A 72,089-nucleotide genomic window follows, 5' to 3' on the forward strand; every position below is an offset into this window, starting at 1 on the left:
GAATCTCAAAAGATCCAGGAGTTTCAAATCCAATTAAAAACCTAATAAACTATTTCGTTTTTCATGGTGGAAATTGGTGAATCGTCATTCACCTACCTTCAAATATTTTATAGCCTGGATTACGGCATCCCTTTTCCAAGTTATAAAATATTGTGTTGGGTCCTAGCCTTAATATTTCATATTGGGTGTTATATTAAGGACTTTAAATCAACTATCTTGAATATCTCCCAAAAGATGTCTAGCTCAGACATCTATGATCTTCCCAAATCTCTTGGAACTTTACTTCCTCCACCTCCTCCAATTATTCTCCCTAACCCACAAGTTCAAGGTCACTCAAGCCCTAATGGCAAGCAATGTCTATGTGTGATCACATCTTGGAGATGAAGTCACATATTGACAAGCTGGGAGAGTTGGGTGTCAAAGTCTTGAGAAAGCTAGATGTTCAATCACTTTCTAAGTCACATAGTTAGTTCCTTGGGACTACTATGTAAAAGACTATGACATGACCCTTAATGATCTTACCTACTTGCTTTGTGCTACTAAATCAGCTATGATTTGAAGCACTGGTAAAGCAAATTTGATTAGAAGATCAACTTCCCAAACTTCCATGGACTTTGAAAATGGTAACATTGGATATCCAGAAAAGCTTTCGCTTCCCAATGGAAAGGGATCGGCCATAGTCAACTCGGTTGACCAAATGGTAAAGAGAAAAGCTAAGTCTGTGATAGTCCCATGTACCATTACCAAAGGGTCCACTTGTTAAAATTGCCAAAGGAAGGGGCACTGGTTGCGAAGCTGCCAAATTTACCTAAGGATGTTAAAGTCAATAAGTTTGACTCTACTTCAGGTAAAGTCCATTGTCTAACTCTGTTAAGCTCCTATTTGGAGATTCTTATTACATAATGTAACTGAGTCACATGGTGATGTTTTAAGAATCAAAGAAAAGAGAGAAAGCTTAAATGAAGTATATGCTGCTTCTGATCGCGAAGATGGACTTCGATCGCATTAGAATTTTGAAGCTGTTACTTAGGAGTTATGACACATTGCTTAGGAATATATAACAACAAGGTTTTCATCTGGATTGTAAGGATAAGTTTTTCCGCAAGGTTTTTAAAATAAAAGGAAATTTTTTGATTTTATTTATTTTAAATATCCTTACAAGTGGCATTTATGAAAAAAGGTTGTTTATATGATTCCATTGATAGCAATATTTGAAAACAAAAAAAATGAAATTGAGTCTTTCATTTGTGGTAGTGTCTAAATTTACCAAATAAGGAAAGATTCTCATCACCCAAGTTCTCAATTGGACCGAAACTTGGAATCATGCAAGTTGTATAGTATGATGAATGAAAACTTTCATCTTTGGAAAATTAAGACTAATTCCTTGTTAACATGGATGTGTGAATCAAGTGAAGGACTAAAGAGATCGAGTACACATTCTTGTGCACTGGTCATGTCCACCACAAAGCTCAATAAGACTATTCGTCATGATTTAATAAAGTTTAGTAAATATGGTTATACTTATAAGTTTAAGTATAATTCTGAAGCATTGGAAAAGTCTCGATGTATGGCAGAACGAATGAGAAGAATCAAATTAGGCAGAAAGATAAAAGTTTCTCAAATCTGAAAAGATGGGAGAGTACTTTAGTATCATGTTTTGTGATCATCTTAATGATTAAAGAACCATATCACAATTGGTCTTCTAAGGGCGTCTTAGTGCATTTTTTATGGCTAAGAAGAGGAGTCATGAATTGTTGAAATGGTTAAATCAAGAAGATGAGTCATACCTCATTTCGAAACAAGTCTCAGAGTCATACTCCAAGACTATAAGTTGAGTGACATATCTTAAAGAAAGGTTTATAACACTTGTCAAATGTAAGAGTAAAAGTGTCCTACTCTTGTACATTTGAAGTTGGTAAGTTGTGATGTTTTGGATTAAACAAAGACCAACTAAGGCCAATTGTGTGAAGTGTTTGTCTTGATAAAGAATCCGCACTATCTCTTGAATATTTGACAAGTGAGTCTTATATGTCAAGAGGACAGTGGGAGTCTTAAAGGTCTTGAAAGTCTCAAGAACTAATCAAGAATAAAAGTTGAGGTTCTTCACTAGCACACGACTTGAGATTTATAACCTATCGTGTTGACATTTTTCCTATTTCTGAACCCATTCCAGTTAAAGTTGGTTTTGCATATGAGTTCTTAGAGTTCTCAATTGGTTGCATAACAACTGGGAAGCAATGGCAGGCCCTTGTGCTGCCAGGTGGCAAGAAATTAAGATTTAGTTCAGTCCATATGAGTTTGGATTTGTCACTAACCTTTTCTTGTGATTATGGTTTTGACAGATTGACATGGATAAGAACACATACACCATAATATCTAAGGGTCATAAGGTTTCTCTCCGATTCATGAAAATGATGGTGAGGAAACACTTCCACCAAGTAGATTTGAAGCAGATGACAAAAGGTCTAAACAATTGAGACTATGATTACGTCATCCCTTTTCATAGTTCTAAAATTGTTTAGACACACATGGATGCTATCTAAGATAAGGTGTATGATTTTGATAAAGTCTTATCAAAACAATCTAGTATCAGAAATCTGAACTTTGGTAAGAAAGTCAATAGCTGATTTCTAAGTACATGTCAAAGCTAGTGGGAGCATAAGTGTTATGATAATTATGATAAGTATTGCAAGTTAGCAATGTTAATTATAGAAAACAAAAGTTTCAATTCGTGAAGTTGCAGGGGTTGAAAAAGTTGTTTTGCTACAATTAAGGGAGAGGATATACTTCATTTCAGTTCTAAAGGCTTAGATTGAGACCTTAATCATCTTTAGTCAAGAATATATATATGAATTTCATGTTGGATTGGCTCAACTTAAGAAAATTCCATATATTGCGTTCTCAAAATTCGATTATGATTACGACATCCCTCTTCATAGTCAAATTTTGAGAACATGGCAAATAAAAATATTGTAGCAAAAGACTAGTCTAGAATCATGTCTTTATGTGAGACATCATGAATCGTGTACCATTTGCTTTTGGTACAGGATCGATTGCATGTGCTATAATATTTGTCATTTCTAAATTTTTCCAAATGCTCAGAGGCATTAAGAAGGGAAAAGGTCTAGAATTGGATATGACTAAAATGATTAAGCAATTGTCGAGGACAATCTGAGGTTTACCAAAGATTGGTTGCTCAGGGACAGTTGGAAGTATAGTGCTAATTTTGGAAGGACCATATTGACATATTCTGAAAAGAGGCATCTCTTGTTCAGAAGTGATAGTCAAAATGAGAATATGGAGTTGTCTCCATAGGTGGAAGTTATCTGTGTAAGATTAGAAAACATAATGCAAGAAGCATGTCCAAAGCAATGTACTTTGAATATGAGACTTAGTTTCCATGGAGTTGATCTCCATTGGAATACTCTGTAATGTTTGTTCACAAGTCTTTGTGACTTTGTGCATAATCATTACAAGAGGATCAGTGCATATAAGTTTAAAATCTAAACAGATTTCGATAAATGATAAGAATTTGAAATTCTCATATTTTTCAATAAGGATTTGGAAGTGTGAAATTAGAATCATTGAAATTATGTTCAATTGGTTTATTTCACAAAATAAGGATCATAGAAAAACATAGAGTGCATACTTGGTGTATGGCAAAGCTATTGTTTTGAAAAACATAGTGTACTTGCTTGGAGCATGGGACAACTAGTGTTTTTAATTCAAGTATAAAGTTGATCAAACCGAAACAATGAATAATGAGTAATCAGTATGGTGATAAATAAAAGTGGTCTATTTATATTTATAAGGTTTGAAACCATATTTGATTCATTTATTCTTGTGTTTTACTTTGCATGTTTTGACTTCCATAATAACTAGGTTATTCTTCCAGAATGACTAAGTTATTCAAACCATCCACAGTCGGTCATATGTTGGAAGTAGATATGAATCAAGACTGTCATGGGTTGGCTTGTAGAGGTCCAAGTTGGTGGACAAAGTTGTGTTACAACACTCATGAGTGCTCATAAGTTCTGAGTATTGGATTCAACCCACGCTCATTTGAATCACTTCGTGATTTGATCATGAGACGATAATATCTTATATTCTTCAAACCTAGAGATATGAGTTGTTACTATGAGTTGCTTATACATTGATTGCATGAAAACGCATTGGTAACTCGATGTTATAAAACGTGCCTTTGTGTATGATTCAACAAGTAGTAGAACAAGCCATATGAGTCGGAGTTTATCCATTCCTTTTACCTTCAGGATAAAAGCGATATATGTGGGACCCTCGATGATTTAGTGATGACACATGTGAGTGCTTGGCCAACCCAGGACTGATTTGATTTGTTCAATCAGTCAGTCATCATGAATCGGAAATCGGGAAACAACAAATGGACAGAGTGAATGATTGATAATCCATGTCTCAGTCCATATGATATCTAGAATGGAGGAATATATGATCACTTATCTAATGGACAAGTCATTGACAAAGGTCAGAGATCCTCGGCAAGGTCAGAGTTCGACGGAAGCTTTTGAGAGCTACGATTGCCAGTCGGTTCTTGAAGTCATACGCAATAATAGTTTTAGACTTATCCAAGTGGGAGACTGTTGGATTAATGTCTAAGTCCATAACTATAATTGGTAAGACTTAACCCGACCCGACATGGTCCATTTGGGTTGCATGGCATCATGCATTTGGATAGACTATAATGAGAGAAATAACACTTAAGGTTTGTTAATATATTATAAGTTATAATATATTAATAAGATTATTTAATTAGTATTGATCAAGAATTAATCTAGAATTAATTAAGTGATCAAAAGAAGACTAATTAAATATATGGGTTGATTGTGTATAGTGGGCTAATGCTCCATGGATTGTCAAGTTTGGCTAAAACCCATAAGATGCTCCATGGATGCTCCATGGTATATTTGAACCCATGGATCCAAGGAAATGGAAAGCCATGACAATTAGGGTTTACCCTAATTGTCACTAACTATATAATGATCTTATTCTTGGAGAAAATCGGCCACTATGTGTGATAGAAAGAGCTACCCGATTTTCATGAAGTGTGTATTTCTCTCTAAGTTATTCCAAAAGCATATGATGTTGTGTGAACCATTTGAGGTGTCACACTTGGGGCACTAGGCACTCAAGCTTCATGAAGTCATTCTACATCAAAGAGGTATGTAATTCTAACTTGATATATTCATATGAATCAATGTTATTATACTAGTTAGGATGAATACCTTGGAAAGTTCATATTTGCATGTATAATAGAGAAAACATAGATCCAAGGTATTTAAGGTTGCATGTACACTTAGGAATGTTAGAATGCTCAAAACCCAACAGTTTTGATGGAGGAGGCGCACAAATCCCGATTCTCCATTCATCCCGGGGCGACGAAGATGTATAGGGATCTTCGTCTTGATTATTGGTGGCCCTGCATGAAGCGGGATGTAGCATGGTATGTGGAGCGGTGCTTGACCTGCAGGAAGGTCAAGGCCGAGCACCAGAGGCCACACGGCAAGATGCAGCCATTGGATATTCCCCTGTGGAAGTAGGAAGATATTACTATGGATTTCATCACTAAGCTTCCCAAGACCAGGCGGGGAGTGGATTCCATATGGGTCATCGTGGATCGGTTGACTAAGAGTGCCCATTTTATACCTATCCAGGAGAGCATATCGGCCGAGAAGCTGGCCGATATTTATATTCGAGAGGTGGTGGCTCGTCACGGGGTGCCGGTCTCCGTGATTTCTGACAGGGATGTTCGGTTCACTTCCAGGTTTTGGAAGAAATTCCACGACGAGTTGGGTACTCGTCTGCATTTCAGCACCGCCTTTCACCCGCAGACGGATGGCCAGAGCGAGCGGACCATCCAGACTCTGGAAGATATGTTGCGAGCGTGTGTGTTAGATTTTGGTGGTAGTTGGGATACTTACCTTCCGTTGGCTGAGTTCTCCAACAACAACTGCTACCACGCGAGTATCGACCGTCCTCCCTTTGAGATGTTATACGGAAGGAAGTGCAGGACCCCGATATGCTAGGGTGAGGTTGGCCAGAGGGTCATGGGGAGCACCGAAGTAGTGCTCAAGACGACAGAAAGGATTCAGCAGGTCAGGAGCATACTTCAGACTGCGCAGAGTCGGCAGAAAAGTTATGCCGATAAGCGTCGTTCAGACCTGGAGTTCCAGGTCGGGGATATGGTTCTCCTGAAGGTGTCGCCTTGGAAAGGCGTCATCCGATTCAGGAAGCAGGGCAAGTTGGGCCCCAGGTACATTGGGCCTTTCAAGGTCATAGCCCGGGTGGGCAAGGTGGCGTATCAGCTGGACCTGCCAGCCAAACTCAGTCAGATTCATAGCACCTTCCACGTCTCCCAGTTACGGAAATGCCTGGTGGATGACTCGGCAGTGGTGCCCCTAGAGGATATTCAGGTTGATGACAGCCTGAACTACATTGAGTGGCCTGTGGCGATCCTCGACCGGAAGTCGAAGGATCTGAGAAACAAGAAGGTCGAGCTGGTGAAGGTGCAATGGTAGCATCGGAAGGGCTCAGAATGGACCTGGGAGCCAGTGGATGAGATGATGGAGCATTACCCAGAGCTATTCCAGGATGGAGCAGCAGACTTCGAGGACGAAGTCTAAAATAAGTGGGGGATATTTGTAGCACCTGGTTCCTGGTATGTATTTTATTCTAGTATCTTGCATTTTGGCCTTGGACTCGGCGAGTTGAGGTCCAACTCGTCGAGTCGAAGCGTATTGGACACCGAAGTTTAATGACCTACTCGACGAGTCCGCGTCCGGACTCGGCGAGTAGGCGCTGTCCGGACAAAACCCCTAGATTAGGGTTTGCACCCTATTTAAACCACTTATTCAGCCCCCCCTTTCGTCCCCAATGCTACCAGAACTCCCCATAAGCAAACCCTAGCCGTTTTGAGAAGTACTAAAGCACTTTTGGTGGATCTTGCTAGTTGTGACCATAAGGAGGAAGGGAAAGGCTTGAGGAAACAAGAGGAGACCAGAGATTTCGAGTTTGTGCTTCATTTTCAGTCCTCAGAAGGTATAAAGTTGCTAACTTGCTTGTTCATTTGCTAGATCCCATTTTGTGGAGATTTAGGGCTTTTATAAGCCATTTTAGGTAGCCAACCATGAATGCAAGCATGGTTGGGGACAAGGCTTCGGATCTAGGTCCTTTGAGGGATCACAAGGCAGAAAGTGGGTGCTTTTACACCTAAGAAAGACTCCATGCAACCCAAGAGCTTGTTTTAGGACCTTTTGGACTCAAAGTCCCATACATGCACGTAAAGTTTGTAACTTTACGTGCTAGAACGATCGTAGGAGCCTAGATCTATCTTTTGGTCATGAGTTGTACATCAGAAATCGAGGATTTAGGGTGTGGGCGTTACCGACTCGGCGAGTCCGTTCTTGGGACTCGGCGAGTCCAAGGCTTTGAGTCCCATATCTGTTGAGGGTCAAACGAACTCAGTTGGGTGTTAGAACGGTTGTGGCAGGACAGGAAGAGTGGCCCAACACATTGGACTTAGTTTTAGACCTGGAGTTCATAGGACTCGGCGAGTGCTAGAACAGACTCGGCGAGTCCAAGGCAATCTCCCAACCCTTGAAGATGAACTCGACGAGTTGTTCATAGAACTCGGCGAGTCGGGGACAGGACGTGTTCTTAGGATGAAGATGGACTCGACGAGTGTTCATACCGCTCGACGAGTCGGATGAAGGATCATCTGAGGTTGTGTTAGAAGGGGAACTCGCCGAGTCATTGCTAAACTTGACGAGTAGGGACGTGGATGAGGACAGTTAAAGAAATAGGGACTCGACGAGTTGACGACCCAACTCGGCGAGTCGGGTCAACTGGAAGTTGACTTTGACTTTGACTTGGACTTGGTCTGGGGTACAATAGTCATTTTACCCTAAGGGTAGATATCAGATTCTGATTAAGTGTTTTGTGGGGATTATAGCCGGAGGATTTTCGGAGCAGCAGCAGTCAGAGATTCCCCACACAGATTATCAGCAGGTACTCGTTTGAGGTGAGTTACCTTCCAGTAGCGGTGGGTCTACGGCCACAATGCCGGCCCACCAGTAGGAGTTGTTGTAGATGATTGTCTCTGTGATAATTGTCTATGTTTGCTATGTTCGCTGCAACCTGATATGTTTATGTGCTAGCATGATATGTTATATGTGATAGTGGTATTAGGGGAGAATAGTCCCCAAGTTCGGTCGTTAGGACCGACGGGTAGGTCGGGCACCCCAGAATTGTTTGACAGTATGTTCATGCTATGATATTATGTGGTAGTGGTAGGAGGTGAAATAGTCCTCGGATGTCGGGTGAAATAGACCGACGGGTAAGTCAAGCACCCCAGAATGGCTTGACCTGGGTAGTCAGGCACCCCAGAATTGCCTGGCAGTATATGTGTGCTATATGGTAGTGGTAGGGGTGAAATAGTCCCCGGTAGTCGGGTGAAATAGACCGACGGGTTCGTCAAGCACCCCAGAATGGCTTGACCTGGGTTCGTCAAGCACCCCAGAATGGCTTGACCTGGGTAGTCAGGCACCCCAGAATTGCCTGGCAGTATATGTGTGTTATATGGTAGTGGTAGGGGGTGAAATAGTCCCCGGTAGTCGGGTGAAATAGACCGACGGGTTCGTCAAGCACCCCAGAATGGCTTGACCTGGGTTCGTCAAGCACCCCAGAATGGCTTGACCTGGGTTCGTCAAGCACCCCAGAATGGATTGACCTAGGTAGTCAGGCACCCCAGAATTTCCTCACAGTATGTTATTGTATGGTGTGTGGTATGATGGGGGAAATCATTAAGCTTCGTGCTTACAGTTTACAGTTTTGGTTTCAGGTACCTCTTCAGCGAAGGGGAAGGAGCTGGCGCGGTAGCGGCACATCATACACACGCATTGATTTTCCGCACTTGAGATATTCTGGGATTGTACTCTGACATGTGGCTATTATATGTTTTGGGTTTTCAGACATGATACATTGATTCACAAAATGATATATTTTTACGCAGTTTTCTTATGAATGTTTTATAATCTGTTAATTAAAATGAAATTTTTGGACTCGAAATTTGGGACGTTACAATTAAAGGTGACGTTTTTGCTTCGGATTAACTTTCTGGTTTCACTATCCCAAAGCTTGTAACCCATTTCGTGTGACCCGTAACCAATGAATGTACACTTCTTGGTCTTTGAATCAAGTTTATCCTTGTCACTATCTTTTAACAAACTGTAAGCACTACAACCAAAAACTTTCAGATGTTTGAGATTTACTTCCTTCCCTTGCCACATTTCTTCTGGTAATTTAAAATCCAAGGGAACACACAGTGAACGGCTGATCAAGTAGGCTGCAGTGAAAACTGCATCGGCCCAGAATGTCTTGGGTATACCGGCATTCAACCTCATGCTTCTAGCCCTTTCATTTAGAGTTCTATTCATTCTCTCAGCTACACCATTCTGTTGAGGGGTTACTGGGACCATCTTGATCATCTTTATCCCTTGCTTGGCACAATAGTCAACAAACTCCTTGCTTATGTATTCACCACCATTATCTGACTTCAGACACTTTACCTTCAAATTAGTTTCATTTTCAACAACAGATTTCCATATCTTAAAATTTTCAAATACATCATATTTATTTTTAAGAAAATAGACCCATACCTTGCGTGTTGAATCATCGATAAAGGTTACATAGTAGTTTTTGATGGGTTTTTGAGCATTCTAACACTCCTATGGTGTACATGCAACCCTAGAAACCTTGGATCTATGTTTGACTATGATACATGCAAATAATTATTTTTCCAACGTTCTTATCCTATCTAGCATGGCATGGGGAACTTGAATCAAATAAAGCTAGTATAATTACTTACCTTGTAGTTGTAGTTGATTGCTTGGAGTTTTAGAGCCTAGCACCAATAGTGTGGATGCCTCAAATGGAAATCACAAATCACCACAAACTTGGAACTTTGAGAGAATAGTAATCACCTTCTTGAAATCGGCCCTCTTACTTTACTCACCACAACTCATGTGATTTCAAGAACCAAAGCCTCCTTTATATAGTGTGGTGGATTAGGGTTACATTCATGTAAACCCTAATACCCATGTCTTTTCATTTCCATGAGATCCATGGGTTAAAGCTCCATGGAGTATCCATGGACTTTCTATGCAAGCCTAGCCCATTCCAAATAAACATTAGCCCACACTATATAAATACAAGAGCCCATATTTAATTAGTCATACTTTTGATCTCTAAATTAATTCTAGATTAATTATAGATCAATACTAATTAAATAATATGATTTTATATTAATATATTAGGACTTATAATATATTAACAAATCATAACTTATACTATTCTCAAACGATTATCCATAAATTGTTCGGGTGAAGTGCAACCCAAATGGACCATGCCGGGTCGGGTCAAGTACATACCAAATATAGTTATGGACTTAGACACTATATCCAACAGTCTCCCACTTGGATAAGTCTAATAACTATAGTTGCAAGTATGACTTCAGGAACCGATCAGCAATCGTAGCTCTTTAAACTATGTTGAACTATGAAGCGCCATTTTAGATAAGTGATCCTATAATTCTCTGTTCTAGATATCAGCCGGACAAATACATGGAACATGGTCTTGCTTATTGTCCAGCATTTGTTTCCCGGTTTCCGATTTGTTTGACATAGAACTTAACTGAACACATCAATTTAGTTCTGACCGGGCCCGGTACATAGGTCAAAACAAAATCATCGAGGGGCCCAGATATCGCTTCTAATCCTAGAAGGAATAGATAAACTTCGACTCATATGTTTGCTCTACTACTTGTTGAATTACACACAAAAGCACGGTTTATAACATCGAGTTACCAATGCGTTTTTGTGCAATCAATGCATTACCAACTCATAGGCAACAAATCATATCTCTAGGTTTGAAGAGTTATATGATATTACCGTCTCACGATCACTCGAGATAAATTTCATGAAGTGATACAAGTGAGCGTGGGTTGAATCCAATACTCAGAACTTATGAGCACTCATGAGTGCTGTAGCCCCGCTTTGTCTAACATCTTAGACCTCTACAAGCCAACCCATGACAGTCTTGATTCATATCTACTTCCAACATATGACCGACTGTGGAGAGTTTGAATAATATGATATAAACCATAACATAATTATTCTGGAAGTCAAAACATGCAAAAAGAAATAATAGTAAATGATTGACAAGAGATAGCAACACTTTACTCATAAATAACAGCTTTTATTTATCATCAAATGTCAATTACATTTTACAAATTTCAAGATTATCTAATTACTAAAACTAATATCATCCTTCAGCCCTATGCTCCGAGCATGCTGGAGATGCTTAGCCCGAGTCAGTCCCTTCGTGAGGGGATCTGTTGGGTTCTCATCCGATGATACCCTCTTTGCCACGAGGATTCCTTCTTTTATTCGATGTCTAATGAAGTGATATTTTCTGTCAATGTGTCTGGATCTCCCATGATCTCTTGGTTCCTTGGCTAAGGCAACCGCACTATTGCTGTCACAGAAAATCTCCATTGGCTCCTTTATAGCTGGTACAACTCCAAGGTCTCCGATGAAGTTCTTTAGCCATATAGCCTCCTTTGCTGCCTCGCTTGCTGCTATATACTCTGATTCACAAGTGGAATCAGCCACTGTCTCCTGCTTGGAACTTTTCCAAGTAATTGCCCCTCCGTTTAAAGTAAAGACCCAGCCCGACTGAGAGCGGAAATTATCCCTGTCAGTCTGAAAGCTAGCATCACTGTACCCTACAACTCTTAAGTCCTCACTGCCACCGAGGGTAAGGACCCAGTCCTTAGTCCTCCGTAGGTACTTGAGGATATTCTTTACCGCAGTCCAGTGTGCCTTGTCAGGGTTCCCCTGACACCTGCTAACCATGCTCAAAGAAAAGGCTACATCAGGTCGAGTACACGTCATAGCATACATGATCGATCGTACAGCTGAAGCATAAGGTATTCGACTCATTTCTGCTATCTCAGCCTCAGTACTAGGGCTTTGTGTCTTACTCAATCTGGCGTTACTCTGGATGGGTACTCTCCTTTCTTGGAGTTATGCATGTTGAACCTTTTCAACACTTTGGCCACATAGGTGCTTTGACTAAGTCCAATTAGTCTTTTACTCCTGTTTCTCAAAATCCTTATCCCTAGGATATAGGCAGCTTCTCCAAGGTCCTTCATAGCGAAACACTTCCCAAGCCAGGACTTTACTTCCTCCAGGGTTGGGATGTCATTTCCTATGAGTAGTATGTCATCCACATACAGTACCAAAAAGCTGACTATACTCCCACCAGCCTTGATATGGACACAAGATTCATCTTCACTCCTTGAAAAGCCAAATTCTTTGATTTTCTCATCAAAGCAAAGATTCCATCTGCGTGGTGCCAGTTTTAATCCATAAATAGATTTCTCGAGCTTACACACTCTACTGGGGTACTCTGTACTGACAAAACCCTCTGGCTGAACCATGTAAACATCTTCAGCCAACTTTCCATTAAGGAAAGCGGTTTTGACATCCATTTGCCATATTTCATAATCATGAAATGCAGCAATGGCTAACAGAACCCTAATAGACTTAATCTTGGCCACTGGTGAAAAGGTCTCATCATAATCAACTCCCGGAGTTTGAGAATAACCCTTTGCAACCAGTCGTGCCTTATAAGTGTGTACATTACCATCCATGTCGTTCTTCTTCTTGAAGATCCATTTGCACCCAACTATCTTATGATCAGGTACATTGTCAACCAAGTTCCAAACTTTATTGTCATACATGGACTGTATCTCGCTATCCATAGCCTCTTTCCATTTAGCAGCCTCAGGGCCTGCCATGGCTTCCGTGTAGCTGTTAGGCTCATCCAAATTTACCAATGTGTTATCACTGATAAGTGTCTCACCTTCTGCAGTAATATGAAAACCATAATAATGCTCAGGTGCATTCCTAACTCTGGTGGAACGCCTCAGAGGTATAGATTCTTCAGTCGGCTTAACAGGAGTTTCCTCCTCAGGTTGAGGGCTAGGGTTTGAGGTTCCTTCACCACTTGACTCTTGAATTTCCTCAAGGTCAATTTGCCTCCCACTGTCTCCTTGGCTCATAAATTCTCTCTCTCGAAAGAATCCTCTTCTTGCTACAAAGACCACATTATCACTGGGTCTGTAGAAGATGTAACCAAAGGATTTCTGTGGGTAGCCGATGAAAATACACCTTTCGCTTCGGGGTTCGAGCTTATCGTGAGTCTCGCGTCTCACGAAAGCCTCGCAACCCCAAATATTGATGTGGTCTAGATTGGGAACTTTTCCAGTCCACACCTCGTGAGGTGTTTTGGCAACCTTCTTTGTAGGGACTAGATTAAGGATATGGGCGGCAGTCTCTAAGGCATACCCCCAAAATAAGATTGGTAGCGAAGCTCGACTCATCATGGAACGAACCATGTCCAACAAGGTCCGATTGCGCCTCTCAGCTACACCATTCAACTGTGGTGTCCTAGGAGGTGTCAATTGTGAGACAATCCCAAATCCCTTAAGATAGTCAAGGAACTCAGTACTAAGATACTCACCACCACGATCGGATCGAAGCATCTTAATGTTCCTGCCCAACTGATTCTCCACTTCTTGCTTAAACTCTTTGAATTTCTCAAAGGTTTCTGACTTATGCTTGATTAGGTAGACATATCCATATCTACTAAAATCATCAGTAAAAGTCACATATAACCGATTAGCATCTCTTGTGGCGGTTCTGAAGGGTCCACACACATCCGTGTGTATGAGGTCCAACAAACCTTCACCCCTAGCATAAGTGCCAGTAAAAGGTGACTTTGTCATTTTACCAAGCAAACAAGATTTACAACTATCATCTGACTTTAGGTCAAATGACTCCAAGACTCCATCCTTTTTGGAGTTGGCCTATGCGTTTCTTGCTTACATGTCCAAGACGACAATGCCATAAGGATGTTTTATCTAAGCTAGTGGAAGAGTTAATACACAATACATTATTTCCTAGATTATCTACAACAGATACAGTTTCATACACGCCATCACAAGGTAATGCTTTAAAATAAAGAACATTATTAAAGAAAGCATCAATACTACCATTATTATTATCAAAATAAAAGGTAAAACCTTGTTTATACAATGCATGAAAGGAAATAACATTTCTTGCCATTTCTGGCGAATAATAACATTTATTCAAATCTAATGTAAACCCACTATTTAGCACTAAGGAATAAACTCCTATCTTGGTGACAGGTGAAGCTTTCCTATTTCCCATGATCAAGTTTATCTTTCCCTGCTCCACATTCTCACTTCTTTTTAGTCCCTGCAAATCACAACATATGTGAATACCACAACCTGTATCAAGGACCCAAGACTTAGAATGAGGTGAGTTATTAGACAATATAGTGTATATACCTGCATGGTTGGGTTTTACTTTCCCATCCTTCAAATCTTGCTGGTACTTTGGGCAGTTTCGCTTCCAGTGCGACTTTTCATGGCAATAGAAGCATTCAGCCTCATTAAGGTTAGCTGAAGGAGTGACAAAACCTTTCTTGGTTTTGCTTGAAGAGGAGCCTTCAAGGGTCTTACCCTTGGTACCCTTAGAAGGGTTCTTTCTCTTCTTCCCTTTGCCATGCCCGATTGCCAAGACATTGGCCGCAGTTGGAGTTGGAGTAGGAGTAGTAACAACCGACTTACCCTTTAGACCACTTTCGGCGGTCTTCAAGAGTCCTTGAAGTTTGCTGAGGGTGACTTCTTCCTTGTTCATGTGATATGTCATGCGGAATTGATCATAACACAATGGCAAGGAGTGCAAAATGATGTCTATTGCTAACTCCTCAGGGAAGTTCACATTCAGCTTCAATAAACGGTCCACATACCTTTGCATTTTCTGCATGTGGCCCGTGATGGGTTCACCATCCTTCATTCAGGTTGTTATCATGGAGGGGATTATTTCATATCGCTCTTGACGAGCACTTTGATGGTAGCGGTCCATCAACTCCTAGTGCATCTCAAAAGGATAATAGTCCTCATAGGACTTTTGGAGCTTGGCTGTCATGGTGGCCATCATGATGCATGCCACTTTTGTAGCACCTCTTTCATGTACCTCATATTCAGCAAGCTCTTCAGGAATAGCAGTTAGCTCGGGTACCTTCAGCTCCTTGTCGAGAACATATTCTTTGTTCTCATACCGAGTGACCATCCTGATGTTTCTGATCCAATCTGTAAAGTTGGACCCATCAAAGATGACTCTCCCACAAAGATTCATGAGAGAGAAGGAGCTAGTAGGGTTTGAGCCAAAAGCATTGTTATTGGAAGACATCTGAAAAGAAGAGGGAATAGATTAGATTAGATATAGAGATAGTCCTTAACAAAACACCCAAATGTAATATTAAGGCTAGGACCCAACACAATATTTTATAACTTAGAAGAGGGATGCCGTAATCTAAGCTATAAGATATTTGAAGGTAGGTGAATGACGATTCACCAATTTCCACCATGAAAAACGAAATATTTAATTAGGTTTTAATTGGTTTAGAAACTCCTAGATTCTTTGAGATTCATTGAACTTTCTTCAATGGCATGTTTCAATCTCGAGTGTGCCCTTCAAGTTTTGTGACTGGGATGCCGAGGATCACAAAACAAGGTGTGAAGTAACCATGCAAATTACTTGGTACCCTTAATGTATTACCCCTCAATCGATGTGCCGGTTAACCACACACGCTCCATCGATACTATGATAAACATTAAGTCACCCTTTACCTACCTTGTTAAGTTCAAGTTAGTGTGCCGGTTAACCACACACGCTCCACTAACGACTTAAACAAAATGTAAAGTGTAATTTCATGGATTAGCACCTTATTCACATTTTCCTAAAATAACTAAGATTGGGAATTCAATAAAGTTTAGTTACTTTAGTATTATCATTATACTTTTAATGAGAATTTATAAGTCCTTGTCCTACCCGTTCGGCTAACGACCCTCCACCGATCAAGGAAGCGGTGGGTGAGAGTGGACACCCATTAAGTTGCCATTTTATAGGCAACAACCTTATACCTCCCTTATAGACTGGCTTCATGAATGAGGCGTACTAGCGGTAAGACGACTTGATCTTATACATATATAAATATTATTAAACTTATAGTATTATAAAGTATAAGGGTTGAATTTTAACTTTTAAAATTCTAGGGGTTGGAACTAAAGTTTTTAATATGACTTTACATGTTCCAAAACTTGAGGGCAAGTTTTGTAAACTTTCAAAACATTTCATTTCTCATAACTTATGAGTTAATGGTTATTAAAAATGAAGACTCTTCATTTTTTTGTAACCTATGTGTTCTTTTAATGGTTATTTATAAATGTGACTTTTGGTTATCCATAACTTAAGAACTAGTTATGGACTCCATTAAAACACATAAAGATCAAGAATTAATCTAATCAATTATTAGCACATAATTTCTATGATCTTCTAAACTCATATGTTTATGAATGTTCATATCAAAAATTTCAAGAATCGTAAAAACATATACAAAACTTGAAATTCTGATACGAGCTTTTGAACAAAACTTCGATTTTCAAGTTTTTTTTTTTTTTTTGGCATCAAGTATCAAATAAACAAGCCTAGGCTCTGATACCACTGATGGCTTGACCTGGGTTCGTCAAGCACCCCGGAATGGCTTGACCTGGGTTCGTCAAGCACCCCAGAATGGCTTGACCTGGGTAGTCAGGCACCCCAGAATTGCCTGGCAGTATATGTGTGTTATATGGTAGTGGTAGGGGGTGAAATAGTCCCCGGTAGTCGGGTGAAATAGACCGACGGGTTCGTCAAGCACCCCAGAATGGCTTGACCTGGGTTCGTCAAGCACCCCAGAATGGATTGACCTAGGTAGTCAGGCACCCCAGAATTTCCTCACAGTATGTTATTGTATGGTGTGTGGTATGATGGGGGAACTCACTAAGCTTCGTGCTTACAGTTTACAGTTTTGGTTTCAGGTACCTCTTCAGCGAAGGGGAAGGAGCTGGCGCGGTAGCGGCACATCATACACACGCATTGATTTTCCGCACTTGAGATATTCTGGGATTGTACTCTGACATGTGGCTATTATATGTTTTGGGTTTTCAGACATGATACATTGATTCACAAAATGATATATTTTTACGCAGTTTTCTTATGAACGTTTTATAATCTGTTAATTAAAATGAAATTTTTGGACTCGAAATTTGGGACGTTACAATTAAAGGTGACGTTTTTGCTTCGGATTAACTTTCTGGTTTCACTATCCCAAAGCTTGTAACCCATTTCGTGTGACCCGTAACCAATGAATGTACACTTCTTGGTCTTTGAATCAAGTTTATCCTTGTCACTATCTTTTAACAAACTGTAAGCACTACAACCAAAAACTTTCAGATGTTTAAGATTTACTTCCTTCCCTTGCCACATTTCTTCTGGTAATTTAAAATCCAAGGGAACACACAGTGAACGGCTGATCAAGTAGGCTGCAGTGAAAACTGCATCGGCCCAGAATGTCTTGGGTATACCGGCATTCAACCTCATGCTTCTAGCCCTTTCATTTAGAGTTCTATTCATTCTCTCAGCTACACCATTCTGTTGAGGGGTTACTGGGACCATCTTGATCATCTTTATCCCTTGCTTGGCACAATAGTCAACAAACTCCTTGCTTATGTATTCATCACCATTATCTAACTTCACACACTTTACCTTCAAATTAGTTTCATTTTCAACAATAGATTTCCATATCTTAAAATTTTCAAATACATCATATTTATTTTTAAGAAAATAGACCCATACCTTGCGTGTTGAATCATCGATAAAGGTTACATAGTAGTTTTTGATGGGTTTTTGAGCATTCTAACACTCCTATGGTGTACATGCAACCCTAGAAACCTTGGATCTATGTTTGACTATGATACATGCAAATAATTACTTTTCCAAGGTTCTTATCCTATCTAGCATGGCATGGGGAACTTGAATCAAATAAAGCTAGTAGAATTACTTACCTTGTAGTTGTAGTTGATTGCTTGGAGTTTTAGAGCCTAGCACCAATAGTGTGGATGCCTCAAATGGAAATCACAAATCACCACAAACTTGGAACTTTGAGAGAATAGTAATCACCTTCTTGAAATCGGCCCTCTTACTTTACTCACCACAACTCATGTGATTTCAAGAACCAAAGCCTCCTTTATATAGTGTGGTGGATTAGGGTTACATTCATGTAAACCCTAATACCCATGTATTTTCATTTCCATGAGATCCATGGGTTAAAGCTCCATGGAGTATCCATGGACTTTCTATGCAAGCCTAGCCCATTCCAAATAAACATTAGCCCACACTATATAAATACAAGAGCCCATATTTAATTAGTCATACTTTTGATCTCTAAATTAATTCTAGATTAATTATAGATTAGTACTAATTAAATAATATGATTTTATATTAATATATTAGGACTTATAATATATTAATAAATCATAACTTATACTATTCTCAAACGATTATCCATAAATTGTTCGGGTGAAGTGCAACCCAAATGGACCATGCCGGGTCGGGTCAAGTACATACCAAATATAGTTATGGACTTAGACACTATATCCAACAGTTTTTACCTCCTAAAGATGAAACTAGTGTTGGTCCGAATACATTCGAGTGAACAAGCTCCAACTTTTGAGCTTTCGGTGTTTTCCCCGTCTTTACAAAAGTAACCCGCTTCTGTTTCCCGAGAACACAAGATTCACAAAATTCAGTTTCAATTTTCTTCAAGTCTGGAAACTTCCCTTTCTTAGCCAACATCTTTAATCCATTATCGCTCATGTGTCCGAGTCGTTGGTGCCATAAATTAGATGGACTTGGATTGGTGGTTACAGCATGAACACCATCACCAAGTATCTCTACCATGTATATAGTGCCTTTCTTCTTTCCTTTGGCAATCACCAGGTTGCCTTTGATCACTTTCCATTGTCCACCCCTAACCACACCCAAGGCTTGTCTATCCAACAACTTCCATTCTTCATTGTACATATCATTCGGTTGTACGACCAACATAGGTAAATGCAAACTTTTCTGATACAACAAATCTTCAATTTGCATTTTCCAGAACCCATAATCACTACCATCAAATTTTTCAATCTTGATCTTACTATCCTCTGCCATTTTAACAAACATATTACCAAGTTGCTACAAACCAAACAGGTTTGTACTGCTAAGTGGCAATTATACTAGCGGAAGCAATAAAAAAATAGAAACACGAGACTTTTCTATTTCACGTGTTAAATGGCGACAAACTTGTAAAGAGAAATTTGTGGTCACCCCCAACAAAAGAACGATCGGTCCAGGCTTCTGTCTCCGGCGGGTTGCGATTCCGGTGAATCGGCGGTTCTGGTCACACTATTCAGGTGAAAAACGAGGCTAAGATAGCCCCAGAATGGTTGTGGAGGTTGTGTTGGTAGCTGGTTGAGAGAACCCTAGTGAGAGATGGTTGGCTCAGATGGAGCTGGTGTTCATGGCGACCAAACCCTAGTCTCGATCTCTTCCAACATGTAAGCTCCTTCACCTTCTCTGTTCGTATGTGTCAATCGAGAGCCAAAGCTGTGATACCAGTTGTTATGGTCAGACAGTTAACACACGAACATAACTCTCATTTTTGTAACAAACAAGAACTCAAGAATTTAAGGTGGTTCGGTCTGATGACCTACATCCCCACACAGGTAACTAGGAGTTTTATTTCTTTTGTGTCTTACATTTACAAATACAGAGTAGTCTCATATATATATAGAGATTGAGATGATAACTGGTCAAAGGAAAAAAGAAAGGGAACCATAAAGCATGTCATCAATACGGTTGTTCACGAAACACAAAAACAGATATGACCCTTAAATTCTGGCTACCTGTTTTCTGGCACTATCTTTATTCTTGACCAACCCAATAAATGGCTTCACACACAACATCAAGAACCATGCTCATGAATCTGAAAACACTTGATTGGGATGAATCAACTTTGAAAACATTAAAGATCCCTAAAGCCATTCTACTAAAAATTGTAAGCAATCTCGAGGTAATCGGTCACGTAGGAAAGGAATGGCTGATTTCGGGAATCCCTATTTCCGGTTGTTTAGGCGATCAACATGCAGCAATGTTAGGTCAATCTTGTAGGAAAGGAGAGGCTAAAAGCACTTATGGTCACTCATGGTCTGACCTAACATTTCTGCATGTTGATCGCCTAAACAACCGGAAATAGGGATTCCCGGAATCAGCCATTCCTTTCCTACGTGACCGATTACCTTGGTATTGCTTACAATTTTTAGTAGAATGGCTTTAGGGATCTTTAATGTTTTCAAAGTTGATTCATCCCAATCAAGTGTTTTCAGATTCATGAGCATGGTTCTTGATGTTGTGTGTGAAGCCATTTATTGGGTTGGTCAAGAATAAAGATAGCGCCAGAAAACACGTAGCCAGAATTTAAGGGCCATATCTGTTTTTGTGTTTGGTGAACAACCGTATTGATGACATGCTTTATGGTTCCCTTTCTTTTTTCCTTTGACCGGTTATCATCTCAATCTATATATATATATATATATATATATATATATATATATATATATATATATATATATATATATATATATATATATATATATATATATATATATATATATATATATATATATGAGACTACTCTGTATTTGTAAATGTAAGACACAAAAGAAATAAAACTCCTAGTTACCTGTGTGTGGATGTAGGTCATCAGACCGAACAACCTTAAATTCTTGAGTTCTTGTTTGTTACAAAAATGAGAGTTATGTTCGTGTGTTAACTGTCTGACCATAACACTGGATGCATTAGAGACATCAGTGACATGTATGCCATTATCAATGCATGCCTCCAGTTAAATTCCATATTAACCAGGAATCAATGGTTCCGAAAAGTGCATCTCCTTTCTCAACTGCTGCTTTCACAGCATCCACATTTTCCAGCAGCCATAAGAGCTTCAGTACACTAAAATATGTGCTTATTGGCAAACCGTATGATTCCACAAAGTGGGATTTTCCCCATGATAATTCTTTCTCCAATTTCCTACATAATAAAGAGTTTAAAGATAGATTAATTAATATACTTGTGATGAATGTTGTTAAAAAAAACATTACTTTTTTTGTAAACAGCAGCAATCCAATATAACAAATTCAACTCATTTTCTTAATCAGAAATTGATTTAGTATAAGCATTTTACACCCAAACGAATCAAAAGGGTCAAATTTAAAAACTTTGCAAACGTACTAAAACGGTTTTCTTCATTAAATCAAATTATAATTCCAATGACATAAATTTTTGTGTTCACATTTAATACATTAATTACTTAAAAGAAAGACAAAAAAGTGATGGCAGGCCAACTAAGCTAAGCCAACCTTGACCCATATTAAAAAAAGTAACCACTTTTGACTTTTGACACTATAATTCCTAGAAGAGAGATGATAATTCCAATTATAACAATCCACAACCCCTGTTTGATGAAATGCCTCAGAGAAGTTCTATTTCTTGAAATAACATGATTAGGGGAGGGGTTATGTCAGAACATGGAATTGGGTTTAAGCAATATATCTTTTTAGGATTATACAAGCAGAGTAGATGAAGCCAGGTGAGATTGTCTTGGGGATAAATGTTTCGACACACATAGCAACAGTGAAGCAAGTGAAGTGGATACATGATTGCACTTCTTTAAACATTAATTGCAATTTCTACCATCTCCATCCATTGTTCCCTCACACTTCTTTATATTGGAGGAGGTTTCTTTGGAGCATCCACTATGCTTAGTTAAATGAGAGAGTTGAATGAGGTGACATGTCTAATTGGCATTCAATTGATTAAACTCTACAATTATGGGATGTCATGTTGGCATTCAAGGGATATGGAGTTTAATGAGGTAAATGAAACTTTTTAATTATTAAAAATATATTTCATTGAACTTTATAGAGTTCAATGCAATGTAGGAAAATTAATGTAGAGTTGTATACAAAGTAAAATGATGATGTGTCAATCCATTGAACTCTAATAAGTTCAACATATTGTGAATGCTCTTAGTATGGATGAGTGCAGTTATTACCTGTCAAATATACTGCCGCATAACATTTAATTTATTTTGTAGTCAATGTTATCTTATAAGTCATGTATATGAACCCTTCATGTTTATAAATATTCTTCAAAAATCATTACCTATTAGTTTCATGGTTTAAATCCGTTTACACATTAAACGGCCAATGTAAGAGCTAAATTTCTAAGCTACCTTCTTGTTAGGTTTATTTATATACTTTATTAAATTGAATGCTTGGTTTAAAAAAGCGTGCCTGATGCGTGAGGCGCACCGAGTCACAACTAAAAACGCATCGGAACTCATCACGCTTTTTAAAACCAAGATTGAATGAAATTTGTGTAAATGTTATGATTCTGATAATATCAGTGTGTGGTTAATAAATTTTTTTGTTGATACTTTATATAAGTGATTGAAAAAATATTTAATGGGGCAATTTTTTTCTATGAGAATGGAGACTTGGAAGTTAGTTGCAAAAGTCAACAAATGTCGTGTCATAAGTTTTTGGGACAAGTTGAAGGAGTGGCTGACAATGGAATAGATGTAATAGAGTTATAGTTATGTGAAGCAATTTTGACCATGACAATGGAATAGATAATAGAGTTATAGTTATGTGTAGCAATTTTGACCATTGACTTGATGACTTGAGGTAAATAATGCAATTAATATTCATACATATTGACTCCATTACGTATCAAATGTTTATCATGCCTCATTACATATTTGTTCATATACCAAGCAAACCAAACCAAACGATTAAAACAGGAAGTTTAATATTGTGAGTGTCTCTACAAATTAAGCCATCATTAGCTACCAAAATGGAGTGTTGGGCTTTGAGTAAGCGTAACTCATGGTTATATTTATCGTCGATGATACATATTCTTATGATCTGGAAAGCACAAGGGGATTGTATAGAAGAGGAGAGAAAGGCACTACTTGACATCAAAGCCTCCCATATCAACTTATATGATTCCAAAATGGATCATTTTCTTCCCACCTGGGTTGATTATGGCAGCAGTACCCCTGATGATGGTGGCGGCAACTGTTGTGATTGGCAGAGGGTCAACTGCAACACAACCACTGGACATGTCACAGAGCTTTCTTTGTTCAATTTGAGAGAGAGAGACGTTTACAGGGATCAATTCGAGAGAAAGTTGTGGCCATTGAATGTTTCCTTGTTTCTTCATTTTAAAGAGTTGACAAGTCTCAATTTGTCATATAATTTTCTTGATAAAGAAATTATAAAGACAGGTACAACGTGATTATTGCTTTAGTATTATTTCTTTCACATGGTCCCAACATCTTACTTTTGAGCAAGACATTCCAGTAAATGACTATCCAAATTCATGAACAACATCCAACTAATTTATTCACTCATAGATGCTTGTCAGGTAACTTAGTAATTGGATAATGTTTTTCTATAAACAAAAAACCAAACACAAGACTTTATTTGTACTTTCAGCTCCTGCAATTCATGCCATAACTTGTTATTATTAATCAACTGAGCCTAAGAGTTACCCTTTTAATCTCAAAAGACTAGGATGCCTACGTTAAAAGCTTTTCTCTTTTGCTGGACTTGAAAGGTTGTCGAGTCTGAAGAAATTGGAGGAACTAGACCTCAGCAGGAATGATGATATTGACAACGACATCCTTCCATCTTTGAGGACACTCACTTCACTCAAAATCTTGAATCTTAGCTACACTAGCTTGAATGGAAACCTCCCTATCAGTGGCACGTTTTCATCTTTTTTTAGGTTATTATACACAAATGCATATTATAGAGAAACTTACACCCTTTTCAAACAAATTGCAGAGTTTGCAGCTTTAGAGAACTTGGAGATGTTGGATCTAAGCAATTGTCAATTCAATGGTACCTTCGAGATTCAAGGTAATCAATATCATCTTAAACCCATCATGTCGTATAGTCCGTAAAGTGGCAGTTCCAGGATCTGCATGGGTTGGTGGCACAAAAAAAAATTTCTATTAAAAAAAATCTTTTTTTATTTATCCAAACTCAATCCTATTTCTATGTAAAAAATTTCAATATGTTGGGGGCATCTCCCTCCATTCTCTTATACTTGCGTCGACCACTAGCCACCATGGATTCATACACAAATCCCTCTTTTGCAACATTACAAGACCATAAGAGAATGACTCTTCCATGTGTTGGAGTTTGAAATATGACCCTTTTCTTTTCTTGGGTCAAAGTAAGGAGGACTTACCTTTTTCAATGAATGAATAACAATATTAAAAATGGATATAAGTATATACGTGTATGTGTTCTCCTAAACAACTTTGTTGTGTATCAAATTAGAGCTTACAAATCCATTTGCTTCAATTCCTAAATGTAGGTTCTGAAAGGGTTTCCATATTGACGAAGTTGAAAACTTTAAATCTTGGGTCCAGCAGACGCTTTAATCTTTTCGACAATCAATTATCATGGCCATTTCCTGCTCAAGGTATGTGCTATGACTATAGATTGTTAGTATATCCCACATTGCATTCACGGTCCATAAATATTTATATGTGTTGGAGTCCCCCTTCTCTCCATAAAGGCTCTTTTGGAGAGTAAACCAAGGACCACATATGTACATGTACTTGTACAGTTGTGCTTCTAAAGTTGTTGGAGTATCAATATTAGATGCATGAGAACCTTATAGTGTTTGTTGGATGTTATCATATCTATGTGTGAACTCTATTCATTTAGAATTACAAGTGTTTTGGTTTTATTAACTAAATTAACAATGAGACACAAGGTGAAATTGAGGGTATGAATGGCAATGGACGAGTATTGGTGATCTCAATCCCATACTTGATTATAAAATTGTGTCCCAAACTTGATCACCCGGTCAGTAAACACCCATCTGGTTTGCGGTTATACTCGCACCCATTTATGGTCTTAATAAGTTAAATCGTTGGAATTTTTATTACCTAAAACCCAATAGCAGTCGCATCCAAAAAAATGACTTTGAATTTGTAATAATTTTAATTTCCAACAACGTCAACAAATTTAATCTCAAAAAATGTTACATATATATAATCATCACCATATAAACTTTATAATATTTATAATTTTAATTTTGCTAAAACTTGGCGTCAACTACAAGCCTTATAGTCTTGACGAGCTTTTTAGAATATTAGATTGTAGTTATCATTTAGCGAAAATTATATAAATGGTCCTTGTGGTTTAGTTAGAATTGCAGGTTCAGTTCAACCTTTGAAAAAGTTGACAGATCGCGTCCTTTTGGTTTCAAAAAAATTGCAATGTCCATCCCCGGTCAATATAAAAAGACTGTTATATCATTTATAATATATTTTTTTTCCTTTTCTTTTTTTATTTATAATTCTAAATAATGTAATACTAAGATAGGACCCACTCACTACCACCCCATCCTATACCCCCACCCCTACACCAACCCCATCATCTTCTTACTCCTCTCTCTCCTTCACCGCCTCCCCTACCCCTTCCTTGTTCCTATGACAAAATTGAAACTCATCTCCTGCAACCAAAACAATAAAATCAAAACGAAATTTAGTTCATTAATAATGATTATCTATCCATTTTGATGTCAATCTCTTCGATATAAGCTTCCATTCTTACCATGAAAAAAACTTAAAAAATCCCCAATCATGGCAGCTCTGTTTGTTGTTCTAGCCCAGCGGTACCGGGTGTTGCTCTCCCTCCTAGAGGTTGAGGGTTCAAGTCTCATTGGAGACATAGGTGGAATTAGGAGTAGTTTAGGAGTAGAGTAGATTTTCCGTTCTAAAAAAAACAGTTTACAGAATCTAGCCTTATAAGGTTTACAAATACAAACATGATTATAAAATATTAGAAGCCCACAAATTTACTTATCTAACGTGTCTTCTTTGTTTCATCCTCATTCAATATTGATTGACAAAAACAAAGTGATTGTTCCTCTGTTAACCCCATCCTCTTTCATAACATGCATTTCGCTAAAATGTACATCTAAAAATTTGCCTGCATATATAATTGTTAGAGAGAGAGAGAGAGATTGTATGTTCTTATTTCTTCAACTGAATCAATACAGACTACAAGCTACGATACATATACAGAAGAAACAAATCTAACTGAACAATTAACAAAAATCACAAAAATGCCCCTTCTAACAGAAAACGTTCTAACTAACTCTAACTAATCTTGTTAGTTAACAAGAATACATGATATATGTTTTCTTTGGTATGACAGCATTATCACATCTGACTAACCTCGAGGAGCTAGATTTAAGCTATAGAAGGCTCGTGGGCACACCCAATATCCAAGGTATACTGATATTTAGCTTCTCTTAGGTCCTAGCTATGGTAACTTGTGAATAGTTCAAAGATAAAGTTATTGAATGCTAGTGAATCCTAAATTATTCCATTATCAAAAACTTTACAAGACCATGGTTTCTTTAAGAATTACCTTCCTTTTTGCAGCTTGTAATAGCTTATCGAGATTGAAAAGGCTGGAGAGTATAAATCTTTCTGGCAACGATTTCAACAAGAGTATCATATCATGCCTAACTGCTCTTCCATCCCTCAAGATTCTTGATCTTTCCTGGTCTATTACTTCATTGCGAAGTTCATTTCCCGTCAAAGGTATGTTTAATCTAAATGAGTCACCATTAAAGAAACTAAAAGAATAAATTTTATCTTAGCTATTATTATTATTATTATTATTATTATTATAATTTTCGTTGTTTCTGATAGTCGCCTTATTGAATTGTTTGACATATCTCTTTATTTAATTTAGAATTTGTCAAATTGCCTGATTTGGAAGTCCTCCTCTTGATAGGAAATAGTTTCAATGGAACACTACCAATGGAAGGTAGCGCCTTTTCTTCATTCCTTTATTCAAAACAATATTATTGTTTTCAACGCATCCCGGATATGAAAGGCCCCACAGCTTCAACCATCAATAATACATGATTTTTAACAAATCCTTTCTCGGGGTTTTTGTTTAGTAACCCTCCATTGTTTTCATCCAGCTTTTGCATCTTTTCACCATCTGGAGGTCTTAGATTTGAGTGGCAACAGGTTTGTTGGGAGCGTCCCATCAGCAATACAGGCATTATCTTCCCTAAGAGCTGTCTCATTTGCTCGCAATAAGCTCAACGGCTCAGTACAGGATCATGGTAAGTTATCTAAAGCATGCACAATTAAGTGTTTAGATTGTTTAAATTAGATGTACAAACACAATGTTCTTACAGTATGGCTAAATCGGTGCACACCTTTTGTTAAATTGCCTTTCCCCAATAGTTAATCTTTTTGAAGCCGTATGATCATGAAGGTGCAAGTCACTATATTATTTTAAAGGATGAACCACACTTTTCTTTTTTGGCAGGTTTCTCTAAGTTGAAGAACCTCCATGAGTTGGATCTTAGTGGCAACATGCTTCATGGAACTCTGCCTCAATATTTCAACAATCTATCATCTCTGAGGTTCCTGGATATCTCTTCAAATCAATTCACAGGGACACTTGTGCCATCACTCTTTGCTAATCTCACATCTCTCGAGTACGTTGATTTTAGTCATAACACATTTGAAGGTTCATTCTCGTTCAGCTCCTTCTCCAATCATTCAAAGCTTGAGGTAATTCGATTTTCAAGCGACAATGACAAATTTGAGGTGGAAACAGAAGAGCCTATAGGCTGGATTCCATTGTTCCAGTTGGAAATTCTTGAGCTATCAAATTGCTATATGAACAAGACCAAAGGACGTGTTATTCCTGGGTTTCTACTTCACCAGCACAAGTTACGGGAACTAGACATGTCTCACAACTCCTTGGAGGGACAATTTCCAAATTGGTTGATTAAAAATAATATGAATCTGGAAGTTCTTATTCTAAGGAACAACTTGTTTGGCGGTATGCCGCTGTATAGGAATGCTAATATGAAGTGGTTGGATATGTCTGGAAATCGCATGATAGGTACTATTCCTGACAATATACCAAACTTCTTTCCCAACATAAGTAATTTGAATTTTTCCATGAATGCTTTAAGTGGTGTTATCCCATCCTCAATTGGTAACTTTAGTAAATTATCGGCACTGGATTTATCTGATAATAAGTTATCAGGAGAAGTACCAAACGGATTGTTTACAAAAAAGTCTAGTTTGATGATCTTAAAACTATCAAGGAACAAATTGCACGGCCAGGTACTCTCAGGAAACTTAAGCTGGGGTATCCTCAATTCGGTTTACTTAGATAGCAACCATTTCACAGGGAAAATTGGAAATAAGAGCAGCAAGGAAAACTTTGACTCTCTGATGAGTCTGGATATTAGCAATAACTTGTTTACAGGTATGATCCCAGATTGGATAAGCAACATGAGTAGGTTGATTGAACTTGTGGTGAGAAATAACAGTTTGGAAGGCAGGTTTCCTTGTGGACCAACTTTATTCACTTTTCTGGATATCTCACAAAATTCTTTCTCTGGGCCCATCCCATCCTGTTTAAACTTGCACAATATGATGCATCTTCATTTGGGTTCCAACAGATTCACCGGATCAATACCCAATTTCTTTCGTAATTTGACTAATGTTTTGACTTTAGACATCGGAGACAACGACTTGTCAGGTAGGATTCCTAAATTTATTGGCGAACTATCCGATTTAAGGATTCTTCTTTTGAGAAAAAATAACTTTAGCGGTTCTATTCCCAAGCAGTTGTGCCAATTAAGTGACGTGAGTTTGTTAGATTTATCATATAACTCTCTTTCCGGTTCAATACCTAGCTGCCTACAGAATATCACCGGGACTGGCACAGGTTACTTTGATTTCTTAAAAACAACCCTACTACAGATTATCCTTTCTTCCTCTTACCATTATGGGAGTATTCTGCAGGATTCGGATTCTACCAATGTCGGTGTTAGATCATTTAGAACACAAGTCGAAGTTGAGTTTACAACAAAAAAGCTCCTTCTCCACTACAAGGGTGACATCCTTAATTACATGACCGGATTGGATTTATCCAGTAACAAACTTACAGGTGAAATTCCAGAAGAACTAGGGTTGTTGACTCAACTTCGTGCTTTAAACCTGTCTCACAATCACCTGACTGGACCTATTCCAGTGAACTTCTCAAATCTTGCAAATATTGAGAGCTTGGACCTTTCTTCAAATGGTTTGACTGGCACAGTTCCATCACAACTCATTAAGCTTTCCTCTCTATCTACTTTCAATGTTTCTCACAACAATCTCTCAGGCAGACTCCCAGAAATGAAAGCACAGTTTGGTACCTTCACAGAGGCAAGCTATGAAGAGAATCCACTTCTTTGTGGCCCACCACTGGAGAAGAAATGCATGACTACTAATTCACAGGTAATAGATCCACGAGTTGAAGAAGACAATGAGAAATGGTATGGTATCGATATGACATGCTTTTATGCAAGTTCTGGTTCGACATGTTTTGTGTTCTTATTGGGATTTGTTGCACTTCTTTACATCAATCCTCAGTGGCGTACATGGTGGCTACACTGGGTTGAAGTTTGTATGTTTACATGTTATTACTTTTTTTATAATTCGGTAAACAAGTTCTCCATGCCCTTCTGTAAATAGGATCTTTAAATTAAGAATATGTGAATAAAATAAAACTTGGTTTCATATGTAAGTATATTTGTCTATTTGATATATGTTCATCGATATTTCTGCTTTGCACATGACTTTTCTATTATATTTGTGCTTCATTCTCAGTTATGTGTGTGTGTTATGTTTCTGCCTTGTATAACTCCAATTTCCTGCAACTTAGACAACATATTGTATGTATTTGTATTAGACTAGGATATATTTATATATTATTTGTACTTGTCTATAAGTCTGGTAAACTATAATATTTGGATATATATATATATATATATATATATATATATATATATATATATATATATCCTAATCCTAATAAAAGAATCATTTTAATAACACGTGGCATACCCTAAATGCTTATTTGATCTCCAAGTTAAATTACTATTATACCCTTCAACTCATTCATCTCTCCATAACCGTTCAATTCTCCTTCCATTATTATCCCAATAAATCAGGAAAGTCATTCATCTCTCAATAAAATCAAAATCAAAATTCAAATCCTCCCGATTGATGATTTAATTTGATTACTAATTTAATATCCGCAAAAATAGTTTGAAAAAATAAATATTCGTTATTAATTCCAAATTTAAAATTCTATTCCGCTTCATATACACCTCCAATCGTTTCATTATACCCATAGATTTATTTTGTTCAAGTTTAATAGCAATGCACATATTTTGGTGATTTGTTCCGGTATGAAGAAAAACAGTATGAAGTTGGTGCATGTGTCTTCATACATAGTTTTTTCAAACTGGCCACCAGCAAATCAGGCGTTGCAATATCCTCGGTGTTTGTACTATAGTCCAGGTGGAGGGATGATGGCTATGGGTAATGTTGCTGGTCATTTGTTGCTTTACAAGTTAAATCATTACCGACATGCATAAGCCATAAACAAAGTAAACCCATGTGTCTGGTTTTTTACCTTATTGAAGCATTTTGATGGTTCTTGAATTTCAGCGTAGAACCCTCTTAAAACATGTAATTGGAAGATATAAGAGCTCTGCTGAACATCTGTTGGAAGATATAAGTTGTCTCCTTTGTAGTATCCATAGGTAATGACAGTTAGATATTTTGGTTTTTATTGGTCTTATTTGGATATGCAATAAAATCATTTTTTGTTTGTAATTTAATATTCAAATATAGGATTTGTATCCTTGCGCTCATGAAACCAATATTAATCGTAAAAGCTTGAAGTTTGTAACCTGAGATTTAGTAAAGCACATATAATGGATGATGTTTATTGTGAAATTTTCAATGCCGTGTCTATATATTTGCAAATCTATAGGCTATTTTATAACCTTTCCCTTCATGTTTTTCTAGAATTTTTTCCAACGTGTGACTACAACGCTCCTGATGTGTAGCTTAATTTTTTTGATTAATCTGTTGTTTTTCCTATTTTTCTTATAATTATGCATGTTTATGTATTCCATTCCTTAAAAAGAGTCACGTCAAGATGGACTTTGATACTCTTCCAAAGTTTATTAATGAATTAAGCACTCGCATCAATCTTGACTCACATGGTGATGAAGCTTTATGTGTGTGTACCGGTGAGAATGGGGTCCGGTCGATTCTTACTAGGACCAACTAACTGTATCTTTGTTACTGGTTCAAGATGACATCTAGCTTAGATCATCCATTTTATTCTTCGAATGCTGGAATTGCAAAGTAGCACACTAAAATTAAAAAAAAAAAAAAAAATCGACAATGTTGTATGTTACCGGTGAAACATGTCCTAATTGTTAAATCAGTTTCTTGATGTTGCATTTAATTTTCTTATAGTTTTTATCCTTTCTTATATATGCAGCACCGTCGAACATTTTAGTTTTCAAAACTCATTTTTTTCTGTCAAAATGTTAGATTTGTAATGCCTTTAATGATGCCATGTTGACTGCAATTTCCATTTTTGTTGACTGAAATCCAAAATGAGACACAATTCTAGCACTATATTGGACACATATTTTTAACACAATTTCAAAAAGAAATGTATCTAAGTTATAGGGAAATCTTCGGAAAAATCCTAAAATTTTACCCTAATTTACGAAAAAGTCCCAAACTAAATTTTGTTTACGAAAAAGCATGAATTACCGGTAAAAATGGCGATTTTACCCATTTTTCCTGGTTTACCGATTTCATTACTTTCATGTTTCGTTAAAGTCTCATTATTTTACCCTAATTTACGAATAAGTCCCAAACTAAAAGTTAGTGATGATTTGACCATTTTCTCTATGTAACATACATTTTACCGGTTTCATTGCTGACCAGGACACCTAGTCATTAAATGAGATGATGAAATGGATATGTTGAGTTATATAATGTTATGTTTCGCATAAAACTTGATATCCTGATGTATTGTATATTTTTTTGGAAATAAAATGCATCCAACGAAGACTACAATAATTACATAAACTAGAAACAACTGCATTATTTTTTATGTTTATAAGAAATATCAAATTGTCTATCTAATCTTATGTAACCCAATATATCCATCTCTTCAGACATCAACTCATTTTCTGCCATTTTTTCCTGGAATCATACATTTTATTGGTTTCTTGCTGATCTAGATACATAGTCATAAATGACCCGATGAGATGGATATCAAATTTTACAGTAAATGTAGCATTATATAACCCATTGTATCCATCTTATCAACTAATTTAATGACTAGGTGTCTAAGTCAACAATGAAACCGATAAAATATATGTTACATGAAGAAAATGGTCAAAGCATCACTAAATTTTATTTTGGGACTTATTCGTAAATTAGGGTAAAATAATGAGACTTTAGTGAAACAGGTAAGTAATAAAACCGGTAAACCGGAAAAAAAAAATGGGTCAAATTGCCATTTTTACCGGTAATTCATGCTTTTTCGTGAACAAATTTTAGTTTGGGACTTTTTTATAAATTAAGGTAAAATTTTAAGATTTTTCTGGAGAATTCCCTAAGTTATATATTTTAGTTATCGGAGCTCTCAAATTCTATCACAAAGAAGCACATAATCTTAAATCTTTTTTTTTATCATAAACCAATAAAAATAAAAATTAATAATAATAATAATAATAATAATAATAATAATAATAATAATAATAGTACTAAAATTGAGTTAATGGTATTAAATAACAATCACAAAAAGTATTATTGAAGTTTAGTTCTTTTTTTTGTTGTGCAACCAAAACACACACATATATAATTGTGTTTAATAATCACTTGAGGATCTTTAATAATCACTTGCTTATCTAAGTTAATTTTTATTTGTATACTAAAAAATACATGTTTTGATTTTAACATATTATAACAATTTACAATGGGAAAAAAGGAAAACAATTTTCCATTCAGAGCTTAACAATATAAATTTCGAAAAAGAATAGTTATGATGGGGTTTAATAAGTCATTTTAAAAAGCACTCCTAAACATCCCGTTAGTATGTTTTATTAGTTTTTTTTCAAATATTAGATTAGTCATTACGACTCCAATTTATTAATTGTGTTTTTCTTTATCAACCGTAGTTTCTACATATCTAAATTGGAATACAATTTATGACTCTTTTAGTGGACTTAGGAGTTAAGTATAAGTTGTGAAATCTTATTTTATAAGCTAAGCGAAACATATTTCTATTTTTAAAATCTATGTTAGCTAAGCGAAATTACATTTCTATTTTTAAAATCTATGTTATTTTACTATAACACCCGTGGTTTCCACGAGTTTAAACCTAGTATATATATATATATATATATATATATATATATATATATATATATATATATATATATATATATATATATATATATATATATTGGCCTTGCGTTCTATTATGGTATTAAACAAGTTAAATTACCTTTTCATGATTCTTTATCTAGTACTTCTCTTCTTTTCGATATCGTGCACAATGACCTATGGACATCATCGGTGCTTAGAACGCGTGGTCATCGTTATTATATATTATTTTTGGATGATTATACTAATTTATTGTGGACATATCCTTTATCAAACAAATCAAATGTCTTTCTTGCTTTTTCGGTATTTCAAACACTAATCAAAATCCAATCCGAGATAGCCTACATGCATGAGCCTCTTGGTTTTAAGAATCGCCAGTTTCCTAACCATGTTTGTCGTCTCAAACAACTGGTAAACTATCTGCGGATTTCGGGGACATAATTGATGATCCTACTTCATACCGCAACCTAGTCGGGTCTTGCAATACCTAACATTCACAAGACCAGATATTTCATATGCAGTTCAGCAAATTTGTATGTATATGCATGCCCCACGATCCGGCCACCTCAATGCCTTGAAACAGATACTTAGATACGTGAAAGGCACACCGTCTATAAGCCTTCATATGCACCCTGGTTAGCTTTCATCCTTTATCTATTATACAGATTGCAGATTGGGCAGGATGCGTTGACATCAGGCGTTCCATATCCGGCTACTGCATTTATCTCGGGGATAATCTTATTTCCTGGTCCTTGAGATGACAGATGAGTATCTCTCGATCTAGTGTGGAGGCTGGATGCATGGGGTAGCCAATGTAGCTGCTGAAATTTGTTGGCTCAGGAACCTTCTTCTTGAATTAGGATCCCATCCGTCTCGGACCTCTCTTGTTTACTGTGACAACATTAGTGCTATTTACATGGCCGGTAATCCAGTTCATCATCAACGCACTAAAAACATTGAGATTGACATTTAATTTGTTCGAGACAAAGTGCAACCGGCCAGATACATGTTCTACATGTTCCTTCTCGATACAATTTTGCAGATATCTTCACCAAGGGTTTACCATGGGTTCTTTTCAACGATTTTCGTTCCCGTCTAAGCATCCGCAGCCCTTCTCCTTAGACTGAGGAGGTATTTTAGACTAGGATATATTTGTACAATTTTGGCCTTATGTTCCTTCTCGATACAATTTTGGCCTTATGTTCTGTAAATTTGGAATGACGACTTTCATCGGTTGTTGCTTATTAATCTACATCCCTCGCTCAGGCTATAATTCCATATATGAGGGCACTACTGATGAGTAGTGACTAATAAAATGATACTTCAATCCTATGTGCACTTTGTTCTAATGATGTCACTACTGACTAATAGAATGATACTGCAATCCTATGTGCACTTTTATACATAAGGAAGCCATTAGTATATCAGATTACTTGAGAACTCATTTTTTAAACAATTAATATACTTATAATGAACTCACGAATGAATAACGCATAACAAAATAATCATATAGACCTAGCTTAGTATCTTCCATTCTTTGTAAACATAAGAATATGCTAATAACTTTAACTTGGTTTTATTTCCTTGAGTTGAACAATACATAAGATACATATCCATAACTTTGAACAATTAAAAACCAACAAAAACCTACTATGCATTGCCAAGAACTGAATCAACAAAGGTGTTAAAAGAAACTGGATTTGAAAGAAAAGGAAATTCATAATTTAGAGGGACAAATCAGCCAAATCAAATGTCCTTTCAACTGCTTTGCACCAAGAGGCCACCTTCTTCTTCCTTAACTCCTCATCTAACACAGGATTGAAAGTGGTATCTTTCTTCATTCTCTCCCCATTTGCAAATATCTCTTCATCTGTCCAAACTCCAACTGCTAAACCAGCTGCATACGCTGCACCAAGTGCTGTTGTCTCTATATCTGCTGGTCTCACCACTGGGCTACCCAATAAATCCGCCTGCAATTTCACTTTTAATTACACAATCTAACCAAAGAAAAAACTAATCACAAAATTAGTAAAAATCAAGAACAAACCTGAATCTGCATAAGAGTATTATTCACAGTAGCCCCTCCATCCACCCTAAGTAAAAACTGTCCCTTTTCGTTTTTCGTTTCACCTTTCTCACCAGCATCTTTATGCATTGAATCCAACACATCTTTCACCTGAAAACACATACTTTCAAGAACAGCTCTAGCAATATGAGACTTGTTTGTAAACCTTGTGATCCCAATACAAACACCACGTGCATCATCACGCCACCATGGTGCAAAAAGCCCATTGAAAGCTGGAACAAAGTAGACCCCACCGGTTGACTCAACCTGTGAAGCCAACTCCTCAATTTCACTAGCGGAACGTATAATTCCAAGACTGTCCCTCAGCCATTGAACAGCTGCTCCAGCAATTGCAATTGAGCCCTCTAGAGCATAGTTTGCAGGGGCATCTTTCCCAAGTTTGAAAGCTAAAGTGGTTAACAAACCATGTTTTGATGGAATCACTTCTTCACCTGTGTTAAGAAGTATAAAAGCACCTGTCCCATAAGTGCTTTTTGCCTCTCCTTTCCTACAAGATTGACCCAACATTGCTGCATGTTGATCGCCTAAACAACCGGAAATAGGGATTCCGGGAATCACCCATTCCTTTCCTATGTGACCGATTACCTCGGCATTGCTTACAATTTTTGGTAGAATGGCTTTAGGGATCTTTAATGTTTTCAAAGTTGATTCATCCCAATCAAGTGTTTTCAGATTCATAAGCATGGTTCTTGATGCATTAGAGACATCAGTGACATGTATGCCATTATCAATGCCTCCAGTTAAATTCCAGATTAACCAGGAATCAATGGTTCCAAAAAGTGCATCTCCTTTCTCAACTGCTGCTTTCACTGCATCCACATTTTCCAGCAGCCATAAGAGCTTCAGTGCACTAAAATATGTGCTTATTGGCAAACCACATGATTCCACAAAATGGGATTTTCCCCCTGATAATTCTTTCTCCAATTTCCTACATAATAATGAGTTTAAAGATAGATGAATTAATATACTTGTGATGAGTGTGGTTAAAAAAACATTACTTTTTTGTGTAAACAGCAGCAATCCAATATAATAATTAACAAATTCAACTCGTCTTCTTAATAAGAAATCAATTTAGGGGTGTTTGGGATAGCTTTTTAAACAAAAAAGTCCTTTTTAGAGAAGAACTTTTTGATTCATGTCTTTTTCCAAAAGATAGTTTTAAAATGTGTTTGTTTAAACTTTTGAGGGGCAAAGGGAAAAAAGGCAAAAGTTGCTAAAATTCATAGAATCTTGACTTTCTAACCCCCTATTTTTTCTTCTTCTCAACAAGCTATTTTAAAAGATCTTTTCAAGTTACTTTTTTAAACTTTTTGACTTTTTGAAAAAGTCAAAAGTCTCAAAAGTCATTTAAAAAGCAAAGCCAAACACCCTCTTAAAAACTTTGCACCCAAACTAATCAAAAGGGTGAAATTTAAAAACTTTGCAAACGTACTCAAATGGCTTTCTTCATTAAAGTAAATAAAAACTTCAATGATATAAGTTTTTGTATTCACATTTAATACATGAATTACTTATGAAATAAAATAAAATAAAATAAAAAGTGATGGTAGACCAACTAAGCTAACCCAACCTTGACCCATACTAAAAAAGTAGCAACTTTTGACTTTTGACACTTTAATTCCTAGAAAAAGGATGATAATCCCAATTACAACAAAATAGATTTTTGATCCAGATCCCGCCGGCAAGAAGAAAACAATCAATAATAAACAGGAAAGGATTTTCAATTTTTTGATGAAAACAAAGTGGGTTTCGATTTTAGACAGAATTGTTCTAAGAGAAAGGCGATCATCCCAATTTTATCAAATTCAAATCTTAATCCAAATCCCAGCAGAAACAAGAAAGCAATTATATCAATATAGGATCGTGATCCAAATCCCAAAACAACAAAAAAAAAAGTAGAAATCAAAAGGCTTTCCAATTTTTCCATGTAAACAAATTGGCTTTAGTTCAAGAATCTTGATCCAAATCCCACCGATCACAAGAAAGCAATCATTCGAAAACTCAAAAAAGTTGCTATTTTTCTTTTTTTTTGGAAAAACAAAGTAAGTTAAGATCAAGAAATAGAAATTGTGGAAAAGATTGATGGAATTTTGTAAATGTACCTGCAAATGGATGTTGTTCGATTATCCATCCAAACAATGGCGTTATAAAGTGCAACCCCAGTAGACTTGCTCCAAACAACAGTAGTTTCCCTCTGATTAGTAATACCAATGGCTTTAAGACCATTATCGACATTAAACCCATCAGCCGTAGCTTTATCAACGGCCTTCGTTATGCACGTCTTCACACTTTCAAGAATCTCCATCGGATCATGCTCGACCCATCTGTAATGAAAAAAAAGGGGAAATTGGTTTCATGGGTATGATTCTTTTAAATAAGATTCGATCAAAACAAGATTGAAGTTGTGGATTACCCTGCTTGTGGGCAGAATTGAGTGAACTCGACTTGATGAGATCCAATGGCTTGAGCATGTTTATCGTAGATGATGAATCTGGTGCTTGTTGTGCCTTGATCGATCGAACCAATGAATACTTCCTCTTTCGCCATCGATCTTCTTCTCTTGTTGAACAGTTTGCTGAATTTTGGAAGAAGCTGAGAATTTTAATTGAAAAGTCTATTGGAGATGAAGGAGGAATTTATAAGTTATTGGGTGAGAGTTTGGGGTTTCCAGTTTGTTTTGTTTAGTATCTTCCTCTGTTTTCGGCTACAACCTCTACCCAAGAAAATCAAAATCGTTGACTTTCGGATAAGATAAAATTGAAATTTTTGATAAAAGATTTTAGAAAAATCAAAAGTAAAATAATACAAAAGCATTTATAGTTTAAATAAAAATTCAAATTTAATATTGTGTTTTTTTTTCTTCAAATTTTAAATTTATTATAATTCCGACCACTTGAATGATCAAATCGGCTGTCTACTGACATACCACTTTTGATTATCGTGGCATGCTGATGTATCAAAATTTTCTTAAAAAAAATGTTACAAAAAACATTAAATTTTCATTTTTGTACAATTTTGACACTCATTTTTTATTTTAGTATTATTTTTTTTTTTAATTTTGAGACTCATTTTTTTTTCTGAATTGATCTTCATTTTTTTCAATTTTATTCAGTTTTGATGACGTGACACTCTGTTTTTTTCTTCCATTTGAAACCGTATAAATATTTTTTTTACATTTGAAATCATATAAATATATTTTTTTCATTTAAAAACCATATTTTACATAAATACAAGGTTTTTATATTCAAATCATAATTTTATGTATAAATATGTATTAATCATATTATAATCGTATTTTTCATACACTATTGTAATGCTAAATGAAAAAGAAGTACATCTGCAAGAACCAAAAATCACAAATATATACAACTAACGGTCCATTGGTAATTAAAGCGAACATCGGATCCTCATGTTTCTGATATCAAATTAGTTATCTAATTGTACACTTCACACCTCCAAACTCTTTTTAAAGTTGCGTATTTAATATAAAATACGGTTATGATATAACTAATACATATTTATACATAACATTATAGTTTGAATGTAAAAATTGGAATAAATGATGTTCGATTTGGAACAAAAAATGGAGTGTAAAAATTATAAATAAAAAATAAAAAATAAAAAAAAACCTTAGTGTTAAAATTGAAAAAAAATGAAAACTTAGTGTCTTTTGTGGAAAAAAAACTTAGTTTTGACACGTCATCATGTCACATCCACATACAACCGGTTTGATTGATAAAGTGGTCAGAATTGTAACAAACTAGAAAACACAATATCAAATTTGAGACAAAAAGAAACACAGTGTCAAATTAGAATGTTGGTGTAAACTTAATGACTTTTATGTTATTTTCCCAAAATTAAATTGTTTTCTACTTCATCCTCATATCCATTCAATAATTGTCATGTGTAAAACACTAATTCTCTTTCATTATCTCATCATTTGATTTTGACACTTGTGATGATCTTGTAAGTAGGAACATTTAGTAGGAGGATATTTAATGTAACACCCTGTTCCGAATCGTTTCCTAATTCGGGGTTGTGACCCCACAATCGGTTATCACAAGGCTTAGGGCATTTGGGAATGGGAGATTTAGACCCATTTGGGTGTGGGTAATGTAAGTTAGATGATCCAGGATTCCGATTCGTGAATTGAAGCCCAAGGGTATAACCGTCAAGTGGCAGTTCGGGCTTTTATGGAAATTGGATTTTAGTTCGGGAAGTTTTAAGAAAATTATGAGTTGATAGAAGCATAGAGCTTCTCGTTACCTTTCCGTGGATATAAGGATCATCGGAAACAGACATAGAACGAAGAAGTTATGGCCTTCGGAAGTTGGTAGGTTTAAGGTTAAACCTAGTATGCGGGGTGTACATAAGGAGTTCCCTGTGCGTACTTGAAGGGTTTTGAGCATTCTAACACTCTTATGGTGTACATGCAACCTTGAAGTTTCCACGGTATTACCCTAACTAGCATACAATCTTCTATACATGGGTAATAAAAACAAGTTAGAATACATACCTTTGTTGTAGCTTGATTCCATGGAGCTTAAGAGCCTAGTGCCTCAAGTGTGACACCTCAAATGGTTCACACAACATCACCAACATCTTGGAATAACTTGGGAGAAAAGGTTCTTATGCTCAAATCGACTAGCCCTCACATATATGTATCACTAGTGCCAATTTTGTAAACCAAGAACTCCTTTATATATTATGGAGGATTAGGGTTACATCCATGTAAACCCTAATACCCATGACCTTTCATTTACATAGGATCAATGGGTTAAAAGCTCCATGGACTATCCATGGACTTCCATACACTCTTAGCCCATCCTAAATAAACCTTGGCCCATTCCATATATATATATAAGAGTCCATATTTAATTAGTCTTTTTTTATCACTAAATTAATTCCAAATTATTTCTTGATCAATACTAATTAAATAATATGATTTCATATTAATATATTAGAACTTATAATATATCAATATAAATCACAAATAACCTCTTCTCACAAAAAGTCTATCCAAATGTTTCGATGCCATGCAACCCAAATGGACCATGCCAAATCGGGTCAAGTACATACCAATTATAGTTATGGACTTAGACACTAATCCAACAGTCTCCCACTTGGATAAGTCTAAAACTATTATTGCGTATGACTCCAAAACCCAACTAGCAATCGTAGCTCTTAAAGCCGCTGCCGTACTCTGAACAAATCAATGACGCGTCCATTAGATAAGGGATCATATATTCCTCCATTCTAGATATCATATGGACTGAGACATGGATTATAATCATTCTCTCTGTCCATTTGTTGTTTCCTGATTTCCGATTTATGATGACCGACTAATTGAACAAATCAAATCAGTCCAGGCTTGGCCAAGCACTTCGGGTGTCATCACTAAATCATCGAGGGGCCCATGGAGAACATTCCATGGAAACGAAGTCTCAAATTCAAAGTACGTTGCTTTGAACATCCTTCTTGCATTAAGTTTTCTAATCTTACACAGATTGAATAACTTCCACCTATGAAAAACATTTCCATATTCCCATTTTGACTATCACTTCTGAACAAGAGTTCCCTCTTTTCAGAATATGCCAATATGGTCCTTTCAAAATTAACAATATACTTCCAACTGTCCATGAGTAACCAATCTTTGGTAAACCTTAGATTGTCCTCGACAATTGCTTAATCATTTTAGTCATATCCAATTCTAGACTTTTCCCCTCTTAATGCCTTGAGCATTTGGAAAATTTAGAAAGGATGAATATTATAGCACATGCAATCGATCCTATACCCGAAGCATATGTGACACGATTCATGATGTCTTACATAAAGACATGATCCTTGATCAATCTTTTGCTACAATATTTTTTTAATTTGCCATGTTTTCATAATTTGACTATGAAGGGGGATGTCGTAATCATAATCGAATTTTGAGAACGCAATATATGTAGAATTTCCTTAAGTTGAGCCATTCCAACATAAAATTCATATATATATATATATATATATATATATATATATATATATATATATATATATCCTTGACTAAAGTTGATTAAAATCAATCTAAGCTTTTAGAATTGAAATGAAGTATAATTCCCTCTCCCTTAATTATAGCAAAACAACTTTTTCCCAATTGAAACTTTTGTTTTCTATAATTAACATTGCTAACTTGCAACAGTTATTATAATTATCATGCTCTCACTAACATGATGATTATTAGCATAACACTTATGCTCCCACTAGCTTTGACATGTACTCAAAAATCAGCAGGACTTCTAGAAATCAATACTTTATTGACTTTCTTACCAAAGTTCAGATTTCTGATATGAGATGCTTTGATAAAACTTTATCAAAATCATACACCTTTCCTTAGATAGCACACATGTGTGTCTAAACAATTTCAGAACTATGAAAAGGGATGTCGTAATCATAGTCTCAATTGTTTAGACCTTTGCCATTTCTCACAAGTCCATGTTAATGTGTCGGTTAACCACACACGCTCCACTAACGACTTTGAGAATGCAAATATCACAATTTCTATCTACTTAAAACCTCTTAGTGAAAGCGTTTCCTCACCATCATTTTCATGAATCGGAGAGAGACCTTATGCCACTTAGATTTTATGGTGTATGTGTTCCTTTCCATGTGAATTTGTCAAAACCATAATCACAAGACACGGTTAGTGACAAATTCATATGGACTGAACTTGTGCAGTCTTAACTTCTTGCCACATGGCAGCACAAGGGCCTGCCATTGCTTCCAAGTTGTTATGCAATCAATTGAGAACTCTCAGAACTCATATGCAAAGCCAACTTTAACTAGAATGGGCACAGAAATAGGAATATGTCAACACAAAAGGTTATAAACCTCAAGTCGTGTGCTAGTGATAAACTACATGTTTTATTCTTGATTAGACTATTTCAAGATCTTCTAGACTTGTTGAGAGAAAAACTTGAGTCACACTTGAACAAACGTTAGAACAAGTGATAATGCGGAATAAAGTTTAACTTAAAGGATCATTAAAGCTCAACAATAATAATAAGTTAGAGTTAGAAAGTTATAGAGTTAGATGCGGAAATATAAGGAAATATAAAAGACAACAAGTATTATATCAAGTATACACTTAAGTTGATTTATAACAAGGAATGCAATCAGACCAAGTTAGTAAGTGAGATCAAACTTAGTGATTAAGTCTAGAAAAACTTGCTCCGAAGAGAGATTTCAAACAGTTACGATTCTATTTAAGTGATAAGTAAGAAGAGAGTACGATGAGTGATAAGATTCAGATGCGTAAGAGAGGTAATTCATTGAGAAAGAGAGAACTCTATTTAGAGAGTCTCGAAGATTACATACAGTCTAATCTGTTAAAGAATTGCCACGCAGGGCACACTGTATAAAAGGAAGTACTTATAGAATAACGAATAAAAGACTGAGACTAAGAGTTGATGATTGTGGTTGCTGATCTTGATTGCGGTGTTGAAATTTGACTGCGGTTCTTGAAAGGTAGCTTCAGATCTCTTTTAAGTTTAAGAGGGTCACTTTTATGTTTCAACAATTTCCCCCTAAGTGACTGTGACATCCCCAAAATCACGGCCAGAAAAGACCGGTTTCATTTATGCTTTTAAAATAATTTCAGAGTAAATCCATTGATTTAAAAGAGTTGCGGAATTTGTCCCCAAAAACATTACATGATAAAATAAGGTTTATCAAAGCATTTCTTAAAGAAATGTATTTTCATTATATATCAAAACTCGGGATGTCATGTTTCGATACAGACACAAAAGCATAAACAATAAAACATAGACCTTACATAGTTATATATAACTACTGGTCTATAAACAAAAACATCTTCACAAGTTCTCCAACTTATGCTCTCGCGCCACTACCTGTAATACAAAGAAACTGAGTGGGTCAGGCTTGGGAGCCTGGTGAGCATATAGGGTTTTCAACCCACAATAAATAATTACATTTAATTTCACCAACCAACAATAACCCGATTACCCATTCCCACTATCCTCACTTTACGTCCCTATGACAACAACTATTACAAGGGACCTAATCTAGGATTTTCATCGGGACGACAACACTGCTTTGGGGGTTTCCCAACAGTTTATGTCAAATAAGGCAACCATGGGGGGGGGGGGGGATGGAGTACAGCAAATGAACACCCAAGTTCATTAATACGTACATGTTATGAGCCTGCTAGCGTTCCACTGCACTGTCTAGAATAGTCCGTGGTCGTCATCTAAACTCCGCTAGATGACTGAATCAGCAATAACAACGAGGCCTCTCATAATTTTATTTCATCACACACCAACTGTCTACCCATGTTCTACCTGTTGGGTTTTGAGCATTCTAACACTTCCTAAGTGTACATGCAACCCTAATAAACCTTGGATCTATGTTTCTCTAAGGTACATGCAAAATATTATTTTCCAAGGTTTATAACCTATCTAGCATGACATGGGGTACTTTTAAACATAAAAGAACTAGATGAATTACATACCTTTTGTTGATTGTTGATTCCTTGGAGTTTGAGAGCCAAGCACCAATAATGTGAATGCCTCAAATGGAAATCACAAATCACCACAAACTTGGAAAATGTATGAGAGAGTATACTAACTCTTGATTTTGGCCACCACACTTACACACACACTAAGGGGGTTTTTCATGCAACATAAGCTTGTTTATATAGTGTGCATGGTTAGGGTGAAACCCTAATAACCCATGTCTTTTCCTCTTCCAAGGATCCATGGGTTAAAAGCTCCATGGATCATCCATGGACTTCCATATAAGCTTAGCCCATTAACAAATGAGCATTAGCCCACACCATATAAATACAATAGCCCATGATTTAATTAGTCTTCTTTTTAATCACTAAATCAATTCATAATTAATTCAAGATTAAAACCAATTAAATAACATGACTTTATATTAATATATTATAACTTATAATATATTAATAAATCGTAAGTATACAATTCTCATAAAATTATCCATAAACAGTTTGGGTGAAGTGCAACCCAAATGGACCATGCCGGGTCGGGTCAAGTATATACCAAATAAGTTATGGACTTAGACACCTTAACCAACAGTCTCCCACTTGGATAAGTCTAATAACTGTATTTGCGTATGTTACTTCAGGAACCAACCAACAATCGTAGCTCTCGAAAGCTCTGTTGAACTATGAAGCGCCATTTTAGATAAGTGATCATATAATCCTCTGTTCTCATGATATCAGCCGGACAAATACATGGAACAACGTCGTACTTATTGTCCAGCAGTTTGTTTCCCGATTTTGCGATTTGTTTGACAAAGAACTAAATTGAACACATCAATTAGGTTCTGACCGGGCCCGGTACATAGGTCAAAACAAAATCATCGAGGGGCCCAGATATCGCTTCTAATCCTCCAAGGACTAGAAGGAACAGATAAACTTCGACTCATATACTTGTTTCTACTACTTGTTGAATTATACACAAAGGCACGTTTTATAACATCAAGTTACTGATGCGTTTACGTGCAATCAATGCACAACCAACTCATAGGTAACAACTCATATATCTAGGTTTGAAGACTTATATGATATTACCGTCTCACGATCACTCGAGATAAATTCCATGAAGTGATGCAAGTGAGCGTGGGTTGAATCCAATACTCATAACTTATGAGCACTCATGAGTGTTGTAGCCATGTCCAACATCTTAGACCTCTACAACCAACTCATGGCAGTCTTGATTCATATCTACTTCCAACATATGACCGACTGTGGATGGTTTGAATAACTTAATCATTCGGAAAGAATAACCTAGTTATTATGGAAGTCAAAACATGCAAAGTGAAACACAATAATAATCGAATCTAATATGGTCTCAGAACCCTTTTGAATATAAATAAAACCACCTTTTATTTATCACCATATTGATTACACATTATTCATTGTATAATGTTTCAAATAATCAACTTAATAATTGAACAAAAACAACAGTCGTCTCATGCTCCTAGCATGTACACTTTGATTTTTCTAAACAATAGTTATGCCATACTCCAAGTATGCACACTATGTTTGTCTATGATCTTTACTTTGTGAAATAGATCAATTGAACATGATTCCAATGATGCTCATTTCACAATCCCAAATCCTTATTGTAAATGTAAGAATTCCTAATTCCTACCATTTACCAAAAACTGTTAGATTTTAAACTTATATGCACTGATCCTCTCGTAATGATTATGCACAAGGTCACCAAAACCTTGTCATCAGTCATTACAGAGGATTCCAAAGGAGATCAACTCTATGGAAACGAACTCTCATATTCAAAGTACATTGCTTTGAACATCCTTCTTGCATAAAAGTTTCTAACTTTCTCATAGATTCTTAATATCCAACTCCCAATATGGAAAATTTCCATATTCCTATTTTGATTATCATATCTGAACAAGAGCTACCTCTTTTCAGAATATATCCATATGGTCCTTCCAAAATTTAACAATATACTTCCAACTGTCCCTGAGCAACCAATCTTTGGTGAGCCTTAGATAGTCCTCGACAATTGCTTAATCATTTTAGTCATATCCGGTTCTATTCCTTTTTCCCTCTTAATGCTCTAAGCATTTTGAAAAATTTAGAACGGATAAATATTATAGCACATGTGACCGATCCTATATCTGAAGCATATGGGACACGATTCATGATGTCTCACATAAAGACCTGATACTAGATCAGTCTTTTGCTACAATATTTTTTTTATTTGCCATGTTTTCAAAAATCGACTATGAAGAGGGATGCCGTAATCATAATCGAATTTGAGAACGCAATATATATAGAATTTCCTTATGTTGAACCATTCCAACATAAAATTCATATATATATCCTTGACTAAAGATGATTAAAAACTCAATCTAAGCTTTTAGAATTGAAATGAAGTATAATTTCCTCTCCCTTAATTATAGCAAAAAAACTTTTTCAACCCCTACAACATTACGAATTGAAACTTTTGTTTTTCTATAATTAACATTGCTAACTTGAACACTAAACATAATAATCATGCTCCCACTAACATGATGATTATCAGCATAACACTTATGCTCCCACTAGCTCTGACATATTTCCAGAAATCAGCTGGACTTCTGAAATTTAGATTCGTACACCCTTTCTTAGATAGCTCACATGTGTGTCTAAACAATTTCCAGAACTATGAAAAGGGATGCCGTAATCATAGTCTTAATTGTTTAGACCTTTTCCATTTCTCACAAGTCCATGTTAGTGTGCCGGTTAACCACACACGCTCCACTAACGACTTTGAGAATGCAAACATCACAATTGCTATCTACTTGAAATCTTCTTAGTGAAAGCATTTCCTCACCATCATTTTCATGAATCGGAGAGAAACCTTATGACACTTAGATTTTATGGTGTATGAGTTCCTATCCATGTGAATTTGTCAAAACCATAATCACAAGACAAGGTTAGTAACAAATCCAGCCTTACATGGATTGAACTTGTTCAATCTTAATTTCTTGTCATCTGGTGGCACAAGGCCCACCAATGCTTCCAAGCTGTTATGCACACAATTTAGAACTAACAGAACTCATATGCATAGTCAACTTAATAGGAACAGACACAGAAACAAGAATTATGTCAACTTAATAGGTTTCAAACCTTAAGTCGTGTGCTAGTTATAAAACTCAGGTTTTAGTCTTGATTTAAATCTTGAAATTCTTTCAGGATCTTTAAGACTCCCACTGTCCTCTTGACATATAAGTTTCCCTAGTCAAGAACCATTCCTTGACAAAACAAATATTCAAGGGATAGTGCAGATTCTTATTAAGATAAACACTTCACACAATTGGTCTTAGTTGGTCTTTGTCTTATCCAAGACATCACAACTTACCAATTTCAAATGTACAGGAGTAGAAAACATTTTACACTACATTTGATAAGTGTCTTAAACCTTACTTTATGTCACTCAATGTTACAATCTTGGAGTATGACTCTAAGAGTTGTTTTGGAACGAAGTATGATCCATCTTCTTGATTTTAACCATTCCAACAATTCATGACCCCTCATCTTAGTCATAACAATGCACTAAGATGTCCTTAGAGTATGAATTTGTGATATGGTTTCATAATCATTAAGATGATCATAAAAACATGTATGATCCATCTTCTTGATTTTAACCATTCCAACAATTCATGACCCCTCATCTTAGTGATAACAATGCACTAAGATGTCCTTAGAGTATGAATTTGTGATATGGTTTCATAATCATTAAGATGATCATAAAAACATGTATGATCCATCTTCTTGATTTTAACCATTCCAACAATTCATGACCCCTCATCTTAGTCATAACAATGCACTAAGATGTCCTTAGAGTATGAATTTGTGATATGGTTTCATAATCATTAAGATGATCATAAAAAACATGATACTAAAGTACTCTCCCATCTTTTCAGATTTGAGAAACTTTTATCTTTCTGCCAAATTTGATTCATCTCATCCGTTCTGCCATACATTGAAACTTTTCCAATGTTACAGAATTATACTTAACCTTATAAGTATAACCATATTTATTAATCTGTAGTAAATCATGGCGAATCGATCTTTGTGGTGGACTTTGACCAGCATACACCCAGTGTGCCTAACTCCTTAGTCCTTCAATTGGCTCACATATGCATGTGATCAATGAATTAGTCTCAATTTTACAAAGATGAGAATTCTCATTCATCATACAATACAACTTGTATGATTCCAAGTTTCTGTCTAACTGAAGCTTGGGTGATGAGAACCTTTCCTCATTTGGTAAATTCAGACACTACCACATATGAGAGAATCAAACTCATATTTCCAATATTGCTAGAAACATACAAACATCAATTTTCCATAAATGCCATTGTAAGGGGATATAATATAAAATAAACTAAACAAAACTTTTATTTCTTTATTAAAATGCGGAAAAATATTCCTTACAATGCATCTTCAAATGAAAACTATGATATTACATATTTCCTAGCAATCTATCATAACTTTTAAGTAGTATCTCAAAAATCCGATCCTCGAACCATGTGATAGAAATCCATCTTCGTGATCAGATTCAACACACTCTTATTTTAACCTTCCTTTTGCTCGATCCTGCTAAACATCAAGATGCAACCTAGTCACATCATGTAATAAGAATCAACAATTAGGAATTTTAACAAAGTTAGATAGTGGACTTACCTGAAGCCGAGTCAAACATTTTGTCTCTACTTGCTTTCAAATATTTCAGGTATTCAGGGCAGCTTCGCTTCCAATGTCCCTTCTCATGACAATAAAAACATATAGACTCTTTGGGAATGGTACACGAGACAATCACAGACTTAGCCTTTCCCTTTACCTTTTGGTCAACCGGGTTGACCAAGGCCGATCCCCTTCCATTGGGACGAGAAAGCTTTTCTGGACTTCCAATGTTACCGTTGTCCATGTCCATGGAAGTTTGAGAAATAGATTTTCCATCAATGTTTGCTTGACCATTGCGCCAAATCATTGCTGATTCAGCAGCAACAAGCAAATAAGAAAGATCTATTAGGGTTATGTCAGGATCTGTCATATGGTAGTCTTTAATAAACTCACCATACGACTCAGGAAGTGACTGAAGAACCCAGTCAACAGCGAACTTCCTTGAAATAACACAACCCAACATTCTCAACCTGTCTATGTGTAACTTCATTCCTAAGACATGAGTGCACACAGGTCTTCCATCTTTATGTTTCATTTCTAGTAGAGCTTGAGTGACCTTGAACCTTTCAAGTCTTCGGGCTTGTGGGTCAGGGAGAATAAATGGAGGAGGTGGAGAGAGTGAAGCATGATGTTGAGGGACATCATCTTCAAGAGGAAAGCTTGTTTCAAGCGATTTGGGAAGATCATAGTTGTCTGAACCAGACATCTACAATGGGAGAAAATCAAGTTAGTTGATTCAAGTCCTTAATATAACACCCAATATGAAATATTAAGGCTAGGACCCAACACAATATTTTATAACTTGGAAGAGGGATGCCGTAATCCAAGCTATAAAATATTTGAAGGTAGGTGAATGACGATTCACCAATTTCCACCATGAAAAACGAAATAATTTATTAGGTTTTAATTGGATTTGAAACTCCTAGATCTTTTGAGATTCATTGAACTTTTCAATGGCATGTTTCAATCTCGATTGTGCCCTCTCAAGTTTTGTGACTGGGATGCCGAGGATCACAAAACAAGGTGTGAATAACCATGCAAACTCACTTGGTACCCTTAATATTATCACCTAATCGATGTGCCGGTTAACCACACACGCTCCACCGATCTATGATAAACATTAAGTCACCCTTCGTGATCCTTACTAGTCCAAGTTAGTGTGTCGGTTAACCACACACGCTCCACCAACGACTTGGTAAGGTACAAAGTGTGAATTTCATGGGTTAGCACCATATTCACATTTTCCTAAAGTAACTAAGATTGGGAATTTATAAAAGGTTTAGCTACTTTATAATATTCATTATACTTTTAATGAGAATTTAAAGTCATTGTCCTACCCGTTCGGCTAACGACCCTCCACCGATCACGGAAGCGGTGGGTGAGAATGGACACCCATTAAGTTGCAAATTTTATAGGCAACAACCTTATACCCCCCTTATAGACCGGCTTCGTGAATGAGGCCTACTAACGGTAAAACGACTTGATCTTATACATATATATAATAATTAACCATTAATGTTATAAATAGTATAAGGGTTGAATTTTAACTTTTAAAACTCTAAGGGTTTGGAATTAAAGTTTATTAAAGTGTGTGAAACTTTACAAATTCCAAAACTCGAGGGCAAGTTTTGTAACTATCCAAAACTTTTCATTTCATAACTTATGAATTAAAGGTTCATAAAAATGAAGACTCTTCATTTTATGTAACTTATGTGTTTTAAGTATGTGTTTAAAAGAAGTGACCTTTGGATATCCATAACTTGAGGACAAATTATGGACTCCATTAAAACACATAAATGATCAAGAATTAATCCTAAACAATTCAGCAAATAATTCCTATCATCTTCTAAATTCATAAGAACATGAACATGATCATCAAAGTTTCAAGAATTATATGAACAAGTATCACTATTTTTGCATCAAGTATCAAACAAACAAGCCTAGGCTCTGATACTACTGTTGGGTTTTGAGCATTCTAACACTTCCTAAGTGTACATGCAACCCTAATAAACCTTGGATCTATGTTTGTCTAAGGTACATGCAAAATATTATTTTCCAAGGTTTATAACCTATCTAGCATGGCATGGGGTACTTTTAAACATAAAAGAACTAGATGAATTACATACCTTTTGTTGATTGTTGATTCCTTGGAGTTTGAGAGCCAAACACCAATAATGTGAATGCCTCAAATGGAAATCACAAATCACCACAAACTTGGAAAATGTATGAGAGAGTATACTAACTCTTGATTTTGGCCACCACACTTACACACACACTAAGGGGGTTTTTCATGCAACATAAGCTTGTTTATATAGTGTGCATGGTTAGGGTGAAAACCTAATAACCCATGTCTTTTCCTCTTCCAAGGATCCATGGGTTAAAAGCTCCATGGATCATCCATGGACTTCCATATAAGCTTAGCCCATTAACAAATGAGCATTAGCCCACACCATATAAATACAATAGCCCATGATTTAATTAGTCTTCTTTTTAATCACTAAATCAATTCATAATTAATTCAAGATTAAAACCAATTAAATAACATGACTTTATATTAATATATTATAACTTATAATATATTAATAAATCGTAAGTATACAATTCTCATAAAATTATCCATAAACAGTTTGGGTGAAGTGCAACCCAAATGGACCATGCCGGGTCGGGTCAAGTATATACCAAATAAGTTATGGACTTAGACACCTTATCCAACACTACCCAACATATTAGTAGATAAAAATATATACATTTATATACAGCTTAAACCTGTGCAAATCATTCATTCAACAATTATTTCAAATAAACAAATAATATATAAACACATAGCACATATTTTATAAAGAATACTTTGTATCTATATGTTAGAAGAAAGTGACTACACACTCACTTGATCAGCAGATGATCGGACAACACTACGACTCTAAAAGTAGTATTCTTCGGTGAAACTGGGAGATCTTCACACAACGGGCTTCTCGCGGGCAGAGCTTCGGCTTAGAAACTCTTTTCTTCTCGGGATCTTCAGAGTTTCGGGACTCGCTTCGGGTCTCGGGATGATACCGGGGCTTCGGGGGCACTTTGGGATGGATATAGAGGGTATCGGGAGTGAGAGAGAAGAGATGGAGCAACCAAAATCGGCTGACCCTCGATTTCTATTTATAGGGCCAACATTCTGGACTCACGTCGTGAGTTTCCAATACTCACGTCGTGAGCCTAGTAGGTCCATCACTCGTCCACTTGCTCTGGAAGACGTCCATCACTTGCTCACATCGTGAACACTGTGCTCACGTCGTGAGTTCTGACACAACCTCAGATATTGTGTTCTGAACTTCAGAAATTCATATCTTTCGCATACGAGCTCCGTTTTCGACGTTCTTTATATCCACGCATAGGTGAGATCATGCTCTACAACTGTCGTTTAGACTCCATTGGCTAATGTTTATTATATTATTTTTAGTAGGCCGGGACAGGAAAACTCCGTTATAAATCCGTAACTTCTTCATCCGATGTCCGTTTTCGTCTGTCCTTTTACCGTTGCACTATTATTGACGAGATCTTCGATTCTCGTTTATATTGTTTCGGCTAGAAATCACTCGATCTCAAAATCGAACTTCGGGCTGCATACTACTAAGCTGAAACTTCAAAAAATCATAACTTCCACATACGAAGTCAGATTTAGAAGTTCTTTTTATGCACGCTCTCGGTTTAACGTATTCTACGACTTTTGTTTAGATCACTAAGGCTAAATCGCTCTATCTTAAATTCATATTTTACGTCATTCAGCGTCGTGCCGGTTCTGTCGCGAAACTTCAACAGGTCATAACTTCTTCGTTATAACTCGGATTTCAGCATTCTTTATATATTTGGAAACCTTGCCACGACCACTACAACTTCATGTATCGATATCGGGTTTATGTAACATTTTATTTTTAACGCTTAAATTATCCTTAATTCAATTAAGTCACAACAATTAGGCATAAATCACATAATACTCAAATAATACATTCTTATTATTTCAATAATGAGTTACAAAGGTTAACCTAGACTATTACATCAACATTAATGCCTAGCCCAGAAACACGGGCGTTACAATTCTCTCCACCTAAGAATGATTCCGTCCCCGGAATCACACATCAGCAAACAAATGCGGATAGCGACTCATCATGTCACCCTCCGTTTCCCAGGTGAGATTTGGCCCATTCGTATGTTTCCATCGGACAAACACTAATTCGACCATCTTGCGTCGCAACTTCTTAGTCTTTCGGTCAACGATTGCCTCTGGTTCTTCAATTAACCTTTTGTTCTCATCAATTCTTAACTAAGAAATTGGAATTATATCGGGAACTTCTCCCGTGAACTTCCTCAAATAACACACATAGAAAGTGTTATGAATTCCGTTCAGTTCTTCGGGTAATTCGAGCTTGTAAGCTTGGTTCCCAATCCTCTGAAGAACTTTAAACGGTCTAATATACCTTGGACTTAACTTTCCCCTTTTTCCAAACCTTATAAGTCCCTTCCACGGCGAGACTTTAAGCAAAACCGAATCTCCAACTTCAAAAGTTATTGGTCGTCTTTTCTTGTCAGCATAGCTCTTTTGACGATCTTGAGCTGCTAACATTCTCTCCTTAATTATTTTCAACTTTTCAGCAGTTTGATGGACTATCTCCCGGTCCCATAAACTGCTTTTCCCCAGCCTCAAGCCAACAAGACGGCGTACGACACTTCTGACCGTACAAAGCTTGATAAGGTGCCATCTTTATGCTCGAGTGGAAACTATTATTGTAGGAAAATTCTACCAAAGGTAAGTGTTCGTCCCATATACCTTGGAATTCCAGGGTACATGCTCTCAACATATCTTCAAGTGTTTGTATCGTTCGTTCGCTCTGACCATCAGTCTGTGGATGGTAAGATGTACTTAAACACAACTTGGTACCCAATTCCTCTTGTAGACTTTTCCAAAATCTGGAGGTGAAATGGCTGTCACGATCTGATACAATCGTTAATGGAACACCGTGAACCCTCATAATTTTCTTCACGTAAGAATTCACAAGCTTATCCATGGACCATTTCTCATTGGCTGCTATGAAATGCGTACTCTTAGTGAATCGATCAACGACCACCGAAATCATGTCGTGACCATTCTTTGTTCTGGGCAGTTTAGTGACAAAATCCATAGCAATGCCTTCCCATTTACCCATAGGCACAGGTAAAGGTTCTAAACACTCGTATGGTTTCTGATGTTGTGCCTTCACTCTTGCACATGTCACACACTCGGCCACATACTTTTCAATATCAAGCTTCATCGTCGCCCACCAGTAGTAGGGTTTTAGGTCCCTATACATTTTAGTGCTACAAGGATGAATCGAGTACATGGTTTTGTGAGCTTCTTCCATCAGAAGATCTCTTATTCCTCCTGACTTAGGTACCCAAATACGATCTTGGAATACCTTCAGTCCATGACCGTTTGTACCGAACACCAACGTTTCGCCCAAACGTTCCTCTTCCCGGTCATTCTTTTCAGAAGCTTCCTCTTGAGCTTTCTTTATTCTCTCCACAATTGTCGAGACAACTTCTATTCTCAACGCTCTTGGCCTTTTTCTCTCAAGATTGACTTTCCGGCTGAGAGCATCAGCGACAACATTTGCTTTACCGGGGTGGTAAAGTATCTCACAGTCGTAGTCCTTAAGTAATTCTAGCCAGCGTCGTTGCCTCATATTCAATTCTTTCTGATTAAAGAGATATTGGAGACTCTTATGATCAGTGAAAAGTTTGCACTTCGAGCCATAGAGGTAATGCCTCCATATTTTCAGAGCAAAAACTACCGCTGCCAACTCTAGATCGTGAGTGGGGTAGTTCTTCTCATGCTCTTTCAGCTTTCGAGACGCATATGCTATCACCTTTTCTCTTTGGGTCAAAACACAACCCAACCCAACACCAGGCGCATCGCTATAGACAGCGAAGTCTTCAACTCCATCGGGTAAAGAAAGAATCGATGCTTCACATAGCTTCTTCTTTAGCAACTCGAATGCTTCTTTGTGTTTATCACTCCAAGCATAAGTAGCTCCTTTGTGAGTCAAAGCTGTTAATGGAGTAGCGATCGATGAAAAGCCTTGGATAAACCTTCGGTAATATCCGGCTAATCCTAAAAAGCTTCGGATCTCCGTGGGACTTTTCGGTTGTTCCCACTTCATCACAGCTTCAATATTTGCTGGATCAACCATTATTCATTCTTGGTTGACCACGTGACCCAAGAATTGGACTTCTCGAATCCAAAAATCACATTTTGAGAACTTAGCATACAACTTCTCCTTCTTCAAGACTTCTAACACTTCGCGCAAGTGTTGGCCATGCTCCTCTTGGCTTTTCGAGTAAATCAAAATGTCATCTATGAACACTATCACAGATTTATCAAGGAACGGATTACAAACTCTGTTCATTAAATCCATGAATGCTGCTGGAGCATTGGTTAGTCCAAACGATATAACTAAAAACTCGTACTGTCCATATCGTGTTCTGAATGCAGTTTTCTCGATATCCTGCTCTCTTACTTTCAGCTGATGATATCCTGACCTTAGGTCGATCTTTGAAAAGTAACTTGAGCCTTGTAGTTGATCGAACAGGTCATCAATTGTGACACCAGTCAAGTTTTGGTCAAAAATAAATTGATCAATAATCATAATTGGGATGAACCAGGTGGTAGAGTTTGTAACAAGGTTTCCAAAAACATAAAGAACACTGAACTCTGAGTTATAACGAAGAAGTTATGACCAATCGAAAATCCGCGGTAAAACCGGCAAAACACTGTTCAGTGTAAAAAACGAATTTTCGATAAAAGGATTTTTAGCCTTAACAATCTAAATGAAACTTGTAGAATATGTTAAACCGAGAACGTTCATAAAAAGAACGTGAAAATCCGACTTCGTATGAAGAAGTTATGATTTTTCGAAGTTTCGGTTTAGCAGCAGACAGCTAAAAATTCAAAATATAAATCGATCGATATTTAGCCGACGCAACTTAAACGAGAATCGAAGGTCTCGTCAAAAGTAGCACAACGGTAAAAAGACAGACGAAAACGGACGTCGGATGAAGAAGTTATGAATTTTTAACGGATTCCCGTCCCGGTCTGTTTAAAATAATAATATTAAAAATAAATCAAAACCAGCCGACGAAGTCTAAACGAAAGTCGTAGAGTATGATTTTACCTACGCGTGCACATAAAGAACGTAAAAAACGGAGCTCGTATGCGAAAGTTATGATTTTCGCAAGTTTTTGGCACAAAAATCAAGAAAATCTTGAAAACCGGGAAATTTCGCATGTCACCCTTCGGACACGTCATCATCACGTGCGAACCTCCACGTGTCATCTTCTGGTTGGACCGCGGTACACGTGTTACCTCCTGAGTGGACCGCAACCGAGGTCCAATGAGCTTCGGACAGCCTCGCATCGGACACCCCGGAGACACCCCCTTCGCATACGTGTCAGTCTTCCATTGGACCGAAGTCCGGTCCAGTCCGAAGACCCCACCTGTCCGAAACACGTGCCTCGCACATGGTCCGAATCCGAGCCGCCTTCGCAGGATCTGCCGCGTGTCCTGCTGACTAACCCCTCGCCTCGCCACCTGTCCTCCTCGGCCGAACCCTCGCACCCCTATATAAAGGGTGCGAGCCTTCTCGGATGGAAGGGTTTTTCACCCCATTTTTGGCCCTTTTTCACTCCTCTCACTTCCATAACTTCACAAACAACCCCGAAGGTCCCGGTATCACGTCTAAAGCCCGAAGCAAGCCTCGGAGCCCCGGAATTCTCGAGAATTCATCCTCTCTCCTGTCGAAACTCTGCCCGTTTTGAGCCGGTTTTTCGTCAAACAAACTATTTCCGGGAAACGAAACGCTGCCCAAATCACCGCCTATCAAGGTGAGTTCATACCCCTATAATTTACCTTTTCAATGGTTTTTAAATGCTTTTTTTTGGGGGGGGGGGGGGGGGAATACAAGTTTAACACAATAATAAATTGTGTTAATAACTGTATGTGATAATAATCACACAAAATGTTTCCGTATGCTTTTAAGAATTACCAAATACTTCCAAAATAACGTGAAGCCATGTCAAATCTTTAAAGTCATGTAAAACTCCGTTAAATTCTTTGAAAAATATTTTATAAATTATTTCAAAGTATAAATGCCAAAATCATGTTTATATATGTATAAATATATAAATAAGATTTGAAGGGCTTAGGACTAATGAATTATCTCATTTCCTTTTCCTTGTTTGGATGTGGAATTAAGGTTGTATTATTTGTCTGAAGGTCATTTCCTTCTTAATTATATATATATATATATATATATATATATATATATATATATATATATATATATATATATAAATTATACATATATGAGTACAAAAGGTTACTCCTTTTGGTATCTTCACCTTTGTATCAGGCTGAGCAAAGGTGTTTACCCATGAGAAACCATGCTAATCAGATAGAACATATAAATTATAATAGGTATAATTTATCATTCAAAACTAAAGATACAAGTATGATTTACAACTGTATACTTTCCAAGAAAATTACCAGAATTCATTCACTTATACCAAGATATGTATAATACCTTTAATATACGAACAACATATTAAACAAGTAAAGATACATCATACCTATCTGCATTAACAAAGGTACGCTACAGAGTACCAGGGTTAGCAAACACGTGGTAATGTCGGGTTTGCATTAACAAAGGTACGATATACAGAGTACCAGAGTTAGCAATCATGAGTAATAATACATCATACCGAGTTTGCATTAACAAAGGTACGATATATAGAGTACCAGAGTTAGCAATCACGGGTAATAATACATCTTACCGGGTTTGCATTAACCAAGGGTACGATTCAAAGTACCAGAGTTAGCATTCATCGGGTAATAATAATAATACATCGGAAATCTCGTTGAAACAATAAATTTATGAGACCCTTCACGGTGTACTTATCTAAGTACGACCTTTTAAGTCCTGAACTATTAGCCAGAATCTCTTGTAGGGAGAGCGTGAATTTGTGTATAGATCTATATGGGACTGACAATCCCGCACCTCTACTGTTCGCTACAGTTTGGCCGGCAGGCTTAGGGTGTCAAATATCATACCATTCCGACGCCTGAAGAACGTCGCAACAGGCATTTCCTTCATATTAGTATGGTTGATAGGACTCACATGGATAAAACAACGAGTGAATTACAAAGTAATATACTGCTCTTATAACAGTAAGAAAAGTTAATTACATCCCGACCAGATATACCTTCAGTAGCTTTTACTTATAGTAAGAGCTATGTATCATGAAATCAAGTATTGTACTTCTGGTTTTGAACATTTAAAACCACAAGGCAGTATTATGAATAATAGAATACTCTCCATGATTAATACTAAGGTTGTTACTGTAGAACAGATATAACTAAGAACACTTTTACCAATGAAACGGTTTATGGGATTAAACCACTTTTACAAATGAAACGGTTTATGGGATTAAACCACTTATACAAAGGAAACGGTTTATGGAATTAAACCACTTATCAAATGAAACTTAGTCACTCAATCTTTGAAAACTAGTATAACATAAAAGACCTTTAGTGGTTAATTCTATAATTCCTTAGCTATTACATCAGAGTCGTACATAAGTAATGTCCGATTGACAGTGAAATGTGTGACTTCCGCCTTACTTCCTGTTCCTTGTTTGGTTGTGGGCTTAGGGCAGATACACCCATTTAACTATCAATTCAATATTATGTTATGTATAATCAGTATAAACTAAGTAATTACAGAGGGAAACTATTGAGGTTATCAGTTAATCACCTCAGGAGATATAGGATTTCCTGGAGAAACCAGTGAACTCGTTCAAAGAACTTAGGCTATACTTAACAGAACTAAAATACTTATGAACTCACCAGCTTAAATGCTGATCTACTCTTTTTCAAATAACTTGTATTCTCAGGAATCCAGTAGACAGGTACACTCTAGAAGCTTTTGAGAAGACTACCTAGTACCGTACCGCGACTCTTGTCTTCTATTGTACCTACTTTAGTGTTTGAATATGTAATGTTTAGACACTTATGTAAAACTTATACTTATTAATGCAATGGTTGTTTGTACTTTTCTTACTATATTGCATGTGTTGTGATACTTACCTAAAAGTCCTCCACCCCGAACGTTTCCGCCGTTCTGGTTTGGGGGTGCGACAGATTGGTAATCAGAGCAGTGTTTATAGTCAACTCAGTATATCAGTCATAAAAGATATACAACTATAAACCCATTGGGATAAAAACACTCTGACCAAGAGTTATACTTTAAAAGTATATTAATATTTTATAAAAGTATAAGTACATGCAGAGTATATATACTAGAATGAGTATCACAAGAAGAACAAAACAAAAGTATTTGGATGTTGGACATTGCAGTTAAACCTAGACAGTGACGTAATCATATCTGGGATCAATATAGCCTGATCAACTATATTCATCCGAGATATGACCAACATGTGTTTAGGGGAGTGATTGTAATGTTGCAACTGGTCTAAAACTTACCTAAGCACCAGAAGAATTCTAGAACCAAAGACTAAAATACTATGGGAGTATTTTAGGATGCTATAACAAGAAAACTAAAAACTTGTTAAGTTCTTGTATCTAGAAGTCCAAGAATCAAACTCATAACTAAAATAACATGGAGGTATGTTTCATACCATTGGGGAAATGTTAAAAGATCTTTTCTGATAGGTCTATAATTACTAAGTGGATACGTTAAGATTATATATAGCCGAGATTTTATAGACTTAGAATATATGATTTTCACTCTACTTCCTTTTCCTTGTTTGGATGTGGTTTTTGTTGGATTAGTGTCTAAGTCCATAACTATATTTGGTATGTACTTGACCCGACTAGGCATGGTCCATTTGGGTTGCATGACATCATGCACTTGGATAGACTAAATGAGAGAAATAAGACACTTATGGTTATTAATATATTATAAGTTCTAATATATTAATAATAAGAATAATAATTTATAATTAGTATTGATCAAGAATTTATTTAGAATTAATTATGTGATCAAAAGAAGACTAATTAAATATATGGGTTGATTGTGTAAATCATCCATAACTTATATAGTGGGCCAAAGCTCCATGGATAATCAAGTTGGGTTAAACCCATAGAATACTCCATGGATGCTCCATGGAGGTTACTTAACCCATGGGTCATGGAAATGAAAGGTCATGACAATTAGGGTTTACATGGTGTAACCCTAATTGTAACATACTATATAAGCATCATATTATTCACCAAAATCGGACACTATGTGTGAAAAAGAAGGGCTAGCCGATGTCTTGAAGTGTGGATTTCTCTCTAAGTTATTCCAAGAGCATTTGATGTTGTGTGAGCCATTTGAGGTGTCACATTTGAGGCACTAGGCACTCAAGCCCCATGGAGTCAAGCTACACTACAAAAGGTATGTATTCTATCTATATTATTACCCAAGTATCTATGATTGTATGCTAGATAGGGTAATACCTTGGAATATTAGCATTTGCATGTATATTAGAGAAAACATAGATCCAAGGTATTTAGGGTTGCATGTACACCATAGGAGTGTTAGAATGCTCAAAACCCAACATTGGTATCAGAGCCTAGGGCTGTTTTCAATTATACTTGATGCAACTTATTTTTCAAGGCTGAGAATCTGTCCAGACAAAAAACTCGACGAGTTCTGGCCATAAACTCGACGAGTTCATGTGTTAAGGCATGAACTCGACGAGTTTCCTATAAGAACTCGACGAGTTTGTGTCCCAGACAGCATATCTTCGACTGTTTTGGCTGGAATTGGACTAGGAACATTACCATAAGTTGTTTTTAAACTTATAAACTTGTTTTTGATGTGGTAATGTTCATGCTAATCCAATTTCAAAGATAATTGTCAATAGATTCATGTTTTGTATTAGTTTAAGTGTTATGCTAATTACATGAAAAAGTTTGATTCTAATTATCTTGTTCATATGAGTTGCTTAGAATCATACACAAAGGCATGTTTTATAACATCGAGTTACCAATGCGTTTTCGTGCAATCAATGTATAACCAACTCATAGTAACAACTCATATCTCTAGGTTTTAAGAATATAAGATATTATCGTCTCATGATCACTCGTGATAAAATCCATGAAGTGATTCAAATGAGCGTGGGTTGAATCCAATACTCAGAACTTGTGAGCACTCATGAGTGTTGTAGCACCACTTTGTCCACCAACTTGGACCTCTACAAACTAACCCACGACAGTCTTGATTCATTATCTACTTCCAACATATGACCGACTGTGATGGTTTGAATAACTTAATCATTCAGGAAGAGCGACTTAGTTATTCTGGAAGTCAAAACATGCAAAGTGAAACACAAGAATAAATGAATCAAATATGGTATCAAACCCTATGAATATAAATAAACACTTTTATTTATCACCATACTGATTACTCATTATTCATTGTTTCGGTTTTATTAACTTTATACTTGAATTAAAAACACTAGTTATCCCATGCTCCAAGCATGTACACTATGTTTTTCTTAAACAATAGCTTTGCCATACACCAAGTATGCACTCTATGTTTGTCTATGATCCTTACTTTGTGAAATAAACCAATTAAACATAATTTCAATGATTCTAATTTCACACTCCCAAATCCTTATCGAAAAATGTGAGAATTTCAAATTCCTATAATTTATCGAAATCTGTTTAGATTTTAAACTTATATGCACTGACCCTCCTGTAATGAATATGTACAAAGTCACAAAGATTTGCCAACAGTCATTATAAGGTATTCCAATGGAGATCAACTCCATGGAAACTAAGTCTCATATTCAAAGTACAATGCTTTGGACATGCTTCTTGCATTAAGTTTTCTAATCTTACACAGATAACTTCCACCTATGGAGACAACTCCATATTCTCATTTTGACTATCACTTCTGAATAAGAGATGCCTCTTTTCAGAATATATCAATATGGTCCTTCCAAAATTAGCACTATACTTCCAACTGTCCCTGAGCAACCAATCTTTGGTAAACCTCAGATTGTCCTCGACAATTGCTTAATCATTTTAGTCATATCCAATTCTAGACCTTTTCCCTTCTTAATGCCTCTGGGCATTTGGAAAAATTTAGAAATGACAAACATTATAGCACATGCAATCGATCCTGTACCCAAAGCAAATGGTACACGATTCATGATGTCTCACATAAAGACATGATTCTAGACCAGTCTTTTGCTACAATATTTTTATTTGCCATGTTTTCAAAATTTAACTATGAAGAGGGATGCCGTAATCATAATCGAATTTTGAGAACGCAATATATATAATTTCCTTAAGTTGAACCAATCCAACATGAAATTCATATATATATTCTTGACTAAAGATGATTAAGGTCTCAAAGTAAGCCTTTAGAACTGAAATGAAGTATATCCTCTCCCTTAATTATAGCAAAACAACTTTTTCAATCCCTGCAGCCTCACGAATTAAAACTTTTGTTTTCTATAATTAACATTGCTAACTTGCAACACTAACAATAATTATCATGCTCCCACTAACATGATGATTATTAGCATAACACTTATGCTCCCACTAGCTTTGACATGTACTCAGAAATCAGCTGGACTTCTAGAAATCAATACTTTATTGACTTTCTTACCAAAGTTCAGATTTCTGATATGAGATGCTTTGATAAAACGTTATCAAAATCATACACCTTTCTTTAGATAGCATGCATGTGTGTCTAAACAATTTCAGAACTATGAAAAGGGATGCCGTAATCATAGTCTCAATTGTTTAGACCTTTTGCCATCTGCTTCAAATCTACTTGGTGGAAGTGTTTCCTCACCATCATTTTCATGAATCGGAGAGAAACCTTATGACCCTTAGATTTTATGGTGTATGTGTTCTTATCCATGTGAATCGTCAAAACCATAGTCACAAGACAAGGATAATGACAAATCCAAACTCATATGGACTGAACTTATGCAATCTTAACTTCTTGCCAACTGGCAGTACAGGGCCTGCCATTGCTTCCAAGTTGTTATGCAACCAATTGAGAACTTTCAGAACTCCTATGCAAAGCCAACTTTAACTGGAATGGGCACAGAATATGTCAACACGATAGGTTATAAACCTCAAGTCGTGTGCTAGTGAAGAACCTCAAGTTTTATTCTTGATTAGTTCTTGAAATTCTTTTTAGGATCTTTAAGACTCCCACTATCCTCTTGACATATAAGACTATCTTGCCAAATATTCAAGAGATAGTGCGGATTCTTTATCAAGACAAACACTTCACACAATTGGCCTTAGTTGGTCTTTGTTTTATCCAAAACATCACAACTTACCAATTTCAAATGTACAAGAGTAGGACACTTTTACTCTTACATTTGACAAGTGTTTTAAACCTTTCTTTAAGATATGTCACTCAAGTTACAATCTTGGAGTATGACTCTAAGAATTGTTTTGGAACGAAGTATGACTCATCTTCCTGATCTAACCATTTCAACAATTCATGACTCCTCTTCTTAGTCATAAGAATGCACTAAGATGACCTTTAGAGGACTAATTGTGATATGATTTCGAAATCATTACGATGATCACAAACATGATACTAAAGTACTCTCCCATCTTTTCAGATTTGAGAAACTTTTATCTTTCTGCCTAATTTGATTCTTCCCATTTGTTCTGCCATACATTGAGACTTTTCCAATGTTTCAGAATTATATTTAAACTTGTAAGTATAACCATATTTACTAAACTTTAGTAAATCAAATAGTCTTAACGAGCTTTGTGGTGGACATGACCAGTGCACAAGAATGTGTACTCGATCCCTTTAGTCCTTCACTTGACTCACATATCCATGTGAACAAGTAATTAGTCTTGATTTTCTAATGCTTGAAAGTTCTCATTCATCATACTATTCAACTTGCATGATTCCAAGTTTCGGTCCAATTGAAACTTGGGCGATGAGGAACTTTCCTGATTTGGTAAATTTAGACACTACCACAAATGAAAGAATCAAATCCATTTTTCCAATATTGCTGTCAGTGGAATCATATCAGCAACAATTTTCCACAAATGCCATTGTAAGGATACTTCAAATAAATAAAATCAAAAATTTCCTTTTATTTTAAAAACTTTGCGGAAAAACTTATCCTTACAATCCATATGAAAACCTTGTTGTTATATATTCCTAAGCAATGTGTCATAACTCCTAAGTAATAGCTTCAAAATTCTGATGCGATCGAAGTCCATCTTCGCGATCAGAAGCAACATATACTTCCTTTAAGCTTTCTCTCTTTTCTTTGATTCTTATAACATCACCATGTGACTCAGTCACATTATGTAATAAGAATCTCCAAATAGGAGCTTAACAGAGTTAGACAATGGACTTTACCTAAAGTAGAGTCAAACTTATTGACTTTAACATCCTTAGGTAAATTTGGCAGCTTCGCAAACAGTACCCCTTCCTTTGGCAATTTTAACAAATGGACCCTTTGGTAATGGTACTATCTCAGACTTAGCCTTTCTCTTTACCATTTGGTCAACCGGGTTGACTATGGCCAATCCCTTTCCATTGGGAAGAGAATGCTTTTTTTTGGATTTCCAGTGTCACCATTGTCACTGTCCATAAAGTTTTTGGGAAGTTGATCTTCTAATCAAATTTGTTTTACTATCGTTCCAAATCATTGCTGATTCAGCAGCACCAAGCAAATAGATATGATCATTAAGGTTCATGTCATAGTCTGTTTCATAGTAGTCCCAAAGGAACTCACTATGTGACTTAGAAAGTGATTGAACATCCAACTTTCTCAAGACTTTGACACCCAACTCTCCCGGCTTGTCAATATGTGACTTCATCTCTAAGATGTGATCACACATAGACCTTGCTTGCCATTAGGGCTTGAGTGACCTTGAACTTGTGGGTTAGGGAGAATAATTGGAGGAGGTGGAGGAAGAGAAGTATGACTTCCATGAGCCAAACTCGGGAAGTCATATTCATTAGGAAAGCTTGGTTTGGGAAGATCATTGTTGTCTAAACCAGACATCAACAATGGGAGAAATTCACGTAAAGTTGATTTAAGTCCTTAATATTGTTGGATATAGTGTCTAAGTCCATAACTTTATTTGGTATGTACTTGACCCGACCCGGCATGGTCCATTTGGGTTGCATGGCATTGCAATACTTGGATAGACTAAATGAGAGAATAAGGCACTTATGATTATTAATATATTATAAGTTCTAATATATTAATAATAGTATTATTTAATTAGTATTGATCAAGTATTAATCTAGTATTAATTTGGTGATCAAAGTGAGACTAATTAAATATATAGGGTTGATTATGACAATCATCAATTCTTTTATGGTGGATTAATGATCCATGGTTTATGGGTTTGGTTATAACCATATGGAGCTCCATGGATAGTCCATGGGAGTTACAAACCCATGGGTCATGAGAAATCAAGAGTCATGACAATTAAGGGCATTCATGTGTAAACCCTAATTGTGACAACACTATAAAAGGAACCCTATGGCTAGCAAAATGGTGACCTAGTGGACATAGTGTTACTAGAGAGGGCATAACCGATTTTGAGTGCTAGAAGTATTCTCTCAAGTTATTCCAAGTCCTGTGGTGTTGTGTGAAGCATTTGAGGCACAACATTTGGGGTGCTAGGCTCACAAAGTCTTGAAGGAATCCAAGCAACAACAAGGTATGTATTTCTACTAGTTTTTATGTTTTATGTAATCCCCATGCCATGCTAGTTAGGAAATAACCTTGAAAAAGAAATTTGCATGTATACAGAGAAAACATAGATTCAAGGTTATTAGGGTTGCATGTACACTTAGGAAGTGTTAGACTGCTCAAAACCCATCAGTGGTATCAGAGCCTAGGATTGTTTTCTGTATACTTGTTGCAAAACTGCTTAAAAATTGAAAATTCTGCACTCTGACGACTGGACTCGCCGAGTCCATGTGGAGGACTCGCCGAGTCCATGAACGAATTCATCCTACTCGACGAGTAGAATAATGCACTCGGTGAGTAGGAGCGTGCAGGGCAGTTTTTTCGAGTTTTGTTGCTGGAAATGGATTAAGATCATTATCGCAATCTGTTTTGGACTTGTAAAATCTGTTTTTCAAAATGATAATGATTATGTTAACCCATTTTACATGACTTTTATCAATTTTCAAGTATTGTATATGTTTATATGATTTTCTTCAAATTGCTTGACATGAATTTGTGTTCATATGAGTTTAGAAGATCATAGGAATTATGTGTAACCTCCATGTGTGTTTAATTCATGATCTTAATGGCTATGATGGTGTCCATAACTTGTCCTCAAGTTATGGATAACCAAAAGTCACTTCTTTTAATTATGATTAATGAACTAAAGAGGTTTCATAAAATGAAGAGTCTTCTTTTTATGAACCATTAAAACTCATAAGTTACAAATTGAAGAGATTGAAGAAACTTGGAATAGTTTCAAATCTTGCCCTCAAGTTTTGGAATTTGAAAAGTCTTACACTTTAATACTTTAATTCCAAATTAAACCTTAGATTTTTAAAAAGTTTAAAAATCAACACTTATACTATTATTATAATTTTATTATATAGATATGTATAAGAATATGTCATTCTTACTGTTAGTAGGCCTCATTCACGAAGCCGGTCTATAAGGGGGGGGGGTATAAGGTTGTTGCCTATAAAATGGTGACTTAATGGGTGTCCACTCTCACCCACCGCTTCCTTGATCGGTGGAGGGTCGTTAGCCGAACGGGTAGGATACGACTTCAAATACTCGTTAAAAGTATAATGAATGATAAAGTAACTATACATTATAAATTCCCAATCTTAGTTACTTTAGGAAAATGTGAAATTGGTGCTAGCGCATAAAATTACACTTTGTACCTTACCAAGTCGTTAGTGGAGCGTGTGTGGTTAACCGGCACACTAACATGGACTAGTAAGAGTGGCAAAGGGTAACTTGACTTTATTATAGATCGGTGGAGCGTGTGTGGTTAACCGGCACATCGATTAGGTAATATTGTTGAGGGTACCAAGTCAATTTGTATGGTTATTCACACCTTGTTTGTGATCCTCGGCATCCCAGTCACAAACTTGAGAGGGCACAATCGAGATTCAAACATGCCATTGAAAAGTTTAATGTATCTCAAAAGATCTAGGAGTTTCAAAACCAATAAAACCTAATAATAAAATATTTCGTTCTTATGGTGGAAATTGGTAAATCGTCATTTACCTACCTTCAAATATTTTATAGTATGGATTACGACATCCCTCTTCCAACTATAAATAGTTTGTTGGATCCTAGCCTTAATATTTCATTTGGGTGAATTATTAAGGATTCCTAATCTAGTGAAACTTGTCTTTCTTTCCTTTCAGATGTCTTCCAACAATGCTTCTGGCTCAAACCCAACAGGCTCCTTTTCCCTTATGAACTTGTGTGGTAAGGTCATCTTTGATGGATCCAATTTCAATGAGTGGATCAGAAACATCAGAATGATTACCCGCTATGAGGACAAAAAATATGTCCTCGATAGGGAGCTTAAGGTTGTGAGTGAAGCCACTGCTACTCCTGAAGAGTTTGCGGAGTTTGTTGCACATGAAAAGGATGCTACTAAAGTAGCATGCATCATGATGGCCACCATGACTCCTGAACTTCAAAAATCCTATGAAGATTTCTACCCCTATGAGATGCACCTGGATCTGATGGAAAGGTACCATCAGAGCGCGCATTAGGAGAGGTATGAAATCATCTCCTCCATGATAACCATAAGGATGAAGGATGGTGAACCCATCACCGGTCACTTGCAGAAGATGCAAAGGTTCGTTGACCGGTTGCTGAAGCTAAATGTTGACTTTCCTGAGGAAATGGCGATTGACATCATTCTCCATTCCATACCTCCAAGTTATGATCAGTTTCGTATGACTTATCATATGAACAAGGAGGAAGTCACACTTAGCAAACTTCAAGGACTCTTAAGGACAGCTGAAAATGGCCTTAAGGGTAAAGCGGTTGCTACTTCTACTCCTTCAACAACCCCTGTTCTGGCTATTGGGCAGGGAAAGGGTAAGAAGAGGAAAAGCCCTTCGAAGGGTACCAAGGGTAAGACTCTTGATGGTTCCTCTTCAAGTGGGACAAAGAAAGGTCCCATTACTCCTTCTTCAAACCCAAAGGAAGCACAGTGCTTCTATTGCCAGGATAAGGGACACTTCAAGCGAAGCTGCCCCAAATATCTGCAAGATCTAAAGGATGGGAAGGTTAAACCCACCCATGCAGGTATTTACACAATATTGTCTAATAACTCATCTAATGCTAATTCTTGGGTGCTTGATACAGGTTGTGGTATTCACATCTGTACTGATTTGCGGGCACTAAGAAGAAGTGAGCAAGTGGAGCACGGGAAGATAAACTTAGTCATGGGCAACAGGAAAGCATCACCTGTTACCAAGATAGGAGTTTATTCTTTGTTGCTTAATAATAGGTTAATGTTAGATTTGAATAAGTGTTGTTACTCGCCCGAAATGGCGAGAAATATTATTTCTTTTCATGGCTTGTACAAACAAGGTTTTTCATTTTCATTTGATAATAAAAATGGTGCTATTAATGTTTATTACAATGATGTACTTTACTTTAAAGCATTACCTTGTGATGGTGTATATGAAGCCGTGAATGTTGTAGACAATCTAGGAAATAATGTGTTGTATATTGATTCTTCAGATAGCTTGGATAAAGCATCCTTGTGGCATTGTCGTCTTGGACATGTTAACAAGAAGCGCATAGGCCAACTCCAAAAGGCTGGAGTCTTGGAATCATTTGACCTTAAGTCAGATGATAGTTGCGAGTCTTGTTTACTTGGAAAAATGACAAAGTCACCCTTCACAGGTACTTGTGATAGGGGTGAAGGTTTGTTAGACCTTGTACACACGGATGTGTGTGGGCCCTTCAGAGTTGCTACAAGGGATGCTAATCGCTATTATGTGACTTTCACTGATGATTACAGTAGATATGGATATATTTACTTAATCAAGCATAAGTCAGAAACCTTTGAAAAGTTCAAAGAGTTTAAGCAGGAAGTGGAGAATCAATTGGGCAGGAACATCAAGATGCTCCGATCCGATCGGGGAGGAGAGTATCTTAGCATTGAGTTCCTTGACTATCTTAAGGAATGTGGGATTGTCTCACAATTGACACCTCCCAGAACACCATAGTTGAATGGTGTAGCTGAGAGGCGAAATCGAACCTTGTTGGATATGGTTCGTTCCATGATGAGTCGAGCTTCGTTACCAATCTCTTTTTGGGGGTATGCCTTAGAGACTGCCGCCCATATCCTTAATCTAGTCCCTACTAAAAAGGTTGCCAAAACACCTCACGAGATGTGGACTGGGAAAGTTCCCAATTTGGACCACATCAAGATTTGGGGTTGTGAAGCTTTCGTGAGGCGTGAGACTCATGATAAGCTTGAACTTCGAAGTGAGAGGTGTATTTTCATCGGCTACCCACAGAGATCCTTTGGTTACCTCTTCTACAGACCCAGTGATAATGTGGTTTTTGTAGCAAGAAGAGGAGTCTTTCGTGAGAGAGAATTCATAAGCCAAGGGGACAGTGGGAGGCAAATTGACCTTGAAGAGCTTCAAGAGGCAAGTGGTGAAGGAACCTCAAATGCTATCGACCAACCTGAGGAGGAAACTCCTGTTGATCCGATAGATGAGTCTGTACCTCCAAGACGTTCCACTAGGGTGAGGAACACACCTGATTTTTATTATGGTTATCACATCACCACTGAAGGTGATACATTTATTAGTGATAGTACACTAATAGATTTAGATGAACCTAATAATTACAGGGAAGCCATGGCAGGCCCTGAGTCTGCTAAATGGAAGAGGCAATGGACAGCGAGATTCAGTCCATGTATGACAATCAAGTTTGGAACTTGGTTGACAATGTACCAGGTCGTAAGACAGTTGGGTGCAAATGGATCTTCAAGAAGAAGACCGACATGGATGGGAAGGTACATACTTACAAAGCGCGACTGGTTGCGAAGGGCTTTACTCAAACTCCGGGAGTTGACTATGATGAGACCTTCTCACCAGTAGCTAAGATTAAGTCTATTAGAGTATTGTTAGCCATAGCTGCATTTCATGATTATGAAATATGGAAAATGGATGTCAAAACCGCTTTCCTTAATGGAAAGTTGGCTGAGGATGTTTACATGGCTCAACCAGAGGGTTTTGTCGATACAAGATACCCTAATAGAGTGTGTAAGCTTGATAAATCCATTTATGGATTGAAACAAGCATCTCGCAGATGGAATGTTTGCTTTGATGAGAAAGTCAAAGAGTTTGGCTTTTCTAGGAGTGAGGATGAGTCTTGTGTGTATGTCAGGGCTAGTGGGAGCATAGTTAGCTTCTTGGTGTTGTATGTGGATGACATACTTCTCATAGGAAACGACGTCCCAACCTTGCAAGAGGTTAAGTCCTGGCTTGGGAAGTGTTTCGCTATGAATGACCTTGGAGAAGCTGCCTATATCCTAGGGATAAGGATATTGAGAGATAGGAGTAAGAGACTAATTGGACTTAGTCAAAGTACTTACTTGGATAAGGTGCTGAAGAGGTTCAGCATGCAAGAATCCAAGAAAGGATAATTACCAATCCAGAGTAATGCCAAGCTGAGTAAGACTCAGAGTCCGAGTACAGAGGCTGAGATAGCTGAAATGAGTCATATACCATATGCTTCCGCTGTGGGCTCGATCATGTATGCTATGACTTGTACTCGCCCTGATGTGGCCTTTGCTTTTGTCACACCCCAAAACCGAGAACGGCGGAATACGTTCTGGGGTGGAGGACGTCATGTACAGTATCATAACAAAGCATAATAGTAAAGACAAGCAACAACATCCATTGCATTAAGATAATAATTGTAATACAAACGTGTTCAGTACAAATGTTAAACACCAAAAATACAATCAAAATAAAGTGGAGTCTTATGTGTGCTCCGTCTTCTCAAAAGCTGCATCCGTACCTGTCTACTGATGACCTGAGAATACAAGTTATTTTGAAAATGTTTATCAGCATAAAGCTGGTGAGTTCATAAGTATTTAGTGTCATTTCCTGTATAAAAATATTCACATTTATACATTGTAAAAGAAAATTTCGGTGTTTGAAAATAGTATGAACCCTAGAAAACCCTATGTTTTCCAGAAAAGTAGTCTTTACCAAGACCCGATGGTTTGTTTGTTCCTTCGAAAATGTACAAGTTTTCCTAGTAGTTATTAGTATGAAAATATAGTTTTCAGACTTTATTCATGTATAGTAATGAGAAAAACGTTTTTCCCCAACAGTATCACTGTCGGCCATATGTAATGAAATGCAGGCTCCAGGTAGTATTAAATGTACATTACACCTCAGGGAGTCTGTTTGCCTTTAATTTTTAAGGTATTAATTAAAGGTTTGAATGTGAACTCGTACGTAACCATGCTGATTGACGATCGAATCCCTTTGACCCTCCAAGTCATATGTAGTGATGTGACATTTTGTCACCCCTGGGCCTAGGCGGCTCGGACTGTAGCTAGCAGTCGGGATGTGGGAGTGTCTGTCCCGTATAGATCTATACACATAATGCCTGCTCTCCCTCCAGGAGACTCTGGTTACGCGGTGATAGCACTAAGACGTGTCGTATCGAGAAATAGTATGTCACATTGTATTTTAGTAAGTTCTCTTGTATAGTATGTAGTGTTCTCTTTGTATAGTATATAATGTTCTCCTTGTATAGTATATAGTGTTCTCTTGTATAGTACATAGCATATATTGACTCACAACTGAACTGACTCTGGTAGTTGTCATGGCAATAGTAGTATTGAGTAGTATCCCTTAACTATACCTATTATAGTTAAATAGTATTGTTGGTTGCATGTCTTTGATATCCAAAGGCATTGAACTGATATGAAAACTTTTATATCTGACACAAATATATAAGATATATAACTAAGAATTCAACGAGAGTCAGACTAATAACAAAATACCCTAAGCCCACAATCAAACAAGAACAGGAAGTAAGGTGAGTTATTAGTCCTAAGTCTTTCAAGTCTTACTTATATAAATATATTGGTGTAGATATGGTTTGGGAATAAAAATAGTTTAAAAGAGTTTTGGAAATAGTTTTTATAATGATTTAACATGAAAATGAATTTGGTAGTCATTTGAAAACAGTTTAATTGGCAATATAGTTGAAAATATAGAAAACCCCTTTTCGGTGGTAAAACAG

The 72,089-nt window shown here is 36.7% G+C and overlaps 2 protein-coding genes across 4 annotated transcripts; one reads left to right on the top strand and one right to left on the bottom strand.

The window, feature by feature from the left end:
- Positions 1 to 22,864: 22,864 nt before the first annotated feature.
- On the top strand, positions 22,865 to 29,758 carry LOC145137086 (receptor-like protein 1). 3 transcript variants are annotated; one of them, XM_079071257.1, is made up of 8 exons: positions 22,865 to 23,400; positions 23,963 to 24,037; positions 24,501 to 24,608; positions 26,357 to 26,431; positions 26,587 to 26,748; positions 26,903 to 26,977; positions 27,138 to 27,284; positions 27,494 to 29,758. In XM_079071257.1, the coding sequence occupies exons 1-8, from the start codon at positions 22,968 to 22,970 to the stop codon at positions 29,704 to 29,706; spliced, it is 3,288 nt and encodes a 1,095-aa protein (XP_078927383.1). In that variant the 5' UTR covers positions 22,865 to 22,967; the 3' UTR covers positions 29,707 to 29,758. The 3 variants fall into 3 exon arrangements, with proteins under 3 accessions (XP_078927383.1, XP_078927436.1, XP_078927498.1); XM_079071310.1 differs by having other exon boundaries at positions 26,945 to 26,977; XM_079071372.1 differs by lacking the exon at positions 22,865 to 23,400 and adding an exon at positions 23,445 to 23,881.
- A 5,237-nt stretch (positions 29,759 to 34,995) lies between these two features.
- On the bottom strand, positions 34,996 to 38,230 carry LOC145137296 (glycerol kinase-like). Its single transcript, XM_079071472.1, has 4 exons — positions 37,941 to 38,230; positions 37,630 to 37,851; positions 35,489 to 36,455; positions 34,996 to 35,411 (listed from the first exon to the last, which is right to left on the bottom strand). The coding sequence occupies exons 1-4, from the start codon at positions 38,072 to 38,074 to the stop codon at positions 35,166 to 35,168; spliced, it is 1,569 nt and encodes a 522-aa protein (XP_078927598.1). The 5' UTR covers positions 38,075 to 38,230; the 3' UTR covers positions 34,996 to 35,165.
- Positions 38,231 to 72,089: the final 33,859 nt, after the last annotated feature.

This window comes from Lactuca virosa, chromosome 1 (assembly GCF_052849685.1).
Source record: "Lactuca virosa cultivar CGN04683 chromosome 1, Lactuca_virosa_CGN04683_v6, whole genome shotgun sequence".
Classification (NCBI taxonomy): domain Eukaryota; kingdom Viridiplantae; phylum Streptophyta; class Magnoliopsida; order Asterales; family Asteraceae; genus Lactuca; species Lactuca virosa.

What these genes read in the sequence shown, in the direction of transcription:
- LOC145137296 (XM_079071472.1), bottom strand. Translation starts at nt 38,074, where the DNA reads ATGGCGAAAGAGGAAGTATTCATTGGTTCGATCGATCAAGGCACAACA. An exon ending in CGAACAACATCCATTTGCAG is followed by an intron (nt 36,456 to 37,629) that starts GTACATTTACAA and finishes ATTATTATGTAG; the next exon opens with GAAATTGGAGAAAGAATTAT. An exon ending in ATACTCTTATGCAGATTCAG is followed by an intron (nt 35,412 to 35,488) that starts GTTTGTTCTTGA and finishes GTGAAATTGCAG; the next exon opens with GCGGATTTATTGGGTAGCCC.
- LOC145137086 (XM_079071257.1), top strand. Translation starts at nt 22,968, where the DNA reads ATGGAGTGTTGGGCTTTGAGTAAGCGTAACTCATGGTTATATTTATCG. An exon ending in TGGTACCTTCGAGATTCAAG is followed by an intron (nt 24,038 to 24,500) that starts GTAATCAATATC and finishes TCCTAAATGTAG; the next exon opens with GTTCTGAAAGGGTTTCCATA. An exon ending in AAGTTCATTTCCCGTCAAAG is followed by an intron (nt 26,749 to 26,902) that starts GTATGTTTAATC and finishes TATTTAATTTAG; the next exon opens with AATTTGTCAAATTGCCTGAT.